Here is a 72089-nt window from a genome sequence, read left to right on the forward strand (position 1 = left end):
GGAAATGGATACTGCCTGTTAGGAATTGGCTCAACAAAAATGTTTGCACAAAGATATTTTACAATGGTGTTTATGATCATCTTGCTTGTAATACCAAAACAACAGCAAAATAAAACCCAATGAGTATCATTCCCAGAGGAATGATGTTATTTTGTCATTTCTGTATAACAAATATTATGCAAGAATTAAAAATAATGAGGTATATATAGATATAGAAAGAAAGCCAAGTATTTTATAAAATTGATTAAGTATAAGCACCATGTAAAAATCTATGTGTGGGAAGCCATATGACTTACATACACACTCTAAGAATTTATACGTTTGAAACAGTTTAAGAATGTATAACTGAACAGTGGTTATCTAGTCCAAGTCTATATTCAATTTATTCTACTTGTATAAAAAAGAAATTTAAATTCCTGATTTTTTCAAATCAGGGTTGAAACAAGTTTCATACAAAGCATATGGTTGATGTACCTTTTATGACCTTTTAAATTTACAGCCATTTTAACCTATCCTTTTATGTCATCCTCTTAAATCATACTGAGGAGTTTCTTATATTCCAGATTGGCCTGTTTGAGGTATACATACCCTTTGTCTCTGATGTGTTCTTGAACTTAATTGTCTAACCTCATAGAATGAACAGTAAAATTCTAGCAGCACAAGTCTTCTCTTCATGGATAGCTCTGGAATTAAGATTTCCATGGAGACAATTACAGTTTTCACCACAGATTTGGAAGATAAAACAGAACAAACATGTAGGCCTCTTAAGATAAACCATCCATATTTAGAACTGTCAACTTCCCAGGATATTAAGATTTAAGTTTTTCTTGTTTTCGTGGGAAAGTCATTACTATTTCAAGTATTTCTGAGCAACTGTTTTAAGTTGCTCAGAAAATGGTTTGACATAGAATTAAGACCACCTCCTCTGTTAGTCTAATTGTTTATTAACACCTTAGTGGTAAGTTTTGTATTGGATAATATTTCTCCCGACACCCAAACAATCATTCAGCATATTAGAGAAAATATGTTGACATACATTGATTGTCTGCTAAACACTGGGAATTGTGCTTAGTAATTCACATGTATCACCTCGCTATTTGAAAAAATTAATGGAGGAAAGTATTCTCGATTTAATTATGAAGGAATGGAATCACAGATTATGTCATTTACCCAAAGTCACAGAGCTAGGAAACTAAGCAGTAATGTGAATCTATGTCAGTCTGATGGCATAGTCTGGTTCCTTCTATTATAATAGCATAATTTTAAATGAACTTTTATTGAAAACCTCCCAGGATGGCACTTCAGACTGAGTTATTCCTGGAGAGAAGGTGATTTTCAATTTCTTTGTTCTCTAGCCCCATGAAAGATACATGAAATTGCCTACTGCTATGGAGGATAATCCTCCTATTGAGGTACATTTTAAAAAAAACATTCCATCTCCCAAATTAGTAACTATAGTGATTTTTTTTTAACCACATTCCTCCAGCCTCCCAGCTTATTTTGTCATGTTTTCCCAGTGTAACTATTTTTTATTGCAGTAAGAGCATTTAACATGAAATCCACCCTCTTAACCAATGTTAAGCGCATGACCCAGTATTGTTAACTATAGACACAATCTAGTAGATCTCCAGAATTTACCTTTTTTACCTGAATATTTATACCCATTGAACAGCAGTTCCCCTTTTCCCTTGATCTGGGCCTGGAAACCACCATTCTTCTCACTATTTTTAATGATTTTGAATATTTTGGAAGTCTCATGTAAGTGGAATCCTGCAGTGTTTGTTCTTCTGTGACTGATATTTCACTTAGTATAATTTCCTCAACTTCCTTCCATGTTGTCACATATTTCAGAACTTCCTTCTTCTTAAAGGCCAAATAGTATTCCATTGTGTGTGTGGAGTTGTGTATCAGATTTTCTTTATCCATTCATCTCTCAATGAACAATTAGGTTAATTTCATATCTTCGCAATTGAGAATAGTATTGCATAAACATGGTAGTGTAGATCATGTCTTCAAGATCCTGATTTCATTTTTTTTGGATATATACTCAGAAGCAAGATTGCTAGATCATGGGGTAGTTTTTTCTTTAATTTTTGGAGGAGACATCACACTTTTCTATAGTGGCTCTATGATTTTACATTTCCATGAACCATGTACAGGTGTCCTCATTTCTCTACATCTTTAGCAATATTTGTTATTATTTTATATAATTGTCATTCTAATACATATGAGATGTCTAATTGTGGTTTGACTTGCATTTCCCTGATCATTGGTGGTGTCAAGAGCCATCATTTGTATCTCTTTGAAGAAATTCTCATTCAATTCCTTTGCTCCTTTTTAAATAGGGTTATTTTATTTACTACTCTATTTTTGCTATTGACTTGTCAGAGTTTCTTATTTTTTTTATGTTAACCACAAAGCTGAGTCACTTTTGTGACTAGCTAAACTAAATTGACAAACATACAATTTGACTTAAAAAAGAGAGAGAAAACACCCAAATACATGAAAACAGGAATGAAAGAGAAGAAATTACAACTGATGCCACAAAAATGCAATGAATCATAAAAGACTACTTTGAACAATTAAATGCTAACAAATTAGATAAGTCAGAATAGGTAGACAAATTCCTAAAGACATACAACCTAATCATAACAAAAACCTAAATCATGAAGATATAAAATATCTGAACAGGCCAACAGTCACTAAGAGGGTTGAGTCAGTAATTGAAAACTCCCCCTAAAAAGAAAACCAAATTACTCCACAGGTGATTTATATCAGACACCTAAATAATAGTTAAAACAAATACTACTCAAACCCTTTAAAAAAAACTGAAGAAGAAAGAGAAATTTCAAAATTATTTTCTAAAGCCAGCATTACCTTGATACCAAAACAAGAAACATCATAAGAAAACTACCTCCCACCACATTAAACAATAAATAAGTGAAGAGAAGTGATAGATACACTAATTTGTTTGATTTAATCATTCCACAGTTGGCATATACATATACCAAAAGATTATATCATGCCCCGTAGATACACACAATTAATATTTCCTAATTAAAATAATAATAAAGACAGAAAAGCATGGGCCAATAACTTTAATGAACATATATACAAAATTCTTCAATAAAATGCTAGCTAACTAAATTCAACAGCAAATTAAAAGGATCATTTACCATAGTCAAGAAGGATTTTATTGCTGAGATACAAGTGTGGTTCAACAAACAAGATAAATAAATGAAATATATCACCTTAGCACAATGAATAAAACAAGATAATCTCAATTGTTGAAAAAATTCAACACGGTTTTATGATAAAAACTCAACAAATTATGTATAGAAGGAATATACTTCAACACAATAAAGGTCATATATGACATCTCACTTTTAATATTATACACAAAGGTTAAAAACTGAAAGCTTTTCCTCTAAAATCAAGAACAAGGCAAGAATGCCTCTTCTCATCATTTCTACTCCACATACTATTAGAAGTGATAGCCAAAACAGTGATATATCATAAACAGATAAAAGGCACCCTTACAAGAAAGGAAGAAGTGAAATTATATTTGTTTACACATGACATGATTTAGAAAATACTAAAGACTTCACAATAAAATAATTAATACTCAAGTTCAAAAAGCTTTCAATATGTACAATTTCTGGATATACCATGGTTGTGATTTTGTACCCTAAAAATGAACTCCCCCAAAAGACATCTGCTGTTCAATTCATATCACTAAAATTTTCTTACAAAGAAAACTAACCAAGGAGAAGAATGATGTATATGCTGAAATCTACAAAACAGTGATGACATAAATTAAAGAAGACACAAATAAAACACATCTATCTTGTGTTCATGGATTGAAAGACTTAATATTGTTATAATGTCTAAGGTGCTGAAATAAATCTACAAATCCACAACCCCTCCCAATATCACAATGGTATTTTTTACAAAAATAGATAAACAATCCTAAATTCACATGGAACCATAAAGAATCCTGAATAGTCAAACCACGCATGAGAAAGACAAACGCTGGAGGCATCAAATCTTCTGATTTCAAAATATATTACAAAACCATATAATTAAAATAATTTGGTATTGGCATAATGACAGATATATAATAGTCCAGTGGACCAGCACAGAAAGTCCAGAAATCAACCCACACATAAAAAGTCCACTTAACTTCAACAGTGGTGCCAAGATTATACAGTGGAGAAAAAAAAATCTCTTTAACCCATGGTATTGGGAAAAGTGGATATTCACACATGAAAGAATCAATGTGGAGTCTAATCCTGCATCATACATAGATTAATTCTAAATAAATTTAATACTTAAATGTTAAGAACTGGAGTAACGAAATTCCTAGAAGACAACTTGGAGACAAACTTGAGACATTAAGTCTCAAGAGATAAACTTGATGACATTAGTCTTTACAACTATAACTTGGACTTTACCTAACACACTCAAGCAATGTACCCCTGATTGTTTGTACTTTCATATTAGTCTGAAATTAAGAAAAAATCATTGATATGACACCAAAACCACAAGCAACAAAAGAAAAAAATAGACGAGTGTAAGCATGCTTTGACCCTGTGAAGACTCCACACCATGATGATGACAGCCACTGTTATCCTGAATTACACATAGGATACTGCTGGGCCGGCACTGGTGGGGCCAGATGAGACTGGGTGGAGTTGTATTCACATACAAGGCCTTCTCTTATGTATAAATTTAGAGACTTGATGTTCCAAGAGCATGGTGCCTAGGCAGCCTCTGAGGAGGAAATGAGGGTGGAAGGCTGGGGATAGGGCTTTGCGGCAGGAACTCACAATCTTCCTGTGTTCTGGGAAGATCACGGTGTTCTTCCAAGACTTAGATCAGCTATAGTGCACCTAGCCTACATGCCCCTCTGTTAGGTCCAACATAGACAGATATCTGTGGCCTCTTTTTCTGTCACCCCAACTGGAGCTGTCATTATATGGGACACAAAACATGCAATGGTTATAACGAATGCTGTTCATGTTGATATGAACACAGCTGTGAGACTCTGATACACCACTGACTGGTATATCAGTGAGGGAAATCTTACCGAGTTGTTTGCACAGTGCCGCCAATATGAGCAGTGTCAAGTTCTCAAACGTAACAGTCAGATTTTGTAGGATGACAGCTCTGATGGCAGAAAATAAATTCCAAAATAGCCTTGAAGAGTGGACTAGGTGCTGACATTGGTGCATAGCTTTCTGGGGGAGTACTTCAAAGGTGACTGCCGTGATATTCAGAAATGAGGTATACAGCACTTTTCCTGGGATGAGTTTCCCACCTTAATAGTCAGACTGTGTATCGGCAGATAGTATGTGTCAGAAAAAGATTACACAGTAGGTAACATGTTAGGACAACAAATACATGACAACCATCACAAATTGATATCTACCTTGATTCTACTACCTTTCTCTCATCACCTTATTTTATCACTCTGCTTTAAACACTGTCTTATCTCCTCAAGCTTTCCACGTGTTCTCCCTTTCCACCTTCACATTGCACTCCACATACTCAATAGAAAAGCTGATGTTGTATTCTCTGGGCAAACAGCCATCAACTAGAATCCTCAACTTCCACTACTAAACCTGTGCATATCACTGCAACAGTGCCCCTTGTCTCCTTTTCCCTAACTCCTTAACAGGGCAGCTGTTTGGTGAACTTGGAACTGTGGGGAACAGGAGATGAGAGGAAATAAGGCAGGTAAATTCCTCCTTTCCCTGTGGAGGAGTGGTTTCTGATGTCCCTGTGGAGGAAGAACCTGTAGAACAATTAGCTGTGTCACTTCCTGGCGTATTGTTTAGCAGTTGCCACCATGGTGATGTATCAATACTGTATTATTGGGAGATCTAATTTGAGTTATTTGATGATTCTCCATACTTCATTCCAAAGAGGCTCTATTAATTTGCAGTCCTACCAACAGTATAAAATTGTTCCTATTTCTCCACATCTGTGCCAGCATCTGCAGCTTTGGAATTTTGTGATGTGGGCTAGTCTCACTGGAATTAGGTCATATTTCAGGGTGGTTTTGATTTGCATTTCTCTGATTATTAGGGAGCATTTTTTTCATGTTTGTTAGCCATTGGTCTGTTTTCATTAGAGAAGGTTCTAGTCATGTCTCTTGCCCAGTGGGGTTGTTGCCTCTTTTTTTGCCGATTAAGTTCTCTGTAGATCCTAGATCTCCCATTTGACCCTGCAATCCCACTCTAGGTATCTACCCAGAAGAAAAAAATATAATTTTATCATAAGGACATTTGTACTATATTGTTTATCACACCTCAATTTACATTTGCAGAGATGTGGAAACAAGCTAAATGCCCATCAACTCAGGAATGGATTAATAAATTCTGGTATATGCATACCATGGAATACTATTTACATATAAAAAATGGTGACTTCACATCTTTTGTATACCCTGGATGGAGTTGAAACACATTTTTCTTAGTAAAGTAACACAAGAATGTAAAAGCAATTATCTGATGTACTCAATACTAATATGAAACCAGTAGATGATTTAATGCATATCCACATAGGAGAAAAACTCATTCAAGTTTGGGGGGAGGAGTAATAACATAGAGGGGAGGGGGTTGAAGTGCTCTCACTGAAAGGGAATGGGGTGGGGGTGTTTGGCACACCTTTTGAGTGTGAGATATAATCACAATAGGGATTTTACCTAATAAAATCAAATAATTTGACCTGGTTGTTTGTACTGTCACATTAACCTGAAATAAATTTACTTTTCAATTAAAAAAATACTGTATAATTATTATTATTGATGTATGTATGTTGTTCTATAAATTTTTGGTAAAATTTTTCACAGACACTACATCTATGATCATTTTAACATGCTAATGCACAGTTTGGATTTGCCTCACATGCTTATCTCTTTAAATAAAAGAAGACTTTGGTAAAAAGAAAAACTTGAAGTTCATCTAAATGATACATCTTCAATACTTTTATTTTATAAAGACTTTTCTCTAATATCTTTCTCCACCTTCATTCAGCATCTCTTCTCAGAACTGATAAGATAAAGGGAAGGCATAAAGCTGCAGTTAACAGTGGAGGTGTGAAATTATCCTTTGCCCCTGGTCTCTTAGGAAGGAATCTACCTATCCCCCTTCCCACTCATCCACTCAGTTCCACTGTATCAATATAATTCTTTACAGAATTGTACACATATTTTTCAACATGATAATTTTACAGAAAGCATACATATATATACTTTTCTGGCTCTTGCTTTTTTTTACTGAACTATTTCTTATGGAAATCATTGTAAGTCATCTGATCTTTCAAAAATCCATTACATTGTGTGGTTAAAATATAATTTATTTAGTCATTCTAGTACTGATGCATTGACAACTTTTATTTTTATGGTGTAAATTCCCAGGGGTTGAATTACTATGTCAAGAGATAGACATATTTTTCAACTAACAGCTTTTTGACATTCTCTCATGTGTTCACTCTAGATATTTTCTTTAAGAGATAAAATATTATCTCTTAAATACACAGCATCTGTTTCCTTTATACTTCTTCAGAGTCTTTTCCTAAAAGCAACCACCACTGCAAAGTGGAAATATAAGTTTCCTATCAATATATTTCATGTTTTTGCTACATTATATTAATTCATAAATAAGTATTATTCTGTGAATTGTTAAAAATCTATGAATGTCATTCTCCTACACATAATTTTTTTGGAAATTTTCAATTTTATCAATATCTTTTTAAAATATTTATCTACCTATGAATATCTGATCTCATTCAATAATTTTAACATCTTTGGTATTCAATGCCTTTTTTTCTTTTGAATTGGACTAGTTAAAACTTCGTAAGAGGCCAAATGCAGTGATGATTTTATATCTTTATTCATTTTTTTTTGTTTTTTGAGACAAAGTCTCACTTTGTCGCCCTTGGTAGAGTTCCATGGCATCATAGCTCACAGCAATCTCAAACTCGTGTTTCCTTGATTCAGCTCCAGAGCATAAAGCATGTACATTTCCCCGAGGATCAATATTGTACCTACACTCCAATTCTTAACTCCCAACTTATAGCCTCTCTTTTGCTTCCTTTTTTTGTGAAATGTACATTCAGTTTTTCTTTCCTTACCTCTTCTGGCTTTTCACTGAAAGGCGATTCTTTCTGCCACTATTCCCTGAGCAACAGGATGGGTTATGAGTAAGCCTGGGCTCTGTAGTCCATCTTTTTCACTATCCAGATAGCCAAGATACTTCATCTCCTTGTGTCTCAGTCTGATCATGTATAAAATGGAAGTAAATATAGTGTCTTCTTCAGGGAATATTAGAGGGGGGACCTTATTACTAGCATAACCCTTTGAAGCAACTCAGGCAAATGGAATAAATTTGAGACAGGCTTAATTTTATAATTCAGTTTCACTACTTACTATTTACTTTTAGTGAAGCACTGGGTGATTCATAACTTCTGGAATTCCAGTACTCTAGCTTATATTTAAGAGAATTAAGATGCACTTAATAGTTAAGTGTAGCATTTGTTAGATACTAATAAATGTAAGTTTTTCCTTCCTTGTTTTCATTTTTTGAGACAGAGTCTCACCATGTTGCCCTTGGCAGAGTGCTGAGGCATCATAGCTCATAGCAACCTCAAACTCCTGGGCCCAAGTGATTCTCTTGCCTCAGCCTCTCAAGTAGCTTGCCTGGCCATTTTTCATTGCAGTTGTCATTGTTGTTTAGGTGGCCCCGGGCTGGGTTTGAACCCACCACCCTCGGCGTATGTGGCTGGAGCTGTAACCACCGTGCTCTTGCTTTTTAATGAGCAGGGTGCAATGATTTCCAGCAATTTGAGGTTTGAATGAGGTGACAGTAGCATATGAAAGTCTTTATTTGAGCAATGCCTTAACAGGTTAGCAATGCAAGTTGGTGGGAGAAGAAGAATGGGGAATCCAAAGAGCCATGCCTCCTTCTAGAACTCTGCTATGGCCGGGGAACCAGAGAGGGGAACTTACCTGTCTATATTACGTTGTTCGGTGGCACGGTGAGGAGTTTCTGGCTCAAATAACTCTGAAAGGCAGCATCCCCTTGCGGTCTTCATAGCTGGAGGTCTTATCTTATCTTTGGCTAGTTGATGTTGGGTGAAATAACAAGGAGAGAGATTATATGGATTTAAATATGCCTGATACATTTAGTAGAGAGTGAAATCAAAAGAACAAGATACACAGGTACATAGGCAGTTTCATTTTGTTGTAAATTCTCTTCCACTTACATCTGGGAATATTTTCACTTATGTCTTCTTTGACAATCACACTGACTACTTATGTGAACCCTTAGGCTACTGCTATTCTGCTTGGTGCTACTCCTCTACTAGCTACACTGGTTATCTGTCCATCAGTTGAGCCAACCATCCTCCAGAAAAAACTTTGCACAAAGTTCTTCACCTAGAGCACTTTCCTATCTCATATTTCATGGCTAGTTCATTAAGTTATGTGATTGTCTTTTAAAAGGTCATCTTCTTGGAGAGCATTTCTTAAAAATAAAGAAAATAACATTGCTCATCTTGGTAACATAACCTAACTTATTTCTTTATATCCATATCTGTATCTATCTATCTCCTATAGAATTAAATCCCTTAAAAACAATGATTCTTTTCATTCACCACTCTCTTTCTTCTAATGTTAATTAGAAGAGTGTAAGTGTTGAACTGTGTCCTCCAGAAAAGACAGCTTGAGCCCTAACCTCCAGTATCCTAGAATGTGAAATTGCTTGAAAACAGTATTATTGCAGAGGAAATCAATTATTAACAAAATCAGGTAATTAGTGTGGCTCTAGTTCAATATATCTGATTTCCTTATAAAAGAAGAGACTTGGACCCAGAAACAGATATGCACACAGGGAAGATGATGTGAAGGCACACGGGGAGATAGTCACATGAAGACAGTGACTCGGTCTGGTCCATCAACAAGGCAAGTACTGTGAAAGTTTACCACAAAACTACCAGAAGTTAGCGGGTCTCGGAAGGATTCCTCTATGGGTTTCAGAGAGAGCACAGATCCACTGATACCTTATTTTTGAATTCTAGCCTCCAGAGCTTGGAGACAAAAAGCTTTTCATGGTCTTAAGCCACACAGTTAGTGGTACTTTGTTATGGTAGCCCCCAGAAATTAATCCAAAGCCCAATAGAGTTTTATCAAATAAATGACTAAACTAATGATTTTGAATTTCATAAGCAGATTTTGGAAATCTGACACAATCAACTAAAAAACAATGAAAAACAATAAAAAGGAAGAAAGAGAGGAGTGAAAGGAGGAAATATAGAACAAAGAAGAGGAAGGAGAGAGGAAAGGAGGGAGGAAAAAATAAAGCTTTTCTTGTTAGTATACATTTTATGTGGTCATGAGGCTCCATGATGAAAGGACCTCGTTGTCATAAATGAAGTACATAAGAACCCAAAGAGTCCTGTAAACAAATGGAAAGTGTCTATATTATATAGTGTGTCTATATTATATATGGTCATATATTATATCACATTTATATTATAGTATCTTGCTGTAATTGAAGAATGGATTTTGAGTCAATGTAACATATATTCTAAGATACCCTCAAAATTGGGGTTGGGTAATATTTTCACTTTGAAATAACAAAAATGCCATGGTTGCTTATTTTCTATTAATACAGCATGATTGATCAATCTTATTAATTTTAGTTAATAATTATTAGTTTTTGTTTATTAAGCCCATTACTTATAAACAAGGATATGGGAATATTTAGGCCCCAAACTCAAGTCTGAGAATATTTTGTAATGAATCATTCAACAGATCCTTTTTAGTAAAGATGGAATATCTAAACTAATTCATTAGCTGATCCACTGCTAGGATTTTGTTTATTTATGTTTTTTAGAGATAGAATCTCACTTTGTTGCCCTCAGTGGAGTGCGGTGGTGTCACAGCTCACAGCAACCTCCAACTCCTGGGCTTAAGCGATTCTCTTGCCTCAGCTTCCTGAGTAGCTGGGACTACAGGCAACCGCCACAATGCCTGCCTATTTTTTTGTTACAGTTTGGCCAGGGCTGGGTTTGAATCCACCACCCTTGGTGTATGGTGCCGGTGCCCCACTCACTGAGCCACAGGTGCTGCCCAACTGCTAGAATTTTATTTTACTAATGATCTGTATAATTGTGCTTCGAAGGAAAGGAAATCCTGGGTTGGCCTCACTCTTGCCTGAATGTAGCTGACACCCCTAAGCAAGGTCTGAGTTTGAAAGCAGGTCAAACTGTCCATTGCTAACTTTATTTCCCTTCTTAGATTTGGGAAACTCACAAGAACTAGTCTCCTGGATTTACCTTCATCATCCATGTGGACAGGCTTGCCAATGGTTTTAAAGCATCTTTGCTATAGCTAGAGATGGGGATTCTTTTTGTATCCTTAATCCTCATTTGAAGGCTGGCATTAACACCGGGGTCCTACAAAGTCACAAAGAACCCTATTTCTCACAAGGATTCAATATGTGGTTTACTGTTCTGATGCAGCTGCCTTGAAGTATTTAATAATCTCATCTGCAATAATATATCCAATACTGGGCTTAGAACTCCAGATTCTTATAATTGAAGACATAATCATAGACATATAAAGAAGTATTTTGAATTATGTAACCATTATGAATTCATTTTTGTTGTTTTGTAGAAGCTTCACAAGTTAAAGGAAATATCAGAAGGAATATGAAATATCATTGTATACATTTACATTTTAAATTAAATTCAAACATCCAAGGAACTGATCTGTATGAAGTGCTAAATAGCTTTAGAAAAATTATTCCATTTGAATAATAAGCTGTAGCTACATGCAATTTACATTTTAAATTGTTATATTAATGATTCATCTAAATATTATTGAAGCCTATAAAATTTCTTAACAGTTCCACTAATAGCATCTTCACTAGATTCTCCTCAGAATTAAAAATAATAAAAAATTACATAAATCTGTCACTTCGCCAGTGCTACCTACTTTTTAAAAATATATCAACCAGAAATAATTTCTATATTTTTAAATATTGACAACTAAATCATGATATTGTTTTTTAAAAAAGCTAGAAGAATCTTATGGTCAAAGTATAACATTATTAAAGAACTATTATTTACTTTAAAATGCAATAATGTGATACCAATATATAGTGATACAATCTGTAAGCCTGTTATTAATCTATCAATTTTATGTTTTATAAGGAATTAAGTCTATAGAAAAGTAAAACCTTATACATTAGTTGCTTTAATAATACATTTTTCCCCTTTTAAATAAGAAGCTCTGCCATTTTATTTTATACTAGACCTCCAAATTATACAGCCAGTCTGCTCTAAGTTTTAAGATATAAATAATCTTTTTTGAAGCTTGAGAGAGTATTTACTGGGCCGAGGCTATTCATATTATGGAAAATTCTCTTTCTACTATTGCTTTTTATGAGTTTCCACAGAGTAAAAGTAATTCAAATTCCTATATCCTACTTTACTTTTATTCATAATATATAGCAGATAAAAATAGGGTTAAGTATGAATAAAGTATACTGGAAAGTAAGTTTTTTTTTCTTTAAGAATTTTATATGAATATTTAGAATACTGAGCAATATTGTATTATTCTGCACTTAGATGTGAGATATTTATTGCTGTATCCTCTCTACTTACTGATCCAAGTCATCACTTTCACAACTTATTATATTGATCTCTGAGAGAAATCTAGTTTCAAATTATTCTTTTCCATTTATTAATTTAAGATAATCCAGGCAGGCACTAAGTATACCAAGACTAACCCACATGGTGCCAGTCTGATGCTGTTCATAGGTCAGCAGCAAAGACAATTGAGTAGACTGAGAAGGGGACACAGTGGCAACGAATTATAGCAGACGCAAGTGCATGATCATAGAAGCAGGTGAGCAGCGCCCACTTCATGCAAAACAGGGAAGAGCTCTAGGAAGTAACACGGGGGTTTAATCTTGGAAGATTAAAAGCTTCATTCAATTGAAGAAGAGGGGAAACTAATAAGAAGAAAACACCATGTTATACAGAGACAGATCATGTTGTATCCAGAAATTTATAAGTAATGATTACATTGTTCAGAATGTAGGTCTTAAAGGAGACAGCAGCAGCACCTACGGGGATAGTGGGGCTGGGATGTATCATCCTGTGATCATTCTTCCTGACCTACCTATTAAGGACAGCTGCTTCCTAAATATATTCCCGGCCCTGAGCATTTCTCCTAGCCCCTGGAGTTTCACATCTTTCTCTAGAGAAACTGATTCTAGCTGTACAGCTATCTTCAACCTATTGACAGTGTTAGAAACCTAACTCAAAACCTAACTCTTAACCACTTACTTTGAAGTTCTCTGAATTTAAAGCATTTTCTTATTTTTTTAACCTGATAGTAACTATGGTGTCCATAAATAAAAGTTTTGACTAAGAAGTGCAGTAAGGTAAGCTGTAAATAAACATAGTTTGGGGATCTGGTTATTTTATTTAGTTGTTTTTTATCTAAGGTGCACAGACTTGTATTAAATATAACTTAATTTCACGGCATACTCTCAGCAATGATCTATTCTGCTATACTTTATTCATTTGTTGAACTGAATAAGTAAATTGAAGTGAAAATCTGTCCTAGATCAATAAGATTATATAAAAAACCCTGATTATTAGTAGAAGACACCAGAGACAAAAAATTAAGCACAATAATATTTTATGTTAAAACTTATCTTGTGTGGAGTGAGTACACATTCACACACTTGACAAAGTCATTGTGAAATAACTTGCTGACGTTACAATACTTCAGCCATTAATACTGTAGTGAGCACATACTAAAAATAAAGACATTTTTCTCTATTTTACCATACCTACTTTAACATCCATTGGCCAGGTACAGTGGCTAATGCCTGTAATTCTAGCATTCTGGGAGGGCGAGGCAGGTGGATTGCTTGAGCTCAGGAGTTAGAAACCAGCCTGAGCAAGAGCAAGACCCCATCTCTAAAAATAACCGGGTGTTGGGGCGGGTGCCTATATTCCCAACTACTTGGGAGGTTGGGGCAGGGGGATCACTTGAGCACAAGAGTTTGAGGTTGCTGTGGGCTACAATGTCATGATACTATACCAAGGGCAACAAAGTGAGACTTTGTAAAAAAGAAAAAAACAACCCCCCCAAAAAAACCCCATAATTTAACATACATAACATACTTTAGCATATGTAATACCATTTTTCATACCCAAGAAAAACCCTTAGCATTACATAAAAATCAGTGTAACTCAGATTTCTCTAATTTTCTTCCAATTGTTCTTTACAGGTATACAGCATGCATACACACACACACACACACACACACACACCACAGGACTGAGTTCCTCAGAATGACTGATTCTTACTTAAGGTAGTCAATGTGTTTGCTGTCATTTAGAATCAGGATATTCTGTCATTTTAAGGCATATGGTTTCTACCATTACTTCCAGTGAAGTTGATTTAGTATGAGTTAGACTCTGAGCCTCGTCATTATTGATCTTTGTCAAATTTGATTGTACAGGATTTTGTAGTGAAAGGTGAATTATAAGAAGGCTTTGTCCTTCAATAACAAAGTTGTCCTTCAATAACAAAATTAAAGTTTTCAGCATTCTTATAGGAAATATCTTAAAATAAGGTAGCTATTTATTTAAAAAACACATTATAAAACCAAATTCAAGCAGTTTACTAAATTTGTAAAACAAAAGAATAAAAGATAAAAATCTTCATTTTTCCATTAACACATAATGCGTTATTCCCCACTTTTGAAATGCACATGAGACAAATACTTTTTAAAAGAATACCTTCAGCGTTAAAGATTTCACCACTGGAAGAGAAAATTTCCATCAGAAAGGAAGATGATTTCTGACTTTGATAGAACACAGAAAGACCTATTGAGATATTGTAGACCTATAGGGATATTGTAGACCTATGTCACCTACTCAGGAAACCTGTCTTCACTTATCCACGTAAAAACAAATCCCACAGATGAAGCATTCACCAAGGAAGTTGGTGCATGTTTTAATTTTATTTTGGATCCTTCTACTCAGATTGTTCTCTGTGTGCTACTGCTTTGGTCTTTTCAGAATATTACTTTTCCATCACACTTCACTAAGTTTATTTTTCAAGGTCAAGCACTTCGTAGACGTCTGACTGACGTGAGTCACTAATGAGCACAGGACCACTGATTAGTGCTGCTTGAACTCCTCATGTAGAAAGGATACCTAGTGTGGTCGGAAGTCCTGATGCAGGCTACTTGCCTACATCCTCTAGCAGAAAGAACTCATTTCATAGTTAAATTATGACAGTGATTTGACATGCTTTGTGTCATGAGACAATTAGCTATTATAAAATAGAGGAGCTGGTGCTTGGCTCTTTTATTTCAAGAAATCATATTTTTTCTCCATCTCACAGTTTCTCTTGGACACACAAAGGGTATAGCTGAAAGCTGTATAATACTTGTCTTTCTGAAAGTGTCAGGACACCTCCTTCACTTTATATTAGATACAGCACCTCTACACGTTCTGAAGTAGCTATCAAATGATTTAATCATTTTCTTAGATTGGACTGCACACACAGGATTTTTAGTCATCATTTGAAATGTCTCTAAAGAGTAGTGATATATTGTGCTAAACAAATATCATCAATCATGACGTGTTCCGAATTAGTTCTCTTTTTAGAGAAGAAAGTTAAAAGGAAAGTAATTGATGGGTGACATATATGTCATCTGAAATTCTGAAATTTGCAGTCCACTATTTTCAAAACAGTCCAACAGACAACAACAACAAAAAACAAAAACCCCACAAAAATGTTAGTGTGCCTGGTAATTTATAATAGAATTTAAATATACCAACACTTGTTGTATATGTATATTTCTTGAGTGAGTAAATTTGGGCCATACATTTTACCCTTAGAGAGATCTAAAATGATGGTAAGGAAGGAAATACATGTAAGTTACTTGGGCTGTTCTCTGAATCAGTTAATTTCTGCATGAAACCAAAGGGATCTTCATATGTACAGAGAATGCATTGTATCATTCCACTCGAACATCTCACTGGCGATGAGTTTATTGCCAAGATACTAGTAGGAAGAGAAATGATTCTTGGAAAAATGTTCAATACTATTTACTGCCAGGCTTAGTAATTATTTTTCCTTGCAAAATCACTAGGATAATTTTAGCTACTAATTCCAAACATATAGCACAATGTCCGAAATTTGAGGGAAATGTGACAAGTTTTCACAATAAACGTATCTCCCACTCACTCTCTCATTAGCACTGTAATTTGTCAAGTTTGGAAAAATTTTCAGCATTTGCCCTTGGAAACCAAATTATATCGTTTATATATAGCAGCTGTTATTTGGAACCCATATGTTGGCATTGAAAGCTATGGCAGAGGGAATGATATTACTTTAAAGCATTCCCACAGCAGAAAAAGATCAGTTCAAACATCACTTCAAACAGAAACAAAAATGAAAATAAATTTAATAAAAATATAAATAAATAAAAAGAAATTGAGCATTACCTTCTAAAGAAGAATGGAGGTAGACATGCTCTGCTGCTTCCTATGGCCTCTAACCAAAAGGTCCCACACTCCATTGTTCAATCTAATAGATCAAAGAGGCATTTGTTTATAGTGATTGATATTTGTTAGGTCAATGATTTTTTGTTTTTTAAATAGCTTTCCTATTTAATTTTAGGATTTTTAAAAAATATATACCTCTGTGTGCTTACCGAATTAAAAATATATATATATAATATATATATTTATATATATATATTATATATATATATTTGTTTGCATGTATAGTTTGGTGAATTAAAGAACTATTCTTCCAGCCTACCATCACAGGAGATAGTCTTTCAATCACATTGTCTCTCTTCTTTTAGAATATTATTATCATATGTTTTTCCTGATAGATATTTTATGATCCCTCACCCCCACCCACTTGCCCCATTTCTGAGTCTCCAATATGTATATACTAGACCACTCGTATGACCCTGTGTACCCATCATTCAGCTCAGACTCTTACTGCTGAGTACATGCAGTATTTGTCTGTTCCTGAGTGACTTCACTTAGGGTAATGGCTTCTAGTTTCATCCAAGTTGCTGTAAATGACATTATTTTACTCTTTTTTTAATGGCTAAGTACAACACTATGGGGATGTGTGTCTGTGAGTATATGGCATTTTCTTTATCCAGTCATTTGATGAACCCGTAGGCTCATTCCATACCTTTGCAATGTTGTCATAGTGCACATGTCTTTTTGATGGAATGACTTTTCTTTGGGTAGATACTCAGCAGTGAGATGGCTTAATCAAATGGTAGATTTGCTTTTATTTCTTTGAAAAGTCCCATACTGTTTTCCATAGAGGTTATAATTTTTATTCCCGCTAAGAGTATATAAGAGATCCATTTTCATTGCATTTCTGCTAACATCTATTGGTTTTTGCCTTTCAACAATGACCATTCTGACAGGGTAAGCTAGTATTTCCTTGTGGTTTTAATTTGTATTTCTCTGATAATTAGTGATTTTGAGCATTTTTTCATGTGTTGTTAGCATTCTTCTTTAGAAAAATACCTAGTTGTTCATGATATTTTCTCATTTTGTAATGGGTTATTTTTTTTAACTGGTAATTTTTTTGAGTTCCCTGTAAAGTCTGGATATCAGTCCTTTGTTGGATTGTAGAGATTGAGAATATTGTCTTTCATTGTATAGGTTGTTTATTTATTTCATTGATTTATAAAATATTTAAAGTCTAATGTTTAAATTTCTACTAAAGTATCTATGGTTTATTTATTTATTTATTTTCAGAAAAGGACATCATTTTGTTGTTGGTTTTAAAATATGAACATATATTTTCATTAATCATTGTCTTATTAAAACCACCCCAAATAAAGACTTTACAGAATGTTGTAGACTACAATAATTTTCTATTATGATAATAGCCTTACATATTAGAGATTATGTTAGTTGGTTTCTTTTTTTAATTTATTTATTATTAAATCATAGCTGTGTACATTAATGCAATTATAGGGCACCATACAATGGTTTTATATACCATTTGACATATTATCATCACACTAGTAGTATCTATGGTTTAATTGAGATTTCCTTAAGTGTATAGACCAATTTTGAGAAAAATTAGCATCTTTATTAATTAATTGTGTATATATATTATTTCCTTCCAATATGTATATAATTATCAATTCAGAATACATCATGAATCATGATTACTGTTAATAAAATAAAATATTATTTTCATTATGTTTAATATATTAGATATTCTCAATAATTTATATATAATATTTTCTGAGAATGAAACATTATTTTATTATGAGAAAACAATATTCACAAATTTCAAACATATTTATAAAAATCTTTACTTTCTGGCATTTTTACTCTTTCCTACTACAGTTGAATCTGTGTTGTCATTTGAATTACAAATTGAATTTATTTTGTTATCCTAAGTTTCTTTGATCTTTAAAATATATATTAGTCATTATATTAACTCAGAGAGACTATGTATGTAGTTTTTTTGTATTATATCTCATAGCAACATTCAAGAGTAGAGATTTCAAGGAATTCCAAAAATTCATTTGCAATATTGTGTTTCTGTTTACTTAATCAATAAAGGTTTATAGCTTTTATAATATTAATTGGTACATATTATATAAAAATATTGAATATTTCTATTATATTAAAACAATGGTATGAAATATAAAGAAACAATGGCAAAGTTAAATGAAGACTTTTAACTTCAATAAGAAAAACACAATTTTAATTTTTTATTTCATTTTTTTCAGAGATCATTATAGTCGCAGATATGATTTATCTTCTACTTGTGGTCTTGTTTCTGCTCTGTGTTTAGTCTTGTCTAATCTCCATTTTAATGACATTTGCAAGATTGGCCAACCCGCCAAATGTAGGTACATTTTCATTGTAAAAAGGTGATTATAATGTTATCTAATTGAAAGCCAAAAGAGTAGTGAAGGAGGAAGAAATCTAAGAGATTAGGATATCTGTAAGTTTACATGTACAGAAGGCAAGGATTCTTACCAGTGCATATGCACTCATAGAGTGAATCAGGAGAACTGTACCTTACAGCTTGTTTTCAAGTTCATACCTCTGAGTGACTTTAGCACATCCCTGCCCTCTCTGGACCTGAGTTTCTTCACAAGGGACATACAAGAGAAGATATGAATAACACCTTTTTACTTAGTTAGGCACAAAATAAGAATGTGTAGACTAATGAAATAAAAAAGAAGAGCTAATTTTTAGGCATTATATTCATTAATCGGAAAACAATCAGATGTTTAAAGGAATAATTTGTCACTTGTTTAACAACACAGATTTTCTTTTAATTATTTGAATCAAAGAATCTTTTCTCTTTTTATATATATCATCTGTTTGCTACTCTACTTAATAGTATTTTTCTGTAAACAAAATATTTATTGTACCTTAAAACTCAAATCTGTTTTATTTGTGTTATGTACAATAGAAGAAATATGGCTGCCTTCTTTTCAAAAGTGATTTCAATGACATTTAACCTATTTAGTTCCCTGAATTTACTTTTAAATGACATTTAAAGGGTGCTTTCTATTTCATTTTTGTTTTTCCCTTGAACAATTTTAAGCCCAGACCATTACACAGCATCATGGAGACCATACATACACACTGATGGAAGAGAATTTTGTTTGTTTGTTTCTTTTTTTTATTTACTCCTAAAAACAACTAACTACCAAATATAGCAAATGGCTAATGGTCCCTCTGCATATGGTAGTAAATTTTGAAAAAGCACATAAAAGTAAATAGGCAATTAACATAAGAAGGCAAATAGTAAATTATACTTGTGATTGATTAAAGAAACTCCCAGTAGACAGTTTTATTCCAACAAAGTAAACATAACTGCAATTATAACACCCATTGGACCATAGATACATTACTGTTGCCATGGTAAATTGATATATTCTTTTCAAAAGGCAAGAAGGTAAGCTGTAACAATATATGTGCAGGAATTTATATATCATAATTTAGAAACCTGACTTCAGAAATTTATTTTGTGATTGTAACTCAAGAGATGCCCAATAATTTAATAAGAGGGATATTCTTATAAAGTATTGCATATGGTTAATTTTTAAATATCATAAATAACTGAATTATAGATATTATGAAAATGATATAAAATGATATATTAAAATAATGATATATTAATAATAACTACCATGGAGCCATTAAAAGTTTAATTATTATGAAGTCAAAGAAGAAAAAACACAGGAAGTAGAAGCTTTTAAAATATTATTTAAATTTATGAATACATTTATAGTAATACAATTATTATATGTTTGTAAATGTATGTATCTGTGTGTAAGCTTCTGTCTCATACTTTTGAATATGGGAGGAAAATTGTATCTTATTTCTAGGTTCATTATAAGGTTTAAAAGTGTTAATACAAAGTATTCTGAGTAGTATCTGACTCATACGAAGAATCAATAAATGCTAGCTATTATTGTGAACTGATTTAAATCATTTTGATTACATAAGATTTGAGTCATTTCCAGTAGATCTTATGGAGTTATAATAATTAGGGATGATCTGTTGTTGTACATGACCTGATTAGTTGTATACAATAGCACTAGGGGACTTACACGTGGTAAGTACAAAATATGTCGAATAATAATTAGACTTATATGTGGGAGTGCAAACTAATACAGGCCTTTTGGAAAGAAGTATGGAGAATCCTCAAAGAGCTAAAAGTAGATTTTCCATTTGATCCCTCAATCCCATTACTAGATATCTACCTAGAAGAAAAATGTCCTTTTGCCGTAAGGACCTTTGCACAAGAATGTTTATCGCAGCTCAATTCACAATCCCCAAGATGTTAAAACAACCCAAATGTCCATGGACTCACAAATGGATAAATATATTATGGTAGATGTTTCTATGGAATACTATTCAGCCATAAAGAAAAATGGAGACTTTACATCTTTCATATTTACCTTAATGGATTTGGAGAACATCCTCTTAAAGTATCACAAGAATGGAAAAGCAAGCATCCAATGTACTCAATACTAATGTGAGGCTAGTAGATAAACAACTATACAACCACACAAGAAAATAACACAATTAAATTCAAGTAGGGGGAAGTGGGGAGGAGGTTGGGGGGTTGGTGTGCTCTAATGGGTAAATGTAGAGGTATTTGGCACACTTCCTGGTTGAAGGGCTCAGCTGTCACTTGGACTTTACCTAACAAATGCAGGCAAGGTAACCTAAATTTTTGTATCCATATATTAACCTGAAATAAAAAATAATCACAGTCAGTCGCATAACAGCATCAGAGGATGGTGGGAGATGTGTCTGAAATCCTATTACTATATGGTATTGTATTAACTAAATCAAGTTGCACCTTAATCCACAGACAATATTACAACCAATCACGGCAATGAAAAAAGTATAGCTAAGACCTCTGTGGTGACTGGCTAAGATTCTAGGGAAAACCTCATAAATTATAGTGGAAGCCTTCATAGTACACATGATTAAAGAACTTCATCTATTAGCTAATTGTTCCTAGCATAGTGATGAGAACTAATTAAAACACACAGAAATATGTCACTGTCTACACAGAAGTCCTTTAAATTAAGTTATACATTAAATAATCCTCATGGTCATTGTTATTAATAATTAGTTTTATTTTAATTATTTTCATAGAGCAAAATTGTATTTCATCATGGGTGTTCAATAGCAATTAAATCAGATACTTCTCCACAGTTAAATCAATGTGGGATACAATTGTTCTGTCTAGTTAAATTTGTGCTAAAAGTTTGCTTCTGTTACCAATTATAATGTTGAGCAGCACCTGTGGCTCAAAGGAGTAGGGCACCAGCCACATGTCCCAGAGGTGGTGGGTTCAAACCCAGCTGCAGCCAAAAACTGCAAAAAAAAAAAAGAAAAAAGAAAAAAAAAGCACATTTACAGATACTAGTTTAAGATCAGAAATTATCCTAAGTTTCAGTTTTATATGAATCCAGTGGTAGCCAGCAAGAATTACAATACACAAAAGGATACAAATATCTGATAAAGATGCTACTTGAGCAGCAATTGACAAAGACACGGAGATTTCTTTATAATTAGTTTAAAAACTCTATTACCGGCTGAGGGATGGTTCAGTGTTACCAGCATCAGTCTGGGGCTTGTCTGCGGGTCACCTTCACTCAGTCTCTCAGGAACTGCACGCTGGATGCATATTCTGGCATTGCCAGCAGGTGACGCTGCCGAATCCCTGCAGCAGGGAGGAGGGGCGGTCCTGGCTCCACAGGATAAAACATCTGTCGTGTGAGTAGAAAAAAAGCCTGAAGTATTTATCATATAAGGAGACCTTCTGACCTGAGACCTGCCTCAGAGGCAGGAGAGCCCTGGGAAAGGGTAGATCCTGAAGTTGCTGGAACTGCAGTTTATCTTGACCCTTCTGCCCATAACAGGAAAGGTGTGAATGACTGACTTCTCATCCTTCAGAGATCAGCAAATAGCTGTGTGACAATGGGACGTTTGACCCACATGATGGAAAGGAGGGCTTGGTGTTCTCAGGACTATTCCCTTTCCAAGGAAGAAGAGGATATGACCAGATCTCTTGTATGTTTTTAAGCATTTGTTTCCTGCGTTATTTTTAAATGCAGTTACAGTGGGTTGCTGTAACTTACCAGTAAGCTGGAAAAACTCAATCCATGTCAATCAAAGTGAAGAAAAGTACAGATAGAAAATCAGAAGCGCAGCCAGCCCACACCCTTCATGCGGGTGCAACTTGCCTCCCTCTCTAGCGCTTCAAAGTGTCCCTCCAACTGTGTTTCAGCACTCTCTAGTCTTCCATTTTGCCAACTTCATCCTCCCCCTGCTGAGGCTCCCATCCAGAAGGAAAGTTAAAGGACAGAAATTTAGCAAGTAACCTGGTAGATTAGAGCTGCACCAAGAGAGAAGGTTGAGGAACGCACATCAATAACGCCGAGGTGAGCTGCTACCCCAAGGATATGAACAAAAGGTACAAAATCCATCACCAAGCAGATGGGAGTCCCCTCCCCCATAAGAATGGCTTGGAGTGCCCCACAAACAAACCAGCAGAGTTCAAAGGTCCACCCACTACACTCCACGGGAGAGACCCTGTAAAAACTGGACCTACCTCCCCTACTAGGGTGCCACGGCGTTCTCCTGCCAGGCATAAAACTGTATAAAATTGTATATATTCTCTACCTGCAACTCTGAGCTCCCAACACTCCCCTTCACTCTCACTCTGAGGTCTGGAGGCCTGTCCCCCAGGAGTCCAGATTCTTGGGTGATTTCTCGAGGGGTGTGGACAGGACCCAAATTGCAGCTGGTCATTGCTGACTCTGGGGCACGGGAGTGAGGAGAGGACTGTCAACTGAGAGGGAGCCACACCAGAGCGCGGTGCCCTGAGGCGCAGAGCAGCAGCCCTCTTTTGGCAACAATAGGGCTCAATCCTGGATATTCTGAAGCCACGCCCCCTGTCTCTCTGGGCAACCAGAGGAGGCTGGGCATCTACTCGGGTAGCAACAACCACGGAACAGATCTGAGATGGAAACGCAGGCCCTGTGAGTAAAGGGTTTGCCTGAGGCAGTACCAGCCTGGGTGGAGCATGGGGACTAGAAATGCACGCACAGAGCTAGGAAGTTCCCAGGGTGGGGCTGACCCAGAGGACTGCTTTACTGAACCTAAGACGCACCCGGACTTCAGGGGTCTTCAGCCTATAGACAAAGGAAGACAGGTGGCTAGAACTGATAGCTAACCGAATACAAACCTGCAGGAGCAAAGACAGGGCCTGAGTTGCAGGCTCTGGGAACTCAAAACAGCTTCTCTTCTGCAAGGAAATTTAGCAGGGACAGAAACAAACTATCAAAAAGTTGTTCTGTTCTGTCAGTAACATCAATCAGTGGTGGGGCTGGAACTGAGTGAACACCCCCCAGCCTCCATCAAGCACCCAAGGTTGTCAGGCCTCACCTCCCCCTGCTAGATAGAGGCAGAGTGCAGAGGCCTGGCTGAGCAGAAATAGATTTCCTTGTCATTCTGGCAGGTGCAAAGCCCTGGAGTATCTGTTCACTACAGGCAACCAAGTCACAGCCCTGCCGGGCTATCAGTGACTGGATGTGACAGGGGTGCAAGGTGGGGAAGGGGGCATCAACCTTCCCAGACTGATCTATTTGCTGGGTGGGTCTTCCTGACTCCACAGAGCACTGGGGCAAGCCATATCTAAGTAGTCACCAGACCCTGCGATCCAGTTGCCAGAGACCTTTTAAACTCTCCCAACTGAGACAGGTGCTGACTGAAAAAATTGATTTGGACCTTTTGAATTGAGCCAATCACCCGAGGACTATTCAGGTGGTGCCCTGGGTGTGTGGTTGCAGGAAGGTTTGATTTTCCTTTTCCAATTGTTGCCTGTTGGGGGCAGGGAAACTTAATTTCTGGTATTTCTCCACAGCTGAGACTTCAACCCAGAGTTTCACAAGGGTCAAACAGAGACCAGCTGAAAACAAGACAGAACCACTTAGCCCACAGAACCACACCAAACAGGTCCCCAGTTTCTCAGGCCATACACTGTATGGGTCCTTGACAAAGCTCCAGGTGAAAAATCAAATGGTGTAAAACAATCATGAGGTAGAATCAGCGGAAAAACTCTGCTAACATGAATAACCAGAATAAATCAACCCCCCCCCCAAGGAAAGATATGGCAGATGTAACTGAAGATCCCATTCATAAACAGCTGGCCGAGATGTGAGAAATTGAATTCACAATTTGAATTGCAAACAAGATTAATAGAATGGGGAAAATTTGGAATTAGAAATTCAAGGAGCAATTCAAAAGTTGGAATTAAAAATTTGAGCAGAAATTCAAAAGTTGTCTCAAGAATTTAATGAATGTAAAGACAAAACCACCAAAGATTTTGACGCACTGAAGCAAGAATTTGCAGCCCTCAAAGATCTGAAAAATACAGTAGAAGCCCTCGGTAAAAGCATGGAGCAAGCAGAAGGAAGGATTTCTGACATTGAAGACAAAGCCTTTGAATGCTCCCAAACTCTCAAAGAGGAAGAGAAATGGAGAGCAAAGATGGATCATTCTTTCAGAGAGCTCTGGGATAATTCAAGGAAGGCTAATATTGGCCTCATTGGAATCCCTGAAAGTGATGAAGTGGCCTCGCAAGACACAGAGGCCCCTCTCCATGAAATTATGAAAGAGAATTTTCCAGACATGCAAAGAGATCCTGAAATTCAGATAGCAGACAGTTTCAGAACCCCAGCATGTCTCAATCCCAATAAACATCCCCCAGGCATATCATAATTAACTTCACGAAAGTTAATATGAAGGAGAAAATTCTCAAAGCAGCCAGATGTAAGAAAGCCATTACGTACAAAGGGAAGAATGTTAGAATGGCTGCAATCTCTCTGCTGAAACTTTTCAAGCCAGAAGAGGGTGGTCATCGACTTTTAATCTCCTAAAGCAAAATAACTTTCAACCCCAGATCCTGTATTCAGCTAAACTGAGTTTCATTTATGATGGAGAAACTAAATACTTTAATGACATTCATATGTTGAAGAAATTTGCCATAACCAAACCAGTTCTTCAGGATATTCTCAGACCTATCCTCCATAATAACCAGCCCAATCCTCTACCACAAAAGCAAACTCACTCAGAAACTTTTGATCAAACTCCAACTTCCACAGTGGCGAAAGGATTAAAAATGTCCACTGGACTTTCGAAAAACTCGATACCCAAAATTTTACCAGACTTATCAATATTCTCCATTAATGTGAACAGCTTAAACTGTCCTCTAAAGAGGCACAGGTTAGCTGACTTAATACAAAAACTCAGGCCAGATATTTGCTGCATACAAGGGTCACATCTTACCTTAAAAGATAAATATAGACTCAGGATGAAAGGATGGTTGTCCATATTTCAGGCAAATGGTAATCAGAAAAAAGCAGGCGTTGCGATTTTATTTGCAGATACAGTAGGCTTTAAAACAACAAAAGTAAGGAAGGATAAGAATGGTCACTTCATATTTGTTAAGGGTAATACTCAATATGATGAGATTTCAATTATTAATATCTATGCACCCAACCTGAATGCACCTCAATTTATAAAAGAAACTCTAACAGACGTGAGCAACTTGATTTCTTCCACTTCCATAATAGTCGGAGATTTCAACACTCCTTTGGCAGTGTTGGATTTATCCTTCAATAAGAAGCTGAGCAAAGCAATTTTAGATTTAAACCTAACCATCCAAAATTTAGAAAATTTCATCCCAACAAAACATTTCATCCCAACAAAATTGGATACACATACTTCTCATCAGCCCATGGAATATACTCTAAAATCGATAACATCTTAGGTCACAAGTCTAACCTCAGTAAATTTAAAGGAATAGAAATTATTCTTTGTATCTTCTCGGATCACCATGGAATAAAAGTTGAACTCAGTAACAACAGGAATCTGCATACTCATACAAAAACATGGAAGTTAAATTAAATAACCTTATGCTGAATTATAGCTGGGTCAGAGATGAGATCAAGAAGGAAATTGCCAAATTTTTGGAACAAAATGACAATGAAGACACAAATTACCAGAAGCTCTGGGATACTGCAAAGGCAGTCCTAAGAGGAAAACGTATAGGACTGCAAGCCTTCCTCAAGAAAATGGAAAGAGAGGAAGTTAACAACTTAATGATACATCTCAAGCAAATGGAAAAGGAAGAACATTCCTACCCCAAACCCAGTAGAAGAAAAGAAATAACCAAAATCAAAGCAGAATTAAATGAATTTGAAAACAAAGGAATTATACAACAGATCAGTAAATCAAAAAGTTGGTTTTTTTGAAAAGGTCAATAAAATAGATAAACCTTTGCCTAACCTAAGCAGGAAAAAAAGAGTAAACTCTCTAATCTCATCAATCAGAAATGACAAAGACGAAATAGCAACAGATGCCTCAGAAATTCAAAAAATCCTTAATGAATATTACAAGAAACTTTATTCTCAGAAATATGAAAATCTCAAGGATATTTACCAATACTTGGAAGCATGTCACCTTCCAAGACTTAGGGAGAATCAAGTGGAAATGTTGAACAGGCCAATATCAAGTTCTGAAATAGCATCAAAAATACAAAATCTCCCTAAAAAGAAAAGCCCAGGACCAGTTGGCTTTACGTCAGAATTCTACCAAACCTTTAAAGAGGAATTAGCACCTATATTACTCAACCTGTTCCAAAAGGTAGAAAAAGAAGGAAGACTACCCAACATGTTCTATGAAGCAAACATCACCCTGATCCCCAAACCAGGAAAAGACCCAAAAAGAAAATAAAATTATAATACCACTAATGAATATAGATGCAAAAATATTCAACAAGATCCTAACAAACAGAATCCAGCAACACATCAAACAAATTATACATCATGACCAACTCGGTTTTATCCCAGGGTCTCAAGGCTGGTTCAATATCCATAGATCTATAAGTATAATTCAGCACATAAACAAATTAAAAAACAAAGACCAAATGATTCTCTCAATTGATACAGAAAAAGCTTTTGATAATATCCAACACCCTTTCATGATCAGAACACTTAAGAAAATTGGTATAGAAGGGATATTTCTTAAACTGATAGAGGCCATCTACAGCAAACCCACATCCAATATCGTATTAAATGGAGTTAAATTGAAATCATTTCCCCTCAGATCAGGAACCAGACAAGGCTGCCCATTGTCTCCACTGCTCTTTAACATTGTAATGGAAGTTTTAGATACCGCAATTAGGGAAGAAAAGGCGATCAAGGGTATCCAAATGGGGTCAGAAGAGATGAAACTTTCGCTCTTTGCAGATGATATGATTGTATATCTGGAAAACACCAGGGATTCTACTACAAGACTCTTAGAAGTGATCAAGGAATACAGCAGCATCTCAGATTACAAAAGGAACATTCCTAAATCAGTAGCCTTTATATATACCAACAATGGTCAAGCTGAAAAAACAGTTAAGGACTCTATCCCATTCACAGTAGTACCAAAGATGATGAAATATTTGGGAGTTTATCTAACAAAGGACATGAAAGATCTCTATAAAGAGAACTATGAAACTCTAAGAAAAGAAATAGCTAAAAATGTTAACAAATGGAAAAACATGCCATGATTATGGCTTGGAAGAATCAACATTGTTAAAATGTCCATACTACCCAAAGCGATATACAATTTTAATGCAATCCCTATTAAAGCTCCACTGTCATACTTTAAAGATCTTGAAAAATTAATACTTTGTTTCATATGGTATAAGAAAAATCTCAAATAGCCAAGACATTACTCAGAAATAAAAACAAAGCAGGAGGAATCATGCTACCAGACCTCAGACTATACTATATATCAATAGTGATCAAAATGGCATGGTACTGGCACAAAAACAGAGAAGTAGACATCTGGAACACAATAGAGAACCAAGTGATGAATCCAGCTACTTACCATTATTTCATCTTTGACAAGCCAATTAAAAACATTCAGTGTGGAAAAGATACCCTATTTAACAAATGGTACTGGGTGAACTGGCTGACAACCTATAGAAGACTGAAACTGGACCCACACCTTTCACTATTAACTAAGATAGACTCTCACTGAATTAAAGATTTAAACTTAAGACATGAAACCATAAAAATACTTGAAGAGAGTGCAGGGAAAACTCTTGAAGAAATCAGTCTGGTTGAGTATTTTATGAGGAGGACCCCCCCCGGGCAATTGAAGCAGCTTCAAAAATACACTATTGGGACCTGATCAAACTAAAAATCTTCTGCACAGCCAAGAACATAGTAAGTAAAGCAAGCAGACAGCCCTCAGAATGGGAGAAGATATTTGCAGGTTATGTCTCCAACAAAGGTTTGATAACCAGAATCCACAGAGAACTCAAACGTATAAGCAAGAAAAGAACAAGTGACCCCATCGCAGGCTGGGCATAGGATTTGAAGAGAAACTTCTCTGAAGAAGACATGTGCATGGCCTACAGAGATATGAAAAAATGCTCATCTTTAATCATCATAGAAATGCAAATCAAAACTACTTTGAGATATCATCTAACTCCTTTAAGATTAGCCCATATCACAAAAATCCCAAGACCAGAGTTGTTGTTATGGATGTGGAGAAAAGGGAACACTTCTACACTGCTGGTGGGAATGCAAATTAATACATTCCTTTTGGAAAGATGTTAGAGAACACTTAGAGATCTAAAAATAGATCTGCCATTGAATCCTGTAATTCCTCTACTAGGCATATACCCAGAAGACCAAAAATCACATCATAACAAAGATATTTGTACCAGAATGTTTATTGCAGCCCAATTCATAATTGCAAAGTTGTGGAAACAGCCCAAGTGCCCATCGATCCACGAATGGATTAATAAATTTTGGTATATGTACACCATGGAATATTATGCAGCCTTAAAGAAAGATGGAGACTTTACCTCTTTCATGTTTACATGGATGGAGCTGTAACATATTCTTCTTAGTAAAGTATCTCAAGAATGGAAGAAAAAGTATCCAATGTACTCAGCCCTACCATGAAACTAATTTATGTCTTTCACATGAAAGCTATAACCCAGTTATAAACTAGGAATATGGGGAATAGGAAAGGGGGTTGGGGTGGGCGGACGGAGGGTGATTGGTGGGATTACACCTGCGGTGCATCTTACAAGGGTATTGTGAAACTTAGTAAATTTAGAATGTAAATGTCTTAACACAATAACTAAGTAAATGCCAGGACGTCTATGTTAACCAGTTTGATGAAAATGTGTTAAACAGTCTATAAAACCAGTGTATGGTGCCCCATGATTGCATTAATGTACAAATCTATGATTTAATAATAATAAAAAAATAAAAACTCTATCACCAAAAATACTAATTTTAGCCAAAGGTATCACAAAGTCACAAAATCAATGCTAAGTAGTATGGAATCAGCATAAGTTGGAACAAAGTCTGTGTAAAATCAGTTCCATGCTATTTATTTATCCATCCTCATTCACTGGTTTCACCAATTTTTTAATAAGGGTCCCAGGGATTAATATAATTTGTGTTAGATCATAATATTGGTCTAAAAATTTAAGGTCTATCTGCTTAAATTTGTAAAATGAATTAATTCTAATTCTACAGAGCAAATTCAATCATTCTCACAATGTTTTGCAGTATTTTTTTTTTACACTATTGGGTTAGATATTCCACTGTAGTCTTTCTAATGATATATATTTAAGTTTCTGCCCTCTGAGCAGTCAGCTTATTTCTTTCAAAGGGTGGCTTTATCAGTCTCATTGGTCTTTGGCTTTGTCTGTTAGGAAGTGACCTTTCTAATACAGATGAGAAGAGCGGCCCCAACTGGCTGATCAAGGGAACTTCTTCTCCATCGCCCACAGCTGGGATCGCCTACCCACCTGCTGTGGACTGGTACTGGTCCGTGTCCTGTTAGGAAAACGGGCGAGCAAGATCTTTGCCTAGGTCCGCCTCGTGTCCCATTCCACCCTACTGTCTGTGGAAAACTTGTCTTCCAATAAATAGCTGTGCAAAAAATGTTCTGGCTCATGATCTGTTAGGAACAGCCTTGCCCAGCAAGAGGTGAGCTGGGGAGGGCAGGGGAAGCAAGTGAAGCTTCATCTTTATTATATCCACTCCCACTGCCCTGCATCCCAGCGTGAGCTCTACCTATAGTCAGATCCCAAGCCCTCCTCCGTCCAATGTCTGTGAAAAAAAAAATTATGAAATCCATCCCTGGTGCCAAAAGGCTGAGGACCCCTGTCCTAGGGCTTTCTGGACCTGCACAGGTCATGGCCTTCTCCTGCCTGCTGAAGTTCAGGAACTTCATCTCATATTCTGAATTTCAATGTTTTATTGGAACACTTTTCTTAAGCCTCTCAGCTTTGCCTTCAGGTTCACCCAATCATACTATGATCCCAAGTTAATTTAGATAACTGTTATTGTAAAGGGAGGTGTGATCCACTTTCCCTTGAGTTATTTGTCATCTCTTTCTTTTTTTATTTTTTAATTTTTATTATTTATTTATTTATTATTATTTTTATTTTTATTGTTAAATCATAACTATGTACATTAGTGCAATCAAGGGGTACAATGTGCTGGTTTCATATACAATCTAAAATAATCTCATCGAACTGTTCAACATAGCCTTCATGGCATTTTCTTAGTTGTTGTATGTAGACATTTGTATTCTGTCATCTCTTTCATTTAGAAATACACTACAATATCCATTACAGCTCTTTATGACTATATTACCACTGTTTATTTCCCATGTATAAGTGAGAACTTGTTGTATTTGTTTTTCAACCCTTGATATAGTTCCAACTTGTTGCAAAAGACATTATTTCATTCTTTTTTATGGGTGAGTAGTACTCCATGACATATAGTAATAATATTTAAGTGAAACAGCTTCCTGTCATGGAAGATAGAAAACCCTATAACTCTTTAGGGTTCTTGTTCCACCTACATAGGTTTGTAGATTTAATGCTATTTTTAAGGTAACATGTTACCTACTGGATGAAGCAATATGGTCATGAGAACAGATTTGGTGCCAGAGGGGCCGAGTTAGAATTTTGGTTCTGTTACTACTTGTTTAGGGACCTTGGTACAGTTATTTGCCTTATTTTTGTGCCACATTTTCTTCCTACATAAGTAGAAAATTGAAATAACACTTCTTAGAGTTGTTACTAAGTGAAAAAAAAATGTATATAATTGCTTGTCACATAATTGTTTTTAAAATAACATCTTTACTAATATCTTATTTAAATTGGAAAATATTATATGGGAAATACATTTTCTTTTTTTTTTTCTTTCTTCTTCTTCTTTTTTTTTTGAGACATAGTCTCAAGCTGTCACCCTGGATAGAGTGCTATGGCGTCATAGCTCACAGAAGCCTTCAACTCTTGGGCTCAAACAATCTTCTTGCCTCAGTTTTTTAAAATTTTTAGTAAAGATGGGGTTCTCACTTTTGCTCAGGCTGGTCTTGAACTTGTGAGCTCAAGCAATCCACCGCCTTGGCCTCCCAGAGAGCAAAGATTAGAGGCATGAGTCACCATGCCCGGCCTAGGGAAATACGTTTCCTATTGCTAAATATTTTGGATTGAAATAAGTTTCTTTCTGTATTTCCTAAGATAAGTATCATATGCAATTATGGTTTTTGTGGATGACATTAAAATCAAGCTGATTAATAATTTCAATTTATCTTAATTATAGATGAGAAATCCCATGGGAAGATGGGAAGAAATAAATCAATCATTTTATTTAATCAAAATTAGATTCAATAGGGAGAATTTTATTTATCAGAAAATAATATTAAAGGAAGTAAATTGATTAATGCATGTAAATAAATGAACATCTGAAGTTATGCAGAGAAAAAAAATCTCTATTTAATGAATTACTTTCTAAGTGGGTTTTAGGGTTAATAAAAATAAAAAGATTTATAATAACTTATATTCCCATCTTTATGTTTTGTGTTGTAAAAGGTGTAACTCTGGTATTTGCAGTAAAAAGTGGAGATATTATCCTATCAAGGATAATGTCAGTCATTTCATAAAAATCAGTGGAACCACTTCTGCTATCTTCTGATCTCAATTTCTTAAAGTACAGGAGTGACAGGGAGTAAGTCAGGCTGGGTCTCCCAACTTCATTGGTATTCTTCTACTCAGCACAGCGCACAATTCATAGAAACGTTATCTATGCTCAGCAATTTTAAAATATAAGAAACCTTTTCCATTTTCAAATGGAATTTGTATTTATTATGTGTTTTGAATGGAAGCTGTAATTAATTGTGTTTATATTAATATTTCATTTTATCTAAATTGAAATGATTTGAAGAGGTTTACAAGGGATACTCAATGGGACAAAAGGACAAATAGGGATCTCAGGAGCCACACCAAAATAAATTAGGGTACATTTTAAAATAGTTAAAGAGCAGAATTGGAATGTTACCAACTCCAAGAAATGATAAATGCCTGAGGTGATAGATAGCACAGTTAGCATGATTTAATTAATTAAATTTGTAAGCCTATATCAAAAAATCACATGTACCCTATAAATGTATACAACTATCATGTAGCCATAATGTTAAAAATAAAACAGTTAAGAAATTAAACAGAAATAAAAGGATACGTGCTATTTGTTTTCACTTATACAAAATTCTACAAAAGGCAAAATTAATCTACAGTGACAGCAGAGTAATGAGATAGGGAATGACAGCAAATAGTCATTAAGGTGCATTCTTAGGTGATAGAAATTGTCTAGGTTTTAATGATGGTGGTGATTAAATAGGTGTATACCTCCATCAAAACTCAACTATATTCTTAAAAAGGGTGTACTGTAATGTAAGTTAAACCTCAATAACTTTGATTTAAAGTTCTATAGATCAAAATCTGTGGAATAAAACAAAGCAACACTTTGATGATCGAATAAAAATTGAATTTTTGATATAATCTCCATGGAGAGGATGGTACGTAGTTAAACCTCTGTACTGGAAAATAACCTCACAGATTCCTTCTCCAAGTAGTAAAATGTGCAGAGACTTGGTACATTGCTCTCGCTTCCTGCCTAACAAAAATAGTTCGACACAATTTTTGTAATATGAAAATAGAATATTGATAAGTCAGGTAGGGGTGGAACATTAAAATTCGAGGAGACACGAACTCTTCTCCTAAGCACTAGACAGTGAGAGAGTCCGGCACCCCACTTTCTACCTTTCCTACATGGTTTTGATGACGCAGAATAATTATAACAATGACATCTGTTTATAACAATGACCACTTTTTTTTTTTTTTATTGTTGGGGATTCATTGAGGGTACAATAAACCAGTTACACTGATTGCAATTGTTAGGTAAAGTCACTCTTACAATCATGTCTTGCCCGCATAAAGTGTGACACACACTAAGGCCCCACCCACCTCCCTCCATCCCTCTTTCTGCTCCCCCCCCATAACCTTAATTGTCATTAATTGTCCTCATATCAAAATTGAGTACATAGGATTCATGCTTCTCCATTCTTGTGATGCTTTACTAAGAATAATGTCTTCCACTTCCATCCAGGTTAATACGAAGGATGTAAAGTCTCCATTTTTTTTAATGGCTGAATAGTATTCCATGGTATACATATACCACAGCTTGTTAATCCATTCCTGGGTTGGTGGGCATTTAGGCTGTTTCTACATTTTGGCGATTGTAAATTGAGCTGCAATAAACAGTCTAGTACAAGTGTCCTTATGATAAAAGGATTTATTTCCTTCTGGGTAGATGCCCAGTAATGGGATTGCAGGATCAAATGGGAGGTCTAGCTTGAGTGCTTTGAGGTTTCTCCATACTTCCTTCCAGAAAGGTTGTACTAGTTTGCAGTCCCACCAGCAGTGAAAAAGTGTTCCCTTCTCTCCACATCCATGCCAGCATCTGCAATTTTGAGATTTTGTGATGTGGGCCATTCTCACAGGGGTTAGAAGACATCTCAGAATTGTTTTGATTTGCATTTCTCTAATATATAGAGATGATGAACATTTTTTCATGTGTTTGTTAGCCATTCGTCTGTCATCTTTAGAGAAAGTTCTATTCATGTTTCTTGCCCATTGATATATGGGATTGTTGGCTTTTTTCATGTGGATTAATTTGAGTTCTCTATAGATCCTAGTTATCAAGCTTTTGTCTGATTGAAAATATGCAAATATTCTTTCCCATTGTGTAGGTTGTCTCTTTGCTTTGGTTATTGTCTCCTTAGCTGTACAGAAGCTTTTCATTTTAAGGAAGTCCCATTTGTTTATTTTTGTTGTTGTTGCAATTGCCATGGCAGTCTTCTTCATGAAGTCTTTCCCCAGGCCAATATCTTCCAGTGTTTTTCCTATGCTTTCTTTGAGGATTTTTATTGTTTCATGCCTTAAATTTAAGTCCTTTATCCATCTTGAATCAATTTTTGTGAGTGGGGAAAGGTGTGGGTCCAGTTTCAGTCTTTTACATGTAGACATCCAGTTCTCCCAACACCATTTATTGAATAGGGAGTCTTTCCCCCAAGGTATGTTCTTGTTTGGTTTATCAAAGATTAGGTGGTTGTAAGATGTTAGTTTCATTTCTTGGTTTTCAATTCGATTCCAAGTGTCTATGTCTCTGTTTTTGTGCCAGTACCATGCTGTCTTGAGCACTATGGCTTTGTAGTACAGACTAAAATCTGGTATGCTGATGCCCCCAGCTTTATTTTTATTACTAAGAACTGCCTTAGCTATACGGGGTTTTTTCTGGTTCCATACAAAACGCAGAATCTTTTTCTCCAAATCTTGAAAGTACGATGTTGGTATTTTGATAGGAATGGTATTGAATAGGTAGATTGCTTTGGGAAGTATAGACATTTTAACAATGTTGATTCTTCCCATCCATGAGCATGGTATGTTCTTCCATTTGTTAATATCCTCTGCTATTTCCTTTCTGAGGATTTCATAGTTTTCTTTATAGAAGTCCTTCACCTCCTTCGTTAGGTATATTCCTAGGTATTTCATTTTCTTTGAAACTATGGTGAAGGGAGTTGTGTCCTTAATTAGCTTCTCATCTTGACTGTTATTGGTGTATACAAAGGCTACTGACTTGTGGACATTGATTTTATATCCTGAAACATTACTGTATTTTTTGATGACTTCTAGGAGTCTTGTGGTTGAGTCTTTGGGGTTCTCTAAGTATAAGATCATGTCGTCAGCAAAGAGGGAGAGTTTGACCTCCTCTGCTCCCATTTGGATTCCCTTTATTTCCTTGTCTTGCCTAATTGTATTGGCTAGAACTTCCAGCACTATGTTGAATAGTAAAGGTGACAGAGGACAACCTTGTCTGGTTCCAGTTCTAAGAGGAAAAGCTTTCAGTTTTACTCCATTCAGTAAAATATTGGCTGTGGGTTCGTCATAGATAGCTTCAATCAGTTTTAGAAATGTGCCACCTATGCCTATACTCTTCAGTGTTCTAATTAGAAAAGGATGCTGGATTTTATCAAATGCTTTTCCTGCATCTATTGAGAGGATCATGTGATCTTTATTTTTGCCTCTGTTAATATGGTGGATAACGTTTACAGACTTGCGTATGTTAAACCAGCCTTGCATCCCTGGTATGAAGCCTACTTGATCATGATGAATGACTTTTTTGATGATAAGCTGTAATCTATTGGCTAGGATTTTGTTGAGAATTTTTGCATCTATATTCATGAGTGAGATTGGTCTGAAATTCTCCTTTTTGTTTGGGTCTTTTCCTGGTTTTTGTATCAGGGTGATGTTTGCTTTGTTAATGTGTTGGGGAAGATTCCTTCTTCCTCAATTTTTTGGAATAATTTCTGCAGTACAGGAATAAGCTCTTTCTTGAAGTTTTGATAGAATTCTGGAGTGAAGCCATCTGGACCAGGGCATTTTTTGGTTGGAAGATTTTTTATTGTTTCTTTGATCTCAGTGCTTGAAATTGGTCTGTTCAGGAGCTCTATTTCTTCCTGGCTAAGTCTAGGGAGAGGGTGTGATTCCAAATATTGATCCATTTCCTTGACATTGTCAAATTTCTGGGCATAGAGTTTCTGGTAGTATTCAGAGATGATCTCTTGTATCTCTGTAGGATCAGTTGTTATTTCCCCTTTATCATTTCTGATTGAGGTTACTAGAGATTTTACTTTTCTATTTCTAGTTAGTCTGGCCAATGGTTAATCTATTTTATTTATTTTTTCAGAATCTTTGGTGAAATTTGGGAAATTTTCTTTTATAATATTCTCTAGTATGGCTTCCATTCCTCTGGGGCATTCTTCTTCCCCTTGTGGAATTCCTATAACTTGTATGTTGGAACGCTTCATAAAGTCCCATAATTCTGACAGTGAACGTTCTGCTTTATCTCTCTTCTTTTCTGCCTCTTTTACTATCTGAGTTATCTCAGGAACTTTGTCTTCTACCTCTGAAATTCTTTCTTCTGCATGGTCTAATCTGTTTCTGATACTTTCCATTACATCTTTAAGTTCCCTAATTGACTGTTTCAGTTCCTTCAGGTCTGCTATATCCTTTTTATATTCTTCATATCGTTCATCTCTTATTTGATTCTTTTTTTGAATTTCCTTTTGGTTATTTTCCACTTTATTAGCAATTTCCTTCATTGTTTCCATCATTTCTTTCATTGTTTTCAACATGTGTATTCTAAATTCCCTTTCTGTCATTCCTAACATTTCTTTACAGGTGGAATCATCTGCAGTAGCTACCTCATGGTCCCTTGGTGGGGTTGTTCTAGACTGGTTCTTCATGTTGCCTGGAGTTTTCTGCTGATTCTTCCTCACGAGTGATTTCTTTTATCTGTTTCCTTGCCCTAATTTTCCTTTCACTTCCTCTTGCTCTTTAAGTTCTTGTGCCTGTGGAAGTTGCGGGCGGGTTTAGACGTATTGAACACACGCGACCACTTGCCGTTTTTCCACTGTTTTAGTCCTCCTCTTGGGGTCCAGAAGTCTCTCGCTGACTCCCTGTATCCTCATAGGAGTGATGATAGGCAGATCTCACCAGCCAGAGATGCCTGGAGTCCTATCTCCCCAGACTCACGGTGCCCAGATGCAAGGAAGCTGTTACTCGGCCGCCATCTTGCTCCGCCTCCTATAACAATGACCACTTTGTGGCAATATGCTGCTGCCTACAGTTAAGCATGTTGTGTTCTGCACAACATTGGGAACCTATTTACATTCAATTTACTTAAATTCATACCTTAATGCTCTTTGTGTTTTTTTAATTCTTTTTTAAAGAAAATTGCAGTCAAATTCATACCTTAATGCTCTTTGTGTTCTTTTAATTCTTTTTTAAAGAAAATTGCAGTAAGATGCCTTCAGGGAGAAAACCTGTTTTTTTGTTTTGTTTTTTTGCAGTTTTGGCCAGGGCCGGGCTTGAACCTACTACCCCAGTATGTGAGGCCAGCACCTTACTTCTTGAGCCACAGGTGCCACACAGAAGAAAACTTGTTTTAAACAAAACAAAGACATCAAGGTAAGTAGTGGTACGAATCTGTTCCTAGAAAGTTAAACACTTTATTTTATAGTGGAACAGAGTCTTCATTTCATTGAGGAAGAAATTGATATGAACAAAGATTAAAACTTGTCCAAGGTCACAGAGATCATCACTGACAAACATGGTTTTTAGGCCCAGATTATTCTGATTATTCTAATTCTAAGGCTTAGATTTTACTTATACCTTTTTATTGTGAAAATTCTAAACATTTTCTTCCTTCCTTCCTTTCTTTTCTTCCTTTTCTTTCTCTCTCTTTCTCTCCCCATCTTTCTCTTTCTTTCTTCCTTTTTCCCTCCCTTTCCCTTCCCTTCCCTTCCTTCCCTTCCTCCTCCCTCTCTCCCTTCTTTTCTTCCTTCCTTCTTTTTAGACAGAGTCTTACTCTGTCACCACAGCTAGAGTAGGATGGCCAATAGAAACCTAAAACTCCTGGGTTCAAGAAATCCTCCTTTCTTAGTCTCTCAAGGAGCTGGAATCACAGGCACTGGCCATAATACCCAGCTAATTTTTCTATTTTTAGTGCAGACAGGATTTTACTCTTGCTCAAGCTAGTCTCAGACTCCTCAGGCTCCCATAGCATTAGAATGGCAGGCATGAACCACCATAGCCGGCCAATTCCAAACATTTCTAAGGCAAACACAAACAACATGGAATATTTGTGTAGCTATTATCCAGTTTCAATAACTCATTAAAGTCTGTAGCTCATGTTTTCTCTATACTTTTACCTATTCTCCATTCACACAGTTGTTTTTTTTGTTTTTTTTTTTTGGAGACATAGCCTCTCTATGACACCCTCAGTGGAGTGCTGTGGTGTCACAGCTCACAGCAACCTCAAACTCTTGGGCTTAAGCAATTCTCTTGTCTCAGCTTCCCTAGTAGCTGGGACTACAGGTGCCCACTACAATGCCTGGCTATTTTTTGGTTGTAGTTGTCATTGTTATTTAGCAGGCCAGGGCTGGGCTCAACCCTGCCAGCTTCTGTGTATGTGGCTGGTGCCACACTCACTAAGCTATGGGCACTAAGCCACACACAGTTGTATTTTTAAATAGAGTCTGATGCTAACAGAGATAATATTGAGTGGCTATCAATCATTTCTAGAGAGAAAAGATTTTTTGATAATGTCTGTAGGCACTTGGACCATTGGAAGTTGAGAGAGGACCCAGTGGTGTTGGTGAAGGGTGGTATCCCAGTGTCACCAATAGGACAGTTCTTCCTCAGCAGAAATCAGTTGTTTCATATTATTTACTCCAAAGAGATTATACTTTTAGGAGAGGCCAAAATGAAAATGCTCATGTCACACTTTCTTATACAATGTGGGATTTTAATTTATAACCTCCAAGTTTGGATCTTTATAATAGGACTTTTTACGAATATAAAAATCCTTGAGGCTGTGCAGCACCTGTGGCTCAGTGAGTAGGGCACCGGCCCCATATACCAAGGATGGCGGGTTCAAACCCAGCCCCGGCCAAACTGCAACAACAACAACAAAAATAGCCGGGCGTTGTGGCGGGCGCCTGTAGTCCCAGCTACTCAGGAGGCTGAGGCAAGAGAATCGCCTAAGCCCAGGAACTGGAGGTTGCTGTGAGCTGTGTAACGCCACCACACTCCACCAAGGGCGATAAAGTGAGACTCCGTCTCTACAAAAAAAAAAAAAAAAAAATCATTGAGGCTATAGGGTCAAATTGTCTTATTTCAAGAACATTCTGATTGGGAAAATAATTTCAAATGGATTTTTACTGCCAGCCCAGTGTTTCCAATGCTCATTTATTAACACATCTGCACTTTCATATGATGATCTATAATTGACTATGTTAATTCTAAACCAGCTGTATCCTGAGCAATTGATGACTCAATTTGCCAAATGCTTTTGTAAGTACACTGTATATTTAAAAGCCATGAGTTACGCCCTAATAATTTCAAATCAGCTCATCTGCTGTGTCAGTGTGTAACTCTCAGCCTTAGTGAACTGGTTGTACAATAATACTTGGATTTAAAGCATACCACAGTTCTTTGACCCAATGATGTAATTCAGAATTCTGTAACTAGCAAAAATACATAAAAAATATAAGTAACAAATATATTTAAATGTATGTATCTCTCAATTTTAGCATGCGTTTAAATAAACTTCCATTGACTGTAATCTCATGATTAGAGTAAGAATCTCAAGATTCTTAATTCTGTTATTAATTAAATGTGGCAGTTTTTGGTCTCTCAACACATCTCAGAATCTCTTCAGTAAATACCCTTTGTTTGTGTAGGCAAGTTTAGTAAGTTTCTGTTAATGGAAATTGTAACAATTTTAGGAAGAGTAAATATCTAGAACATAGCGGACCCTTAATACCCGAGAATGCACACATCAGAGGCTACTAATAATCAGCCTTAAAACAATATGGTTTCAGTTGCATGGTCTAAATTAATAAAAATATTTTTGATTATTATTTTTATGATTTTATAAGTATATTTTGTTAGATGTTTAAATAATCTTCATACTTGACAAATAAAATTTGTACATATCCATAGAGTACATAACAATGTTTTGATAACTAGAATGTATAGTGGTCAGATCGCAGTAATTAACACATTCTTTATCTTAAACATTCATCGTGGTTTTTGAGCTGGGAAAATTCAATATCCTCCTTCCAGGTATTTTAAACTACATATTGTTGTTAACTATCGTCATCCTACAGTGGTAGAGAACACTAGAACCTATTCTTCCAGCCCAGCTATAATTTTATATCCTTCAACCAATCTCTCCCCATTTCTCCCTTTCTCCTATACTTCTCAGCCTCTGGAATCCACTTTAATCCTTCTTTTTTTTTTTTTTTTTTGTAGAGACAGAGTCTCACTTTATGGCCCTCGGTAGAGTGCCGTGGCCTCACACAGCTCACAGCAACCTCCAACTCCTGGGCTTAAGCGATTCTCTTGCCTCAGCCTCCCGAGTAGCTGGGACTACAGGCGCCCACCACAACGCCCGGCTATTTTTTGGTTGCAATTTGGCCAGGGCCGGGTTTGAACCCGCCACCCTCGGTATGTGGGGCCGGCGCCCTACTCACTGAGCCACAGGCACCGCCCCACTTTAATCCTTCTTATTTCTGATCAACTCTTCTTAGCTTCCACATACAAGTGAAAACATGTGTTGCTTAACCTTTTGTTCTTGGCTTGTTTCACTTAGCATATTATTATATGTATATCACATTTTCATTATCCATTTGTCTATTGTTAGACACCCAGGTTGGTTCTGTGTCTTAGCTATTGTGAAGAGTAATGCAGTGAGCGGGGATACAGATGTCTCCTTAACATAATTTCCTTTCCTTTGGATAAATTCCAAGTAGCAGGACTGATGGATCATATGGTAGTCCTAGTTGTAGTTTTATGAGGAATGTCCATACTGTTCTTCATGGTGGCTGTACACTACCATCAGTATCGAACAGTTCTCTTTTCTACGCATCCTCACCATGCATTTGTTATTTTTCGTCTCTTTGATAACAAACATCCTGTGGTAAAAGGATACTTCATTGTATTCCAGGTCTGTAGTTCCTTCATGATGAATGATGACAATTTTCCTATGTTTTATATATTTTTTGCATATCTTCTTTTGAGAAATGTCTAAGTAATTTTCCCATGTTTAAAATCAAGTTGTACATTATTTGTGCTTGAGATATTTCAGTTCCTTACATATTCTAGCTATTAATTCCCTGTTGGGTGAGTTGTTTGCAGATATTTTCTTCCTTTATCTAAGTTGTCTTTTTATTCTATTGATTGTTTCTGCTGCTGTGCAGAAGCTTTTTAGTTTGATATAATTCTGTTTGTTTATTGTTGTTGCCTGTCCTTTTGAGGTCTTATTCATAAAGTCTTTTCCCAGACCAGTGTCCTGAAGCATTTCCTGTATATTTTCTTATAGTGGTTTTAATGCTTTAAATTTTAGGTCTTTGATCCACATTGTGTTGATTTTTTAGAGTGAGTGGTAGAGGTCTAGTTTCATTCTCTTATAAATTGATATCCAGTTTTCCCAGCAATATTTACTAACAAAACTGTTCTTTGCCCAATAAATGCTCCTGAAACTTTTACAATAATCCATTTTGTAGATAGTTTGGGGGCTTTACTATTCTATTCCAATGGCCTATGCATCTCTTGTTCTGCCATTATCATCCTGTTTTGGCTACCATAGCTTTATGGTGTATTTTGAAATCTGGTATTGTGATATTTCCAGCTTTGTTCTCTTTGCCCAAGATTGTGTTGTCTATTCAGGGTTTTCTCTCATTACATATAAATTTTATTCTCTCTACTTTTGCAAAGAAAGTCACTGGTACCTTGATAAAGACTGTATTAAATCTGTAGATTGCTTCAGGTCGCATAGAGATTTTAGAGATATTCATTCTTCTGACCCATGTTTTCCCATTTTTTTTTGTTTGTGTGTTTTCCTTGTAGAGGTCTGTCACCTCCTTGGTTAAATTTAATCCTAAATATTTTATTTTTGGTATCTCTTATAAATGGTATTACCTTCTTTATTTATTTTTTCAGGTAACTCATTATTTATGTATAAAAACGCTACTGATTTCTGTGTATTTATTTGAAACTTTACTGAACTTGTTCATCAGTTCCAAGGTTTCTTTGTAGAATGTTTAGGCTTTTCTCCATATAAGAGCACATCAACTGCAAACAGGGACAATATGACTTCCTCCTTTCCAGTTTGGATACCTTCTATTTCTCTCTCTAGCCTAATTGATTTGACTAGAATTTTTAGAAATTCTACTTTTCACAACTACGTAATAAGAGTAGTGAGAGTGGTTATCTGCTTTGTTCCAATTCTGAGAGAGAAAGCTTTCAGCTTTCCCCCATTCAGTGTGATGTTAGCTGTGGATTTATGACATGTGGCTTTTATTATTATTGCTTCATGTATTGTGAATTTCAGATGCGTATACTTAAAATCAGGACGTTTTCCTTTATTTTTTTTTCATGGTGTTCTTGTCTTCTGCTTCTGTTCACATTTCAGACTACTATGTTTACTGAATCAGGTCACATTCTTTGACTTTAGGTTTTTATATTTGCTTTTCATTTTTAACACAAATATAATTTTAGAAGTAAAGAATTTTTTATTTTTCTAATATGAGCAGTTCATCGTTTGAATTTATAAAATGAATGACTAAATAAATGTAACTATTTTTTAATTGAAATGAGTCTGGATCTCCAGACCTCCTTAGAGTTTAAGGTCATTTAGTCACTTCATATCTAAAGTGCTGCCTGTAAGAAATTTCACGTTTCCCCTTTCTGATCTACACTGTGTTGTTAACATATCTATCTTCTGTGAGTATGTCATCTTGTCAGCATCCTGTAATTTCCTTCAGTTATTTGCTTCTCTCTCAACTTCACTTTCTTTATTCACTATGTTCGTGGATCTTAATGTCCTTCCTCGGAGTTCATAATTCTCTTGTTTTATCAGAATACCATGTTCCTCCAAAAGAGCCATGGAAAACTTTTTTTTCTGAGACAGAATCTCACTCTGTCACGCTGGATAGAGTGTCATGGCATCAGTGCTCACAGCAACGTTAACTCTTGGGCCCAAGCGATTCTCTAGCCTCAGGCTCCTGAGCAGCTGGAGCTACAGGTGCCCGCCACCACACCTGGCCATTTTTAGAGAGGGAGTCTTGTTCCAGCTAGTCTTGAGCTCCTGAGCTCACGGAATCTGCCTGCCTTGGCCTCCCAGAGTGCTAGGATTACAGTATGAACCACCACACCAAGCCTGGGAAAATTTTAAATGTTCTCCTAATTTCCCATGATACTTTGAGGAGCAGTATTCACACCCATCTCTCCAAAATTCTCACCTTACTCAAACATTATTATACATTTTATCTCCCCAAAAGAGAACACTTTGGGAGCAAGATGTGATGCTATTAGGAAAATAGTCACTATTGGCTTTATCTGATACCATTAAACAGACTTCTACCTGTATTTTCCAAGTAACTTATATCAATACTGTGTTCTTAGCCAGCAAACATAAAGCCTATCTATATTATTTCATAGTTAAGAACTACAGAACTGTTGCACCTAAGATTGTATTTATTGAGGCAAGCATAAGTGCAGAGAAAAAGTTGGGAACATTTCCAAGACACCAGGGAATCATAATGGGATTGCATTTTAGATTTTAGCGAAACAAGCATGTTATTCCCTTAAGAGTTGCCATTTCTTAATTTTAAGCTGTTTCTATTGAAAGAAAACACTGGCAAAAATCTAGTAACCAACCAAGTGTGCCTGGGAGCAGAAGTTCCTCTAACTTTAAATTACTTTGGGTTACCAGGTGACACTTTGGACAAGATGAGTTCTTTTTCCCACTTTTGTAATCAATAAATAAAACTTTCTCTTATGCTTCTTTATCACTTTTGTGAAAATTGAACTAAATTAGCTGTTTCACTAGATCAATTTTTGTAATTATTTATATAAAAAGCTGTACATAATTAATGCATACAATCTGAGGACCTTAGAAATAAGTATAAGCCCTAAAAACCATTACCACAGTTGATTCCAAAAACCCATCCCTCGGCTCCCAAAGTTTCTTTACATTATCTTACTTAGTATTAATAATTTTTTTGTGGAAAGAATACTCAACTAAGATTTTCCTCTTAGTACATATTTTTCTATCTCTTATGTTTTTTATTAATATACTATATTTATACATTTTTAGGGACTGTATGATATTTTGGTATGTGTATACAATGTGTAGTGATCAAATCAGGGTAATCAGGATATCCATAACTTCAAAAAATAATCTTTTATTTGTGATGGAAACAATATAATTCTTCTTCACTAGCTATTTTGAAATATACAATAAATTATTGTTAACTATAAATTCCCTCCTCGGGTCAAATGTAAGAACTTATTTCTTCTATCTAATTGTATTTCTGTACCCATTTCCTAACTTTTTTCATATTCTCCTGTCATCATTCTCTACCCAGCTTTTAGGAACCACCATTCTACTCTCTGCCTCCATGACATCCATTTTTTGTTAGTTCCCACACATGAGTGACAATATGGGATATTTGTCTTCCTGATATTGGTTTATTTCACTTAACATAATGATTTGCATTTCCATCAATGTTGCTGCAAATTACAAAATGGCATTGATTTTTATGGGTGAATAATATTCCTCTGTGTATGTATCAAAATTTCTTTATACAGTATTCCATTGATGGGCACTTAAGTTGATTACATATCTTGGCAATTGTCAACAGTGCTGCAATGAACATGAGAGTTAACCATCTCTTCAATACCAACAGAGGTGCATTGATGGATCATAAAGTAGTTCTATTCTTAGCTTTGAGGAATCTCCATCCTTTTTTCATGTACTTTATATTCCCGCCAACAGTGTACAAGCATCTTTGCTTTCTCCACATCTTCACCAGCATTAATTATGTTTTGTATTTTTGATAATAATCATTCTACCTAGGATAAGATATCTCATTGTGGTTTTGATTCGCACTTCCCTGATTATTAGTGATGTTGAGTATATTTTTATAAATCTTTTGGATATATGTTTCTTATGAATTATGTATTCTATTTATTAATTCCATCTTGGAGACATAGCTTGCATTTTCTTCTATTTGGTGGCTCATTTTTTCATTTTATTAACTATGTCCTTTGTTGTTTAGAAGTTTTTTAGTTTGACACCATATCACGTGTCACCTTCTGCTTTTGTTGCCTGTGTTTTTGAGGTCTTACCCAAAATATATTTACTTAGACTAATGTCCTGTATAATTTCCTTAAATTTATTTCGGTAGTTCCATTTTTTCAGGTCATACATTTAAGTCTTTACTCCATTTAAAATTTATTTTGGTATATGGTGAAAGGCAAAGATCTAGATTCAATCTTTTATATATATATATATATACCAAGTTTTCCCATCATTGTTTAATAAAAGTGACTGTCTTATCTCCAGTGTAGGCTGTGGGAACCTTTGTGAAAAGTAAATTGAGTATGTGAGGATTTATTTCCGCATTCTCTATTCAGTTCCATTGAATTCTGTGTCTGTATTCATGCCAGTACCATGCTGCTTTTGTTGCTATAGCTTTGTAGTATAATTTTAAATCAGGTAATGTGATGCCTCCACCTTTGTTCTTTCTGTTGAGAATTACTTCATCTAGATGGGGATTTCTTTATTTTATTGTTTGGGGCTCATCAAGGGTACAAAGAAACAGGTTACACTGATTGCATTTGTTAGGTAAAGTCCCGCCCCCAAGAGGTGTGCCATATACCATGACCCTCCATCCCCCATCTTGTATTAAATAATCGATTGCCTTCATGTTAGAATTGAGTACATTGAATTATTGCTTCTCCATTATCATGATGCTTTATTAAGAAGAATTTGTTCCAACTGCATGCAGGTTAATAAAGAAGATGTAAAGTCTCCATTTTTTAATGGCTTAATAGTATTTCATGATAAACATATACCAGAGCTTATTAATCCATTCCTGGATTGGTGAATATTTATGTTGTTTCCACATTTTGTCAATTGTAAATTGTGCTGTGATAAACAGTATAGTGCAAATGTCCTTATGATAAAATATTTGTTTTTTCTCCTGGGTAGATGCCCAGTAATGGGATTGCAGGATCGAATGGGAGGTCTAATTTGAATTCTTTGAAAATTCTCCATACAGTAACAGACTTTTCTGATTCCAAATGAATTTTAGGATCTTTCTATTTCTGTAAATAATGTCATTGGCATTTTGTAGGGATCACATTGAAGCAGTACAGTTCTTCAGGTAGTATAGACATTATAACAGTAATAATTCTTCCAATTTATGAGCATAGGATACCTTTCCATATTTTGTGCTCTCTTCAATTTCTTTTATCAGTGCCTCATATTTTTTTTTTCCTGTAGCAATCTTTCACTCATTTGATTTAATTTATCCCTAGGTACTCTTTGTAGCTATTATAAATGAGACTATTTCCTTGATTTCATTTTTTGATTGATTATATCTCTTTTAGTTGATAGAAACAATACCGATTTTATGTTGATATATAAACTTTGATACCTTTGTTTATCAGTCCTAAAGCTTTTCTGTGGAATCTGAATATAAGATTATGTTGTCTGCAAATAAGGACAATTCGTTCTTCCTTTCCAATTTGGATGCCATTTATTTTTTTCTCTTGCCCAGTTGTTCTTGTTAGGACTTGTCATACCATTTTTAACAAAATTGGCAAATGTGGGCATCCTTGTCTTCTGCCAGGTTTTAGTTGAATATGTTTCAGCTTTTTCCCATTCGGTATACTATTATTGTGGGATTGTTTTATATGGGTTTTGTACTGTAAGGTATGCTCCTTTCATACCCAATTTATTGAAGCTTTTTATTAATAAGGAATGTTGGATTTATTGAATGATTATTAAGCATCTATTTATTTATTTTTTTTTTTTAATTTTTTTATTAAATCATAAGTGTATACAATGATATGATTATGGGGTATCATACACTCACTTCATAAACCATTTGACACATTTTTATCCCAGTGGTTAACATAGCCTTTCCGGCGTTATCTCAGTTACTGTAAGCATCTATTTAAATGATCAAATAATTTTTGTCCTTGATTCTCTTGATGTGATGTATCACATTTATCAATTTCATATATTAAACCATCCATTCATCCCTAAGATGAGTAATTACATTTGGCCATAGTGAATAATTTTCTTAGTGTGTTGTTGAATTCTGTTTACTAATATTTTGTTAAGGATATTTGCACCCCATTTTTATCAGATTTGGCCTGTGATTTACTTTTTTCTTTTTTTCTTTTCCTTTCACCTTTCATTTTGGTATCAGGATAATAGTGGCCTTCTAGAATGAGTTTGGAAGTATTCTCACTTCTCCAACTTTTTTGAAATAATTTGACTAGAATTGGTAGTATACAATATAATATTGTTAACTCTAGGCATTATAGTATATGGTAGGTCTCTTGGACTTACATAATCAAAAGTTTATACTCTTTGAAAAATATCTTCTTACTTGATCTACTTCAAGGTTGTTTCAATCACCTCTCTGCTTCTATGAATTTGACTATTTTGTATTCATTATATAAGTGGTGTCACGGTATTTGTCCTATCCCTGGATTATTTCCTTTATTGTAATGTCCTCCATGTTTGTCCATGTTTTAGCAAATAATAAGATCTATTTTTCTTTAAGCTAAACATTTCATTGTATGTATGTACTGTGTTTCTTTTTTTAATCCATTACCTGCTGATGGCCATTCAAATTGCTTCACGTCTTGGATAGTGTGAATAATGTTGAAATAATAATGAGGGTACAGACATCTCAAGACTCTGATTTCAACTCTTTTGGATTTATGTGGTATGTTCAGAAGCAGGACTGCTAAATCATATGGTAGTATTTCTAACTTACTGAGGGACATCTATACTGTTTTTCATAGTGACTGCACTATTTTATCTTTCCAACTACAATGTACAAAAAGGGTTGGCTTTTCTCCACATCTTTGTCAAATTTGTCATCAAAAACACAAATAATATTCATCTCAAGAAATGTGAGGTGTTATCTCATTGTGATTTTGACTGCATATTCCTGATGGATGATTAATGGTGTTGAGCATCTTGGCCATTTGTATTCCATCTTTTGATAAAAATATATATTTGATCCTTTACCCATTTGTAAGTTGGATTTTTTTTCAGTTTTTTCTATTGAGTTGGTTGAGTTTTGTATATTTTGGATATTAACTCATTAACTCTTTGTCAATGTATAATTTGCAAATGTTTTCTTCCATTCTGTAGTCTACCTTCTAATTTTGCTGATGTTTTAATTCACTATGTAGAAAGCTTTTATTTTCACATAATACCATGAGTATTTTCTTTTGCAGTCTATGCTTTTGATGTTACATTAATAAAAGCTTTTTTTAAAAAAAATTTTTTTCTAGAAGTTTTATGTTTTCAAGCTGGAATCTTCACATTTTCTTATTTCAAAATATATTAGAAAGTTACAATAACAAAACCATAGGTGCTTGCCTAAAAACATAGGACTTATGGACCATGAGAACATAACAGAGTCCCAACATAAACATAAGCACATATGGGCCACTAATCTTTGACCAGAGATCCAAGAATGTACAATTGAGAAAAGACAATTTGTTTAATTGGGATTTAGAAAACCTGATATATACATGGAAAGGAATAAAACTGGGCATATAAATCACACCATAAAACTGTCAATAGTTCTCACATACAATTAAGAAGTGCCAAGTGCTCTCAAATGGGTCTCTGAACTCACAGAGCACAGCCCATTTGGAATCCTGACTTTGATTTCTTGTTACTTTTGAGTTTTGATTTATTTATCTCAACATGTGTAAATACTGTCTTTTCTCTGCTCAGTATCAATCCAAATGAGAATTTTCATATAATTCCCCCCAATGCTAATGAACTGAAGGCTGTTAGAAAGAGCATATTTTCCAGAAAGTATAAGATAATGCTGGGATGAACATATTGAATTCTGTGCAACCTGAAAATATCAGTAAACCATATTATGTGGCTCATTATCTGTCTCTGTCCTGAAGTTTCTCAACTACTCATGCCACTAGGAAATTCTCTTTTGTTCAGCCCGATACAATTCCCAGACATCTCTCTATGCCATTTTAATGGTTACTCATTATATATTGACAGGATTGTTGCAATAGAAATAAAGTCTGTACTTGTACTTCTGTTTTTCCCTCTCTCCCCTAAATGCATTCTTTATTGCTGATATGGTGCTCATTCTTTAAGCAAGTATAAACATACAGATCTTCTGTTCATTTTTATTTTTATTTATTTATTATTATTTTTTTAGAGACAGAGTCTTACTTTGTTGCCCTTGGTAGAGTACTGTGGTGTCACAGCTCACAGCAACCTCCAGCTCTTGAGCTTAGGTGACTCTCTTGCCTCCACCTCCAGAGTAGCTGGGACTATAGGTGCCCACCACAATGCCCGGCTATTTTTTTTGTTGCAGTTTGGCCAGGGCCAGCTTCGAACCCGCCACCCTGTGTATATGGGTTCAACACCCTACTCACTGAGCCATAGGCGCCACCTCAGTTCTTTTTTTTAAATGGCCGCACTGCTTCTTTTGTTTTCATGACAAAGTCCATAAATTTATGAAAAATACAGAAAATATTCCTATCTGATCATTATTAGCTTTTGTAAACCTCCCCTTATACTTATATTTTACATATTCTTTCCATACAAAATTTGATTTGACCCTAATAGAAGCCCCATGAGGTATACTATACATTGAGCATACAGTAAGTAAATTAATAATTATTTTTCAAAGGTAACCTGAGGCTTCAGTTACCTCTCTGTCTCAGTGATAGTAAATGCAGAAGCCGGTTTGGTCAAATCAAGAGCCCAATTCTTAAATGTATATTTTATTACAGCCACTCATACTTTTTTTTTTAGCAAATAGTGGTAGCATGATGCCAGTCACAAATGATTTACATGGTGAGTCATTATAAATTAAATTGCTTGAGATAAGTGATCAATTTAAATGATCTAAGCTATGGAATACAATGGGGAATATAGACATAAAAATGTGTAAAGTGGAATATTTACAATAACATAAAAATTACAACCTGTCGACTTTGTGATTAGAGATGATTGTTAAATGATCACTGAAAACTTATAACTATTCTCTATAAATATGGATTCTGATATTAAGTTATTGATATTAAATGGGAAGAAAGGATTCTGCCTCATTCAGAAAATGTCTATAACACAACACATATGTGTAGTGGAAAATCTAGGGCAAGATGATATTTGCTATGACTACTTAAATGTAACAGATATTCTGGGGAGGTCAGATCGAGGGAGGGTGAATGGTGGGATCACAGCAATGGTGCATAATGAAAGAGTACATGTCAGATCTATTAGTATAGTGTATAAATGTCTTAACCCAATAACTAAGTAAATGAGATGAGGTATAGATTAACCAGTGTGATGTAGCGTTCCTAATTCTATATGAAATCAGCACATTACATCCCATAAATACATTAATGTATACATGATCTACGTGTTTATGATTTAATAAAAATAAGTAAATAAAGAAAGAAAGAAAAAGTTCTGGATGTGGATACCAGCTTCATTTTACAACACTGGAAACATGCTTAGTGACACTGAACTGTACAGTTCCTAATGGATAAAATGGTAAATTGCATGGTACATGTATTTTAGCACTGTGAAGATAAATTGACAAATAAATAAATTGGAAAAACAAACAAAAACTCATGCTGCTGTGACTATTGATAATCACCTGGCATTCAATGATATTACATAGAGTAACTAAAAATAATATTCACCAGGTATAAAATTCTATCCTTGGCTGGACCATAACCTGAAAGTGACCATCTCCACAGCAGCACTATATGCACCCTGTGTATCTATTAAGTGCTCAGAGGGCACAACATAAACTGTTAGAGAAATGGAGACTAAAAGAGAACACTTAGATGTGAGATTAAATTTACAACAGGGTGAATATTAATGTTAACATTTTTGGAAGTATATTAGATACAAAACATTCATAGAAACTGAATGATAAAGACATTAGTTAAAATGGCTTTTTGGCAATGACCTAGAAACAGATGAAGACTTTAAAAATAAGACTGTCTTAGATAATAATGTTAAAAGTGCTACCCAGATGGGTGTAAAGGATTATGAGGATTCATAACAGTCAAAAGATGAAAGCAACTTGTGTCTGTGTGCTGACAAATAATGATTAAACAAAATGTGAAATGTGTGTGTATTGCCTTGCTGTGTTATGTTGTATTGGTATCTGGATATCTGAGGACTTAATGACTCTGGAGAGACTGCTCACAAAGTTAGTCAATTTCTAGAGATAAAATACCTGCCTTAAAGTATACCTGTCATATTCAAACCAACCAATCCAAAGGCCACACCTCACTATCCTTTCATTTAGCTTTTATACTCTGGGCCACTACTGACTAGCACTTGCCTCAGGACCAGATACCTCAGGACAATTTGAAACAGACCTTCCACCTGAGAGCTTGCTGAAATTATTCAAATGACCAACTTTAAGCCTCCTTGGCCTGCTTGCCCTACCCTGCCCACTCCTTCCCGTGAAAATCACATTTAGAGTCATTGCCCACGTCTGTCTTTACCCTTCTTTCTGCCTCCTCATTGACTCACTCCTCTTCATGTGGCTCTGGGGTGTTCCCTTTCTCCTGTCTCTAGGAAGCTAGGAGTAAAATTGTATTCCTTTATTACAGTTGTCCCCATGTCTGTAGATCTTACCATATTTATTTAAAACAAATGCTGGGTGCATTTTAAAACAACACATAATATGTATTATTTAGCTTTATATAAGTAGGACATTCTTACACTGAATGTTAAGGACAGTATGACAATGAAATAGGCCAGTCACAAAAGGACAAATGCCATATGCTCCCTTTTACATGAATTACATAGAGTAGTAAAACGTTAGAGACAGAAAGTAGAATGGTAGTTACCAGCGGTTACAGATGGAGGAAAGGGGGCTACTGTTTAAAGTGTACAGAATTGTAGACTGGGGACACAAAAAGTTTTCTGGAGTTGGATGGTGGTGATAGTTACACAATAATATGAATGTGTTTAATGCCAAAAACAACAAACATAAATATTATTAAAAATCATAAATCATAGGTTTTTCATATATATGTGTATTTTCACGTTTGTGTATTTTACCATATGATAAAAAGTGAAGACTCCAATAAAATCTCAGCATGACTTCAGAGAAGAAGGATATATTATATATCAGGCAAAAACAGAAACTATCATTGTCTTTGTAGCTGAACAAGCTATGCATATGTGATACGATCTGATGTGATGTGATTGTGTGTTTATGTGTGAAGGGTATGGAATTAGTGAACAATATACTGCTTAATCAGTATAAGCATAGCAGGTGATCACCATAGCAGGTGATCATTAAGAGGTAGTTAGAGAAACCATATTGCAACTCAATTCTATAATGTTTTAGAACAATCTGGCCTCAGTAAATTCTTTCTTCCCTCCTTTCAGTGTTTTCCTTTAAACTCATATTTCCCAGGTTCCCTTATATTTTAAAAATCTAATTGTAACATATGGGTGAATTGTAAACTGCCTCTAATCTTTTATTTATATAAGAGTACCAGAATACATGCATGAATTGTTTAGAAAAGACATGAACCAAGATTAGTATTTTAGACTATTTATTTTATAAGTAACAAAGACAAAAATAATCTCAAAAACCCCAAGGTATATTCTTAATAGAAAGAGATAAAAGGAACTTGGAAGTCTTCCTGAAACTTCTGGCAGAGGACTCTAATCAAATAAGGCTTTCAGCTCTTGTATTATCAGAGTTGATTCAAAATAAAATCACATATCCACATACATTTAAGATAGGAATAACCTCTGAGGTCATTCAGTCAATTCTTGTTATGTCAGAAGATGGTGCTTGCTTTTCTTTACACTATATTTAACCATTTTCTTTACCCTATATTTATTTATATTTTAAATGTCAGGCTATATAAATCAATAACCCTACATGAACATCATGAATGACCTTCATAAAAGCTTTCTCTGTGCACACTCTACCCAAATTGTCAGTTGGTAATATACTAATTTCCTTACTACCCAGAATTCAGAAATAGTGTGCCCTCAGCCCTCATTTATGATAATAAACATATTGGGTTGAGAATAGGTATATTCAATAAGTCAAAAAAGTTTAATTATGTAAAATAAAATTAAGAGTGACATAGAAATGCTAAAAAAGTGCATTTATATAAATTGCATATATACCTCTATTTTATACATATGTAAATACACACCAGTAGCAGTCTGTGCCTCTTCGTCAAGTTTAAGTTTTCTATGTTGTTGCTGTATTTAATTTTTAAGTCTTCTGTCAGGATTGTAATGCCTACTTATGCATATGTTTTAAAAAGCTAGTCAAGTAATTTTCCTGCTTGACGATCCATCGACTGTGGATTTTTTCATTTGTTTGTTGTATTTTCAATTTCATTTAATTCTGCTCTATTTGTGTTCATTTATTTTCAAAACTTAGTCTTCCTTAGTGTCACCATTCCCCTTTCCTAATCCACAAGAGAAAGAATGCACTTAGTTGTAAAACAAACAAACAAACAAACAAATAAAAAGCACTTGTTTTTAGGAATATATTTATGACATGCCATGATTCACAGGTTTTATGAAATTTGTAGAAAACAGCCATAATTTCTTCAATTCTTTTTACTGACACTCCTTTCCCATCATCACAACATTATGAAGATCCAGTTACCCATGCATACTATCAGTGAGATCTGAGGCTCTGTACATTTTTCCCTCAACCTCTTCTTCCTCTGACCTTTAGTTTGAATGTTTTATATTGTCCAAGGGCAGTTGATTGGAACTCAGCCTTTACAAGCTTTGCTTCATTGTTGGGAATTGTTCAGCCTTCGGGTCCCTGGGCTGTTTATTGACCTGTCCATGGAGTTTCACTTTGTGTATGTACAGCATAGCACAGCATTCAATACTAGATGCAACTTAGTGAAGGTTTATGGAGCCCTTTCTCTGAGTAGGTCCATTTTCTGGGACATTGTTTTCTACACAGTCAGCTACTTCAGACTGCCTATATTCTAATCTATTATTTTTTTAATCAAAAATACATGTGCACCAAAATGTGTATAGCAGCATAATTCACAATTGTAAAGATGTGGAATTAACCCAAATGTCCATCAATACATGAATGGAATAATAAAATGTGGTATATGTATGCCATGGAGAATTAACCATAAAAAAAAAAAAAAAGATGAACTATACTTTTTCGAACAACAAGGATGGAACTGGAGACTATTTTTCTAAGTGAAATATTATAAGAATGATAAAAACATGATTACAGGTATTGGTCCATTTACTCTACATTTTCATACTTCTGGGTATAGATTTTTTTTGTAGTAATTTTGAGGATCTTTTGTATTTCTGTGGTATCTGTTGTTATTTACCCTTTATAGTTTCTGATTGAAGTTATTATTTTCTGTTTCTGCTTAGTTTGGTAAAGAGTTTATGAATTTTATTTAATCTTTTCAAAGAAACAACATTTGTTTTGCTGATCTTCTGAATGATTCTTGTGTTTTCAATTTCATTTAATTCTGCTCTAATTTTGATCATTTATTTTTTTTCTGCTGGGTTTGGCATTGGATTGTTTTTCCTTTTCTAGTTTCATTGGGCCCAGTTTCCCAAGCAACGGGCCCCATGAGATGGCCCATTAGGTTGTTGACTTCCTCTTTTTCTGTTCTTCTAGACATCTAATGCTATAAATTTGCCTCTTAGGACTGCCTTTGAGTATCCCCCTAGTCTTTTATAGTTTGTGACTTCATTATTGTTTTGTTCAAGACCTTGCCTTTGACCCACCTGTCTCTCAATACAAGGTGATTTAGTTTCTGTGACTTTACTTGGGTATGAAGATTTATGTTGCTATTGAGTTCAACTTTTTTTCTGTCATAGTCTTAGAAGATACAAGGAGTATTTTCTAATTTTTTGAATTTTTCAGTTTGTACTTGTGTCCTAAGATATGATCAAATTTAGGGGATGAACTGTGGCCTGGTGAGAAGAATGTGTATTTGGTTTTGGTAAAATGAAATGTCTGTATATGTCAGTTAAGTCTACCTCTTCTAGGGTCAAGTTTAAGCCTACTATTTTTTTTTTGTTTGTTTTCTTAATTTCTGCTCGAAGGAACTTCCAGTGTGGTCAAAGGGTATTAAAATCTCTGTCTATTATGATTCAGGAAGATATCATATTGTTCAAATCATTTAGGTTTTTTTTTTTTTTAATGAATGAATAGTCAGGTTGAGTGCATAGATGTTAATTATTGAAATCCCTTCATTTGTGCTTCCTTTGACCAGTATGTAGTGTTCATCCTTGTCTTTATTTTGTTGTCTTCAATCCAAATGTGTCTGCAAATAAGACAGCAGCCCCTGTTTTTTTCTAATTTCCATTTGCTGATACCTGGAATCATGCCACCTTCCTAGACACAACCTGAAAGAATTAGAAATTTTGAATAGACTATATCAAGCACTGAAATTGCATCAACAATACAGAATATTCCAAAAAAAGGGAAGTCTTGGACAGATGGTTACATACCAGAATTCTACTAAACCTCCAAAGTGGAACTAGTGCCTATAATGCATAATCTATTATAAAACACAGAGTAAGAAGGAAGTCACTCAAACACATTTTCTGAAGCAAATATTACTCTGATTCTAAAACCAGAATGGACCCAACAAAAAAGGAAACCATGAGTCAATATTATCAATGAATATCTATGCAAAAATATTCAATAAGATCCTAGCAAACAGAAAACAGTGACACATTAAAAAAGCTATACACTATGGTCAAGTAGGTTTTTTTCCAGAGATGCAACATTGGTTCAACATACATAAATTCATAAATGTGATTCATCACATAAATGAAGTAAAAAACAAAGACCATATTATTCTCTCAATTGATGCAGAAAAGTCTTTTGACACTATTTAGCATCCTTTCTTTACAAGAACATGTAAGAAATAAGCTTAGGTGGGACATTTTTTAAACTGAAAGAGGCCATCTACAACAAACCCACAGCCAATTATCATATCAAATGGAGTAAAACTGAAAGCATTTCCACTCATATCTGGAAATAGGCATGGATGCCCATTGTCACCACTGCTGGAACATAATACTGGAAGTCATAGCCATTGCAATCAAGCAAGAAAAAGAGATCAAATGTATTCAAAAGGGGCAGAGATCACACTCTTGCTCTTTGCAGATGCATGATCTTATACCTGGAAAACCCCAAGGACTCAACTGGAAAGACCTTAGAAATGATCAAGGAATATAGTCTTGTCTCAGGATACACAATCAATGCCCACATCTTCATACTTGCCAATAACACCCAAGTGAGAGTAAAATTAAAGATGGTATACCTTTTCCCATATTCCAAAGAAAATGACATACTTGAAATGCATATAACAAAGGACTTGAAAGAGCTCTATAAAGAGAACTATAAAACACTGAGAAAGGAAATAGCATAAGACTTTAACAAATGGAAGAACAAATGGAAGCCATCATACTAGTGGCTGGGAAAAACCAACAAAGTTAAAATGTCCATCCTACCCAAAGCAATCACAAATTTAATAGAATCCCCATCAAAGCAATGGTGATACAAATCAACATCATACTTAAAAAACTTGAAGGAATAGTCGTTCATTTCATATGGAACCAGGAAAAGAACCCAAATAGCCAATACAAATTTTATAAATAAAAAAAGTCTGGAAGCGTTACTAGACTTCAGGTTCAGTGCAGTAGTTCTCAACCTGTGGGTTGCAACCCACAGGAACTGTATTAAAGGGTTGTGGCATTAGGAAAGTTTGGAACTACTAAATAGTGATCAAAACAGCATGGTACTGTCACAAAAGTAGAGATCAGATCTATGGAATAAAATAGAGAATCTAGAGATGAATCCAGTCACATATCGTCATTTCATCTGTGAAAAAACTAAACAAAAACATGCACTGGGAAAAGGATCCCTATTGGCTCAGCACCCACAGCTCCTTGGCTAAGGCACTGGCCATGTATACTGGGGCTGGCAGGTTTGAACCCAGCCCAGGCTTGCTAAACAACAGTGACAACTCGAACAAAAAAAAAGCTGGGCATTGTGGATGGTAATTGTAGTGCCATCTACTTGGGAGGCTGAGGCAAGAGAATTGCTTAAGCCAAAGAGTTTGAAGTTGCTGTGAGCTGTAACGCCACAGCACTCTACCAAAGGAGACTCTGTCTCAAAAAAAGAAAGAAAGAAAAAGAAAAAAAAAGAAGAAAAGAAAAGAGAAGAAAAGGAAAGGATCCCTATTTAATAAAATGGTGTTGGGAGAACTGGCTAGCCACATGTAGAAGACTGAACTGGACCCACACTTCTCACCATTAACAAATATCAACTCTCGCTGGATAAAATATTTAAATTTAAGACACAAAACAATAAAAATTCCAGAAGAAATTGTGGGAAAAATGCTTGACAACATTTGCCTGGGGAAAGATTTTACAAAGTAGAACCCCTGGCAATCACAGCAGCAACAAAAACAAATCAATGGAATTTTATTAAACTAAAAACCTTCTGCTCAGCTAAGAGTATCACAACCAAAGCAAACAGACAGCCTTCAGAATGGGGCAAGATTTTTGAATGTTCAAATCTGAAAAAGGGTTGATAACTAAAATCTATAGAAAACTAATTAATAAGAAAAGAGCAAACAATGCCATGTATAAGTTGGCAAGAGGCTTGAACAGAAATTTCTCTGAAGATGACAGACGGATGGCCAACAAACACAGGAAGAAGTGCTGATCATCTTTAATCATCAAAGAAATGCAAATCAAAACACTCTGAGATATCACCTAACTCCAGTGAGGTTAACCCACATCACAAAGTCCCAAATCTACAGATGCTGGCATAGATGTGGAGAGAAGGGAACACTTCTACAGTGCTGGGAATTGCAAACTAATACAACCTTTATGAAAACAAGAACGAAAAATTCTTAAAATTAAAGCTAACCTTCCATTTGATCCTGCAATTCCATTACTAGGTAAATACCCAGAAGAACAATTTTTCTTCAATTTTTGATGGAGAAATGGGGCAACAGAATTTATAAAATGTGTTGTATATATTTCTAGTATTAAGAGAATAAGTTAATTGAAGGGACAACAACTAGAATGGAAAAACAAACACCACATGTACTCATCATTAAATTGGAACTAATCTATCAACAGTCATGTGCACATATGTTGGTAAAACTCAATGGAAAGCAAGCAGGTGAGTAAGGGCAGCAGAGGAGGGGAAATTCAGACCTAACAGGTACAATGCACACTGTCTGGGTGAGGGCAACACTTACAACTTTGATTCAAACTGTACAAAAGCAATTCATGTAATTAAAATATCTGTATTCCTGCAATATTAAACAATAGAATAAATGAATAAATAAATAAAATAATCAGGAGAACAACAGAACAAATATTTAGGACATCCAAACATCAGAGTCCTAAAATGCTATTTTAGTATTTTCATGCAAATCATTACTCACAGCACAAAAATGTGATGATAGGTTGTTTAAAAGAACCCTGTTTTTCCATATAGTTTACCCATTTCATTGGAATTTATTCAGTGAAAGATACAAGAAAAGAAGAATGAATCGTTATTTAAAACTTCCCCAGCTACTGCCTTTATGTTTTTCTATTCCGCATAGATTTTGGTTAGTACAATTGTCCTTTTGTTTTGCATATGGAATTTTCTAGCCCTCTATTATCTGGAAATAAAGCACTTCCTAAGCCAAAATGGGGGCTGAAAACACAAAGGCTCTGTTTGGTTTCCCTGCTAGTAAGATTGAAATCGCTATAAAAATGACATTCACTTTAATTATATTCTGACGTATTAGAGAGTTCATATGGACCAATTCTTGTGATGAAGCAATCAAGTGATAGATCTCTCTTCCCAGGTGCTCCCACTCATTATTTCTTTTTGTTTTTTTTTCCACTTCTAATGTGCACTGTTATCTGCACAGTGATGGACTTTATTGCTATAGTAAACCTTTTCTTGAATGAACTGCAGGGCATTTTTTAACCAATGGGTCATACTGAAAAGTGGCTCAGTTAAGCAAACTCTGCCAGCTAAAGCAAAGAACCATTGAAAGTTGTGCATATCTGTATGCAAAATATTTCTAGACTGTTATAATTTTTCTCAAAATCCCCTGAAACTTCTATTTTTTAGAAGAAATATTTTGCATACAAATTAAGTGTCTTTAAATTCTTACTTCATGGAAAGGTATCAGATTGTATTCTTGTGTGGTCCTTCTAGAAAGAGATGCAGAGCTCTGATATGTATGCCATTTAAATTTAATATAGAATTCAATATAATTAATTATAATTATATATATAATTATATTAAATGTAATTTAATTATATCTAATATAAATTAATACTAATTTTTTCCAATCCTTCCATGAATTCATATAAGTACTAACTTAATTTTTTTACATATGAATTTATTTAATTGTACAGTTAAAATAACAAGTACATATTATACAGTATCTTTGGAAACAAACGGTTTAACGAATGGTGAAGAAATGTACCAATAAGCTAGGGAGTAGCCTTTTAGCATTAAAAGTTCAGTGTGTTTTCTGTCTAAAATACAGATAAAGTATGGACATCAGGCACTATGATTTAGATATTCAAGATTGTTAATTCATCAATTAATTCAGTATGTCCAAGTTAATTTTTTAAATGAGTCTGCTATATTTTGAAAATTTTGAAAGTCAAAAAATCGTTTATGTTTCAAAATATGAAGATGCTATACAGAAGTAAAGCACGTGTGGTGTCAATGCAATCTTTAACCTTCAATCACTAACACAACCAAGATGGTTTGCCTGTCATAATACTACTAATTGACTACAATTATCTTGACTCTCTTATGGTATAGTTTTAATATTAATAATTTATGCTGATAGTTTATATTCTTATCTCTGTTTTAGAGAGAAAAATCATTGAATTTTGAAGGACAGATGTATCAACAGACTATTTCTCATATTTTGTAGGCATAAAGAAAGTTTAATAGATAAGGAATGAATCATGAAGAATGAATCACTGACCTCTGACATTGCCATTGGAAAAACTACAGTGGACAAGTAATACCACTGTCTAATGAAAAACATAGAATATTGCTATTAACATTAGTCAATGACACATACTAAATATGTGCAGCTATGCATAACTGCACGCTTACAATAATTACCACCATGTCTGGTTGTAAATGGAACATGCTGCTGGGGAGGTTTCATTGACATCATTTTTCTTCATATGTCTATTTTTTCAAAAAACGTTAGAACATTGGACATGAAAGACGAGTAAAGTGACTTATTTCCCAGTAGCTTGCAAACAACATGCTTTGTAATTCTAGTGTTAGTTTAAAAAATTAGATTTATAATTTGGAAAAGGAGGGCTTTCTTTCTCATAAAAGTCTCAGTTGGCGTTTGGAGGTGGAGTTAGTGGAAACTTGAGCAGCAGCTGAGGCTGAAGTACTACTCCACCCTGTATGCGGAGAAGATTAGCTTTCCTTCTTTACAAGACAGATGTTCACCTAAAGTTTTCTTTAAAAAAAAAAGAAGAAAACAAACCTTTCATATTCTAAACTACTGGGATCTTACTCCCCTTTCGTAGATAAGAAAATTTGAATTTAAACTCTTAAAGCAAGTAAGTAAGACTCAGTACTGGCCGGAATTCCATTCACATCTTTTCAATTTTTTTTTTCTCTCTTTATTTCCCCCCTCCCTATTTCTTTCTATGGCAATCAGATTGAAGGAAACAATTGAAATGCTGCTTGTAGCCAACGTACTCTCTCAATAGCATCAAAACCTGAAGTAGTTTCATCTGAAGTGCTTTCTTAGACAGTTTCCTAATGGCTTCCAGGGATTTCTTATTATGAAGGATTTTAAGCCTGAGTCTGAACTGAGGAAGAAAAAGGGCACACTTCTTCACTGCTGGTGGGAATGCACACTAACACGTTCCTTCTGGAAGGATGTTTGGAGAATACTTAGAGACCTACAAATAGACCTGCCATTCGATCTTATAATTCCTTTACTAGGTTTATACCCAGAAGACCAAAAATCACAATATAACAAAGACATTTGTACCAGAATGTTTATTGCAGCCCAATTCATAATTGCTAAGTCATGGAAGAAGCCCAAGTGTCCATCGACCCACGAATGGACTAGCAAATTGTGGTACATGTATACCATCTAATATTATGCAGCCTTAAAGAAAGATGGAGACTTTACCTCTTTCATGTTTACATGGATGGAGCTGGAACATATTCTTCTTAGCAAAGTATCTCAGGAGGAAGAAAAAGTATCCAATGTACTCAGCTCTACTATGAAGCTAAATTATAGCTTTCACCTGAAGGCTATAACCCAACTATAGCACAAGACTATGGGGAAAGGGCCAAGGAAGGGGGAGGAAGGGGGAAGATTTTGGTGGAGAGAGGGTAATGGGTGGGGCCACATCTATGGTGCATCTTAGAATGGGTACAGGCAAAACTTACTAAATGCAGAATACAAATTCCTACATACAGTAACTAAGAAAATGCCATGAAGGCTACGTTGAACAGTTTGATGAGAATATTTCAGATTGTATATGAAACCAGCACATTGTACCCCTTGATTGCACTAATGTACACAGCTATAACTTAACAAAAAATAAATAAATTAAAAAAATTTAAAAAATTAGCAATCTGCCATTGTTTACATAGGAGAAAACACATTCCTAAACCCCAGTTGTTTTTATTTGATGCTGTCACAATCTTAGTAGCTTAAAACACCATCTATATATTCACTTATATCACACTTTTGTAGGTCAGAAATCTGGGCATAGCCGGGCACAGCTGGTGTGGCTTAGCCATGTGCCCTTCCTTCTAAGTTGTTTGTGGACTTCAGCTTCATGCAGAGATCTCTGCTTCCCATCTTGATTTTTTTTTCTTTTTTTTGTAGAGACAGTCTCACTGTACCGCTCTCGAGTAGAGTGCCGTGGCGTCACACGGCTCACAGCAACCTCCAGCTCCTGGGCTTAGGCGATTCTCTTGCCTCAGCCTCCCGAGCAGCTGGGACTACAGGCGTCCGCCACAACGCCCGGCTATTTTTTTGTTGCAGTTTGGCCGGGGCTGGGTTTGACCCAGCCACCCTCGGCATATGGGGCCGGCGCCCTACTCACTGAGCCACAGGCGCCCCCATCTTGATTTTATCTGAAAGACTCTGTCAAGTCTTTGGCTGCCTGCATTCTTCTTCACATTTTTCCCCCTTCATATTCCAACTGGAAATGTTACACTCCAAGCGCTTCCCACACACTGAATCTCTTGAATTCTTCTACCACATCTCTTCAACCTCCACCCTCTGCGAGAATTACAGAGAAACCAATCTGTTCATAGATGCTCCTGTGGGTAGACAGGATCTGCCCAGATATTCAGAATAATATCCCTTTTATAAATCAATACTCTTAATTACATCTCCAAAATCTTTTTCGTCGTTTAACAAAACATGCAGAGGTTATGGAGATTAGGCCATGGGCATTTTGGGAGGCCATTCTGCTCATCCCATCAGTTCTTCAGAGAGGTCTTTATTAAAACCAGATAGTTGTTTAGAAATCAAAGCACTTATTTTTCCAACCATGAATACTTATTAAAGGCGTTTATTTATGTTAGCAAGGAAAACACATTTGAACCCATAAATCCCCAAAGTAGAATATTTCAACCCATATATTTTAACAACTCTTGAATAAGATTGATATGTCAGGATCTTAGTCTTGTAGGTATAAGGGCAGGTGGGGTATAATACATTACATTAAAATAATTATACTGGATGAAATGATAAATTAAAAAAATGGAAAGCCATCATTTGAATTGTTAGGCTGAACTCTTAGAGGTGGAATACAGAGAGTGAGGGCATTATCCTTATAAATTCTGCAATGGTTAGCCTATAGCTAGTCTATTGTATTCGATTTTAGAATTTATAGTTCGGGGGAATAAATATGGTACATTTTGGACTGGAGCATGTGACGTGTTCAGGGAGATTAAATATTAGGCCATTTGAGGAATGTTGTATTCACTAGAGGTGAGAAGAGTAAGAGGACTTACAGGGTTTATCTGCAATTATCTTAAAGACTTTGCTGAAAGAGAAAGGGATTGAATTTATTATGAGTGACTTTAAAGGGAAGGGTCTTGACTGTTTAGGTGGAAGTAACAGAGGCACAGATCCTCGCCTTAATTAACGTGAGAAAAACTCCATTACTGTGGGAGCTGTTCAACACTGAAAAAGCTTCCCTAGAGAGTAATTTCTTCATAATGGGAGAAATTAAAATAGGTTTGGATGAGGCTTAGGAGGCGATATTATAGAAAAGCAATGCTTCTCAAACTTTAATGCATGTACAAGCCACTTGGGGATCTTTTCTTAACGCAGTTGATGTAGATTCCTGCAGGTCCTCAGACCACACTTTGAGTAGCAATGTTGTAGAGAGATGACATGCACTTTACAGCAGAAGGAATTGGTGCTGTGAAGTTATTTTCACACCTGGTACTTAATTAAATATTGTTGGACATAGCAAGAACACTGCTGCTTCTTCTGGTAAGGGAATTTCTGTAACCCTTATTCCATTGGCAAGAGAAATAAACAAACCTTGACAAGGAAGAGTGATCAGAGAATATTAGATGATCTTACCTAAAACTAAGGACATCTGGGACTCTACACATTTCTCGGTTCTCTGTATTATTTCTGTCTTGTATATTGCTGTTTAGACAAACAAATGGTGATCAGAAATAGGTTTTTGGTTCCTTTAATAACCTTTAATAAAATTTCATTTTATATAACTTGTCCTTGGCCTTATTTAATGTTTGAAGTGACATTCTTTACTAAGATGTTTGCATTTGGGTAGTGCTTAAATGCCAAATGAACACTGGCAAATTGCATGTGGCAAGTGAAAAGCTGAAATGCTATTCCACTTCCAAAGCCTTTTGTTGTAATTTTATTCCTTTTATGGTCCAGCTATAAACAGAGAGCAGTTAGAGTTCAGTCACTTATATTGTAAAGCAGAAACATGGGGACTGAATTGTTTAAGTATAAATCTTCACGACAGAAATGTCCTAGCCTTTATATTTGCTAACACGTGGATTATAAACCATACTTAGTGTGACTATAATTACATCTTATGTCTTAAAAGTGCCAGGCAGTATATGCTGTATTGACAAAGAACATTATGATGTTTTTACCACTATGTGATTGATTTAAATTACTTGTTTTAGTATTGTGTAGGAAATACCAAAGGGAAAAAATGACTTTTCAAATAATTTTGAGAACCTATCATAAACAAGACAAAGCAACTGGTTATTCTGCTTTCCTCCTTATAATTTGAATTACACTAATGATTTTTGTTATTTGTGCAATTCCATGTTAGCTCCCAGTGCCATTGTTCAAGCTAAGAACTCTGCTAAAATTCAGAAAAAAGATTTTGACCAGTTTCAGAAAGCTAAATGACAAATGATAAAAATACAAGGAAATGTTCTAATTCTGAGCCTTTGTTTCCACTGTGTAATTTGCTAATTGTTAGAAAGTGAAAGAAGGACATAATATAAAGGATTTGTTCCAGATTATATCGAAACTCATGATAAATGGGTTCAGTGAGCCAGGCTTCAGGCATTATGCTCCAAACCATGGAAACTAGGCTCTTATTTCAGAAAGAGGAAAGGGATGATGGGCTTCGGAGAATTTAGGTTGGCAGACCTGATTTACTATATTGGGAGAAAATGAACCATTATTTCTTTGAATTTTACATGTCAATCATTAAAAAACCAATTCCTGTACATAAATAGCTTCTTGTCATCTATCGTTTTACCTGCTTTACAAGGAGAATGTCACACACACACAAAAAAACTTTAAAAGATTGATTTTGATAAGGGTCTATATCTCAGAGGCTCAAGATGGTCTGTCAAAGTGAATTTTGTAGTAGAAGAATTTTAAGTTTTAAATAGTTTGGAAAATAAAATTTCCATAGAATCACCATGGATGGGTGGATAAGAGGCTTTGACTTCTACCCATTGAGACATATATCAGACTGTTCTACCACAAATACATCATTGAATTAATGGTGTCTCTCATACGCAGTGCTATGTGACAGCACTGTGTTTTGGGGTGAGATGGGTTATTAAGATAATTTCTAGGAGAAAACAAAGCAGCATATAGGAAGTTGAGACCAAATGCTGACCATGGATTGGAGTGCAAAACAAAAGAAAAGCAAAAAATTCTAATAATTAGGACATTTCAACAAAAATTGTTCAGAGGTTTAACCTATTTCTTCTATCTGTAAATGAAAAACAAGGCAAATTTAAACATTAACAATTTTATTCTAAAGGGTTCCATAGCCTTTAAAATTATCATGAGAAATAAAGATATTCAGAAATAAATTCATTTTTTTTGCTCAAAATAGCATCTGTATACTTAGCCTATTTCCTAATATTTCATATCTACCTATATCTAGATATATTTAAATATACTATATTCTATTTGTTTTGTATTCTTTCTACTGTTGTGTGAATATCAGTTTGATTTTTTTTTTAATATTAACTAGGTCACATCATATCTATCTCACCTATCAATCACCTATATGTCTATCTGCCTATCTATATGAATCCTTTATCTATTGATATATTGAAAAGTTTATGGCTATTTGAATCAGATAACTATGAACTGACTTATCAAAACCAACAGAAATTCTAGTTGGGAATTAAATTGAGATTTCAATGAAATAACAAATAGTCTAATTCCTATATTCATTTAATCTAATATTACCTTGATTAAATAGCAATTGAAAACTTTGGGTTCCTATAAATTTTGCTTCTACTCAACATACTTAAATAGAAGACCACATTCTTTCATTTATCTCTCTCATAGTTTATGTAAAAATATAAACATGTAAAAATGTACTCAGCTTTTATATGTCCTCTGAAGCCCTTCAACAGAATTTTTCTTTCATTGTTTTTCAGAAATAGTTTGGGCTATATTTTATGTTTCCCTGAAGTTCCCAATGCTTATCATCTTATGAAGAATTGTTTATTGGGAGCCATTTTATATTGAGAGGGATTCTTCAAAAGTTGAAAGTTCCATAGCCACTTGCTGAGTTCCTGAATGATAGGAAAAAGAAATTGTTCAAATGACTACTTCTTAACTTATGTGATCTTATTACGTTATTTTTTCTGAAAGGATTGAATGTTTGTGTCTTTTCAACACACTTGTGTTGAAATTTTAACCTCCATTGTGATGGTATTAGCAGATAGGGCCTTTGGGAGGTAGTTAGGTCATTGAGTGTTCACTTCTCATAAATGGAATTAATGTCTTTATAAAAAGGATCCCAGAGAACTCATTCCCCTTCTTTCCACCAGTAGAGGAAATGATAAAAGATAGTAGCCTGCAAGTACTCATCTTAAACCTTGCTAGCACCATGATCTGAGACTTCTAACCTCTATAACTGTGAGAGACTGTTTCTTTATTATAAGCTACCCAGTCTATGATAGTTTATTGTAGAAGCCCCTGAAAGAAGACATTCCCTGCTATGTTGGTCATGGTATTCTCATTGGTAAGATGACCATCTTATTAGAAAGAGACATGTCAAACGATATTGCATATCCTGCTTCGTCCTGGGACACTTAAAATAAAGGACACTCCTTTATACACCTTTATGCATTTCTGATTCCTGCACAACTCCAGAAAAACAATAATACTCTTTTATCCTCTCTACAGCTACTGCTAGTGTAAAGCCTAAGAAATAGTAGATAACAAAATCTCTCAATGAAAATTATTTTATGTAGGGAATCTAGAAATTTGCAAAAGGCACCTTCAAGGTGGAAGCGGATAAGTTAACCTTTTGCTTTCTTAAGAATGTGATCATTATTTAAGTGTTGTACTCAATGCCTCTTCCCATTAAAGAAAATCATGAACTGGGTGGCGCCTGTGGCTCAGTGAGTAGGGCACCGGCCCCATATGCCGAGGGTGGTGGGTTCAAACCCAGCCCCGGCCAAACTGCAACAAAAAAATAGCTGGGCGTTGTGGCGGGCGCCTGTAGTCCCAGCTGCTCGGGAGGCTGAGGGGCAAGAGAATCGCGGAAGCCCAAGAGTTAGAGGTTGCTGTGAGCCGTGTGACGCCACGGCACTCTACCCGAGGGCGGTACAGTGAGACTCTGTCTCTACAAAAAAAAAAGAAAAAGAAAATCATGAACTATTCATTAAATAAATAAATAGAATCATAATAAAAGTGTCAAATTAGTAACTAATTTTTTTGTTGTTTCATATGTGTGTATTACATAAAAATTCTTGTTTACCAAGAAAAATGTACACATGTACGTGTATTACATATTCAATTCCTCATTTGTTTAAAAAAAAATCTTTTTTCCATTCACATCTGTTGTCTAATGGTAAATGAGACCTAGAACATAGTAAAATTTTCTTCTGAGCAATCAATAGATATCATGAGGGCCATGCACTAGAAGGCATGTCCTTGAATAACTGGAGAGTTCACAAAAACTGAAACTGTTACTGAAAATCTATTTTCTTTTAGAAATAATTTTAACTGTTCATCTATTTAGTTTTTAAGCATCTAGGAGATTTGAATGGAAGAGATTATACTTTTTGAAGGAAGAAATGGAAATTACTTTGAGAGAAGAAAGGAGAGAGAGAAGGAAAAATTGAGAGAGAAAAAAAAGGGAGATAAAAGGGGATAAAAGAAGGTATGTAGTAGGATTAATATACATAAGCTCAAATGAAAAGTAGTTTATGGTCGCTTAGGCTGGTGTACCTTCTTATTTTAAAATAATGAGGCTGGGTGTGGTGGCTCATGCCTCTAATACCAGCAGTTGGAAAGCCGAGGTATGTGGATTGCTTGAGCTCACAGCTTCGAGACCAGCCTGAGCCAGAGTGAGACCTCATCTCTAGAAAAAATAGCTGGGTTTGTGGTGGGCACCTGTAGTCCCAGCTACTTGGGAGGCTGAGGCAAGAGTATCACTTAAGCCCAGGAGTTTGAGGTTGCTGTGAGTTATGATGCCAAGACACTCTACCAAGGGTGAAAAAGTGAGACTCTCTCTCTCTCTCTCTCTCTCTATATATATATATATATATATATATATATAAACTCATTAAAATAATGACAGACAACATTTTATGTATTTACTGCATAAATAATTATGTTTTGAAGTATGTATACTTTGTAGAATGGGTTTGTAGGGACCAGAAGATTTACTGAAAATGATTGGCATGACACAGACACATCAGTAACAGTCAGGGCATGCAAATTCATTTAAAACGCACAACCTAAACTGGAGACTTCCAAAGGAAGATCCAACCCCCCAGTGTGATGCAGAAGCTTATATACCATCTTGAGCTTACAGAAAGAATCGGGCTTACATCCTGGTAAAACAGATTATGGGAAGATGGGGAGAAAAGCAATTCCGTTAAGTGATAATAAGTGATTACTAGGAAGAATTAACTGGACTTAAAGAACATATAATGCTCTGGGGCAAAGTCTGGTCCGTAGAAAGGACAACTGTTTTTGACAAAAGTCTGTCTAGGCTTGTTGATAGCTTTTAGTCACCCTTCTGTGACTAAGGGTTCAGTTAATGAAAACACAGGGAAGGGACCAGAGGTAACTTCTTCTTTGGTAGATCCAAATTTTAGGCATATAAGGGAATTTCAGAGAATCTTATTCTTTGAAAGACATTGGTTGTGGGAAAGTGTGGTCAGAGGGACCTGGAGCTTTCTTTACTCCATCTTTTCAAAAATCCATTTTGGGGGGGCGTTGGTTTCTGAGCCTCAGCAATCAAATCTAGCTAATTAATAGATGCATTCCTTGACTTAGTTATCATTTTTGTAGCGAGAGCACTTAATATCCATTCTGCATTTCCTTTAAATACACAAGAAGAAAAATACCACATGGTCTCACTTATATGTTCAATCTAAAAAAATTGATTTCACAGAGGTAGCAAAGAGAATGGCATTTTGTTTGTATTGCATTTTGTTTTCAGTTGAATCAAGCGACTTAGGTGTTCCTACTAATCCACTGAGTTCTTCCTGCAGTGACTCAAGTGACAGGTCGACTTTCAAACCTGCTCGTTTTTTCTGGCAGTGAAGTGGAAGCTAGAGTCGGATGAATTAGTGTCTCTGCCTTGCCCATAGCTGTTTAGGCCTGGCTCTGCCACTTATTAAATGCCAGAAGAATCTTTGCGAACAAGCAGATGTTCACTTCTACCAGAAATTAATTGCCTTGTGTCAATGTATTCAGCTCTTCTCTTTACCCCTCAGGTAAATGATGGCCTGAGAGATTAGGACAAACCCACAAATTCCAAAAGTATATATAGCCATAGACAGAAGCAAGAAGCACAATTTTGTGGTTGAGTTGAAAAGAATGTTAACCGGGGTACTCCGTGTGCTCTTGTTTTACTTGACAAATTCGGCCCCAAGAAATTTGAAATAGAAAGCGTTTGTCCTGTACTTACTTACAAGCTTCTGTCTTATCTTCTACCTCTAAGGAAGACATTGATCTACAATTTCTATAAACGTTTTCTGCTGCATTTATGAAATAAAGCATTTTAACCAGTGCATTTACTAAGCACTCAGGGACTCTTTCTCCTTTTGTTTAACACCAGGTGCTGTTCTCAAAAGAACACCTTCTTTGTTCCTTCATAGGTAAAGGTATAGTTTCTCTAGAATGTGTATCACAGAAGAGATTCGGGAGAAAAAAAAAAATGAAGGTTAAGTCTTCAAAATCAAGGACAATATGATAGCCATTGGTGTTTTTTTTTTCATTACCTGGAATCCTGCACTTAAGAAGAGCTACCTGCAATGTTATGTAGTTGGGATACAGCAGAGAACAGGAGAGAGAAAAGCCTGACTTCATAAGGGCTGTCAGGTGAGGAAAAATGCAATTTAGGAAGATTGTATTTTGGAACCGTCTGTATGGAGCCAGAGTCCATTCTCCTAAGAAAAGTATCACAAGAATAAAAAAAAAAAAGGCAAGTACTCGCTATTAAATTAGAACTGAGTGATGAGCATATGAATGCAGAGGGCAGCAAAGCTCAGGGGGACAAACCAGAGGGTAGGAGGGCAGAGTTAATAAACTGAAATAGTGGATGCTATGAACACTATTTGGATGATGAGCATCACTCATGAAAAGAGTGATGCATGTAGCCAAACCCTTCACACTCCCTTAATATATTGAAATTAAAATTAAAAAAAACAAACCAATAAACAAAAACCCCTGGGGCTAGAAGAACAGCCTAGGAAAAGTTATCCATATTGACAAAAGATAAGGTTTTGCTTGAGAGACAACAGTGAAAATGGTGCGAGCGGGACACATTTTAAGCATGCTGACCTTGGTGTACAGGATGAGAGGACTTTCTTTTTCCTATTCCTTGCCATATCCCCAGACATAACTCAGCAACTAGCTTTCAGGAAGTGCTCAATTCTGCCTTGCCACATCTCCTAAGTCTTCTAGGCAAATGTTTGTGTATATTAAATGATGTGTCGCTGACATTATTTTTTCTAGAATATGTATGTTTGAAATATTTTAGAAGACATACAGCATGGCATTGTAATAATAATTGCCTATTCTCTTGTCTGTATCTCCCGTGAAGCAAAGGGACCTCAGAATATTATTTGATCATCAATTCTCCTACTTACGCTAGAGTCTACCTTTCCTTTACAAGATGCAAGCATGATACAGTTTTCTCTATCCATTTAATGAGGAGAATAAGAGGGAACCATTGTGGATCCTGAAGGTTAAGTCAATCACTCCAGTTTATCTTCTTGGAAGAACATCTGACATTATTTTATTCCACTGATAAGTCAGTATTGGCAGTGATTCTTATTGAAAGTCACATTTGCTAATTTCTAATATTCTTTCTTGGTGATATTTAAGGGTCAATGATTTATTGTCTTTGAGAATGGATAAAGCAAGTGTCTAAGGAGTGTTTGAACCAGATTGAGATTTCTGTTAAAAATAAAAGAGGGTAATTCTTACTTAGGATGACCTTCCTGCTCTCCAAAAGAGATAAAAAAAAAAGTAAAGCGTATTACTGTAGAAGCATAAAATTAGATAATAATGAAAAATCTAAAGTGCGCCAAATCATATAATATATGAGCAAAAAAAAACAACTTAAGGCAAACATCAGACGAACAATCTTAACTATGTATATATGTGTGTGTGCGTGGGTGGCACATATGTAGATGTGAGCACATAAAATACTCTTACATGTAGTTAAGAACATACATAGGTCATATATGTAACATGGGAAAGCTACTTGTTTTTAGTGATCAATTTATGTTAACAGTAACAGAGTCTCAGAGCCAGATGGGATTTCATATGTAAAGTAAGTGTGCTCGAAGAGCAAACAATGGTTTGTAAATAATTATCTTTGTAAGCTGGACGGGACCAAGAAGTTAGGGCAATG

This window comes from Nycticebus coucang, chromosome 14, assembly GCF_027406575.1.
Source record: "Nycticebus coucang isolate mNycCou1 chromosome 14, mNycCou1.pri, whole genome shotgun sequence".
Taxonomy (NCBI): Eukaryota; Metazoa; Chordata; class Mammalia; order Primates; family Lorisidae; genus Nycticebus; species Nycticebus coucang.